This window comes from Dermacentor variabilis, chromosome 11 (genome assembly GCF_050947875.1).
Source record: "Dermacentor variabilis isolate Ectoservices chromosome 11, ASM5094787v1, whole genome shotgun sequence".
NCBI lineage: Eukaryota > Metazoa > Arthropoda > Arachnida > Ixodida > Ixodidae > Dermacentor > Dermacentor variabilis.
In genome coordinates, this window is record NC_134578.1 from 31,881,514 (window position 1) to 31,952,724 (window position 71,211).

The 71,211-nt window shown below is 44.7% G+C and overlaps 3 protein-coding genes across 5 annotated transcripts; 1 reads left to right on the forward strand and 2 right to left on the reverse strand.

Annotated features, from left to right (window-relative positions):
• Positions 1-526: 526 nt before the first annotated feature.
• LOC142563860 (periodic tryptophan protein 2 homolog) lies at positions 527-8,552 on the reverse strand. Its single transcript, XM_075674532.1, has 4 exons — positions 7,219-8,552; positions 5,947-6,192; positions 3,160-3,478; positions 527-1,577 (listed from the first exon to the last, which is right to left on the reverse strand). Exons 1-4 carry the CDS (start codon positions 8,425-8,427, stop codon positions 589-591), a joined length of 2,763 nt encoding a protein of 920 aa, XP_075530647.1. The 5' UTR covers positions 8,428-8,552; the 3' UTR covers positions 527-588.
• Positions 8,553-8,575: 23 nt separating this feature from the next.
• Positions 8,576-45,420, forward strand: LOC142563859 (uncharacterized). Its single transcript, XM_075674531.1, has 14 exons — positions 8,576-9,061; positions 9,242-9,278; positions 12,106-12,153; positions 14,632-14,699; positions 19,156-19,199; positions 23,223-23,259; positions 24,072-28,471; positions 30,440-30,491; positions 33,397-33,540; positions 36,334-36,545; positions 38,163-38,269; positions 40,630-40,730; positions 42,284-42,418; positions 44,468-45,420. Exons 1-14 carry the CDS (start codon positions 9,027-9,029, stop codon positions 44,562-44,564), a joined length of 5,517 nt encoding a protein of 1,838 aa, XP_075530646.1. The 5' UTR covers positions 8,576-9,026; the 3' UTR covers positions 44,565-45,420.
• A 7,184-nt stretch (positions 45,421-52,604) lies between these two features.
• On the reverse strand, positions 52,605-66,777 carry LOC142564477 (abscission/NoCut checkpoint regulator). Of its 3 annotated transcripts, none has more exons than XM_075675494.1 (11): positions 66,578-66,777; positions 66,299-66,417; positions 65,533-65,583; positions 63,436-63,560; positions 62,198-62,286; positions 60,598-60,768; positions 59,038-59,284; positions 57,436-57,506; positions 56,103-56,171; positions 54,728-54,825; positions 52,605-52,914 (listed from the first exon to the last, which is right to left on the reverse strand). In XM_075675494.1, the coding sequence occupies exons 1-11, from the start codon at positions 66,623-66,625 to the stop codon at positions 52,866-52,868; spliced, it is 1,137 nt and encodes a 378-aa protein (XP_075531609.1). In that variant the 5' UTR covers positions 66,626-66,777; the 3' UTR covers positions 52,605-52,865. The 3 variants fall into 3 exon arrangements, 2 of the variants coding, with proteins under 2 accessions (XP_075531609.1, XP_075531610.1); XR_012824577.1 differs by having other exon boundaries at positions 52,896-52,914; positions 56,099-56,171; XM_075675495.1 differs by lacking the exon at positions 56,103-56,171.
• Positions 66,778-71,211: the final 4,434 nt, after the last annotated feature.

The window sequence follows — 71,211 nt, forward strand, 5'->3', positions numbered from 1 at the left end:
CAAAGTTCTACATCTTTGAAAGTGTACAGTCTTGAAAGTTATCTAAACATCTTTTTAAACAGTACATTTTCATTGCTGTAGTTTCTAAACATTTAAAATAGTTTACTATTTTAATTTACATTATTATGACATTCTTTTATGATTTACAGACTAGTCAGTTTTGTTTTTAGTGCTCTGGCAACGATGGGCTGCTCGCTGAAGTGTTTCTATCCTGGCTCGAGTTTAATGTTTATTGTATGTGCAAGTGATAAGTTACTTTTATAAGGAAGATAGTTTCTGGCTATTATTTTTCTGTGAACACAATGTTGCACTATTGTAACACACTGCTGACAGTACCCGTGCCGTCTGCTCAAAGGATTTCAAGATTTTGATACAGTTGCATGCAATTCCACCAACTAGGCAGGCTATTTATTGACTTGACAGTTGTCAAAGCTGCCCATGTAGCAATGCCATTTCACCATTGAGTCAACATACTATTGATTTAAAGCTCTTAAATGCCCATGTGACACCGCTGCAACAATAGCTGTTAATGCTGTGATCATGAAACATTTATTTACAAGAAATGACCTCAGAATCCCACAGCTCCAATCACGACACCATCAGTTCGTCTGCACTGTCTATTTGAGAACTGAGATCATCGTCCTCGCTGCCTCCTTCGGACATCCCTTCCTCTTTCCCCTCTTTCTCCTTGAACTTGCGGAGCGTCTCAATGTAACTCAGCAGGTACTTGTTGTGATCGCAAACTTTCGACAGCTCTGTGTGCCTCAGCCCCACATTCTTCGTCACCGTCCTCAATGTTGCCATGATGTTCCGTGACCTCTCCTTTAACACCTCGCCGTGACCTTTCAGCAGCGTCACGATCCACGTGACGTAGAAGTGCACGTGCGTGGTGGACTCCAGTTTTGCACCCACGAAGTTGAGCAGTTTCTCAACGTAAACCTGCGGCAGTGACCGGCACACGAGGTCAATCTGTACGACAGGAATGCCCTCGATGACCTCCGTAGTCAACTCGTCTTCGTTGAGTCGAAATGCTGCCACAACAGCCCGGACATAGTCCTTCTCTCGCGCCGCTGCCCGTATAGTTGCTGGCGTCACGCCCTGCTCCAGTTCGAAAGGGTCAAACACTAGGGCGTTGTCAAGGGAGTAAACGAGCACCCCCTCGGTGGTTGCGGCGGCCCACGCCCGTCCCGTCGGTGAGAAAGACACCGCACTGACTCTCACTTCGGGCTTGAAGCTGCGGCTTGAAAGGTCACCCTTCTTGACGCCAGGCAAAGAAAGAGCGGTTTCTTCCGAGGCAGCACGCTCTTCGACGAGCGCCATGTTGCCAAACTCTGTAATCTTCCGACGGCTGATGAAGTCGTCGACGGCATCAAGCGAGTGGTTGCACGTCACCTCGAACTTCTTGAGCAAGAGCTGCTCGTGGACATGGTAGATGCAGACGAACTTGGAACGGCCTGCTGCGAGAATGCACTCGCCATCAGCCGAGTAACAGAGGGTGGTGAATGCCTGTGTCTGGGCCAGCCTCTTGGCTGTGATGATGTCCGTGTCTCGCCGCCCGCTTGACAAGTCACGTTTGCCTGCAGAGACGTAAGCAGATTGCCACAGTTGCTGAGACCAGCAGTGCACAGTAGAGAAAGAAGTGAACTGATGGCTCAAGCAAGCCTTGTAGTTAAAGAGTCCCTCACCACGCCTAATTTCAAATTTTGGTTATACACTATAAGTTGTAGGGCACCGTCTGGGGAGCATCTTACTGCAAACATTTTTCAAATTGGTTGATTGGTCAATTAAGTTGATGCAGGATTGTAGTATAGCGACATCTCGTTGTCAAGCGGTACGAAATACATTGAATCCTATGGGCATTTGCCAGGGATACAAAGATATTTCGCTGTTGCTAGAATTTTTTTGTTGTGAGATTTCGTTACTGCGGGTTTTTACTGTATAGCAAACGCTTGCGAGTTACAGGTGCATGTTAAACATTTTCTCTTGTATTTCCATGGACGGAAGTCATGTGACCCAAGGAAACAACTCTACAAGCTATCATGAGCAACTGAGAGCAAAAGAAACAACAATGAGCCATGTTAGACGAGACAGTCACACAGATGAGCACCGAGTTTCAGCTACTCTTATTTCTGCAAGAACACATAGCATATAACTATATACGTCTGTGATCAAGTGCCATTTTTCTCATTTTCGCAAAGCCAACGTACTGTACACAAATATTGTGCATTTCTGAAAATAATGTAAATGCCACATTGCCTGCTTCTTTACAAGAACAGTACAAATGCCAGGGACAAGGGCAGAAAACTGCTGTTCCAGAAGCTTGACAAAGGCCCCTACCTCTATTGTATTTGGCAGCAGACATTGTGAATATATCGTTCACACGTGAACTAATACACTGAAGGAAATCGTTTTAAGGTGTACATATCGACATCTCAACCCAAAAAATGCTTAGATTATTCTCACAATACAAAGCTCCTTTCTAACAGAATGACACATTGATAGTTCATGGTTAAAAAAGAAAAAAAATTTCATAAAACCACGTTACACAGAAACACAAACATTTCTTTATATTTAAAGAATGAACAAAGAAAACTTACATAACTATAACACATTTATTTTTCTTCATAGCCACATAGTTCCTAAAACATACTCCTTAAAATTCTGGTGTGAAATGGCATTTATATCTGGTTTCCTTTCTAGGATTGCTAAGTAGGACTGACATTAGTAGTGACTAGCTCGCAAGAAAGGCACAACCCAAGGTTCTTTGTGTGCTGTTGGTTGTTTGCCATGATTAATAAAAGTCTGGTAGCCTGCCAAAACACTACAACCTGTATGGTGGGTTTCTTGTCCAGTAAGGTAGTTAGTGATGATAGATAGCACATACTGAAACATACAATGAAAAGATGCAATGGGACAGCCAAGTGCCTTTTTATTGTATGTTCAGGTTTTGCACTCTTTGTCATACATAAGTATAAACTCAGTCGCTCAGACGTCTACCCTACTGGAAGAGGTAATTGTTCAATCAGAAGCAGCCCGCTTTTACTTCCATGGCATTTCAAAAGGCGTTTAACAAAGGGAAGCTGCCAGACAGGCCGAGCATCTAGGGCACGAACTAGTATCTGAAGCAAATAAAGTTCTAAGAGTTGTTTCTGGAAGTACCTTCAATGCATCCTACTTGACTGCTTCCCTGTGGCTCGAAGAACACAATGGCGCCATCCAGGGTCGCCACGGCAAACTCGCATCCGTCGGGCCGAAATTCAACGGTCAGTGCATCCGCTGTCAGCGGAATGGCCTCTCGACCACCGCCTTTCTCTGCAAACAGGTTCCAGACACGACACGTCTTGTCCCAGGATGAACTGACCAGGACAGACTCCATTCCAGGACCAAATGCAAGACCAGAGACGCAGCTCTCATGCCCCGCTAGGACATCAAGCAGACGACCCGTCTGGAGCGCCCACACGAACACTTCGAAAGTGTCCTGCAAAAAATTGAGACAAGACATCAGAGGGTGAATGTCAAAGCCAAGTGCTGGCTTTGCAGTACACACATCTGCTACTGGAAGGCATAATTGCAGTTAAATGAACAACTTTTTAGTGACAATTATGTCTCGCAGTAAGCACCAACTGGGCCAACTACTAGGCCAAGCTGCGGGCACATTTATGAGAAAGATTGATTGGTTTAACCATTGGCAACTAAAGCCGGCCATTCGCCGAGTTGGAGGTATTGTTGGTCTAAAAAGCTATGTGTGGATGCTGTGGCAGCCAGTACATGCTGGATAACTTCCAAAATGTTGTCTATAGAAGGCATCATGTGCTCACTTCAGGAGTGGCTTGATTTTTTTTTCTTTTTAATTCATATCTGTAAATAAAGGTGGGCGAAGATCAAATTTTTCGAATATGACTTAAATATGAATATTAAGTATCGAATACTATCACATTGTAAAATGCAGACACACATATTTATTTACGGCCGGAATATTTATTCGTGTATAATTGGGTACCACACCTGTACTGACTAGTCTAAGAAAAGACAGCTTACCACCAGGAACAAAGGGTCATTTTTAGATACTAACTGCCATTAAAAAATGCACAAAAGGCCTCTCACACTTTTTATAGCCAATTTGCAAACACGTTTTCCAAGAATAAATGGCTTCTATATGAAACGGAGCTTTAGCAAAGTGCTGTATAGAAGATTGCTGCAAAAATATTGGTAGTTTAGCAAAAGAAAAAAAAAAAGCCGCTGAAAGACTTGTGCACCATAGACACATGTAAAAGGAGCTAAAAACATAATTGGTTGTAGCATAAAAGATAAAAACGTTACATGACAAGATTGTTGGAATCTTCTAAATGATAGACAAGAAAAACCCACAGACTGCCATGTAGGCTTCTGGCATGAATCCGAATGTGAAATGACACTTGAAGCATCGATTTTGTTTCTGCATTCCTCTGAAAGCTTTGATCATTGTTTACCTTCTGATAATTTGCAATACAGTAAAATCTCGTTAGCTCGAACTATGAGATCTTGAAATATCGGTCAAGTCAAAATTTTCTGCTTGCTTGGTGTCAACTCTATGTACTTTTGACCTCTAATCTCGAAATGATTGTGCGCCATATTGTGAATACCTTGAAATCTTGACTGCGAAAATGTCACTACCCAAATGTTTTCATATTTTGTGCACAGCTGCGATATTGCCAAAAAGTGATGGGACCGCAAGTTTTTAGCAAATTCTGTTTGATTCTATGCCACTCTAATCATCCACCATTCACGGCTGGCTGCGATGTCATTGGTAATGCCAGTGGAGCACCACTCTGACCCTTGACAAAGCGCTGTCAGTTTGCTTATTCGCTTTGCTCTGTGTTTCTAGGTTTGTGGATCTGTGCGCTACGCCATATTAAGTTGTGACGCTTGAATGTAGATTTAGTGAATGCTGCAAGAATTGCGCAAGGATGGCACTGTCTAAGCAGTGCAAATCGCTGATGTTGGAGCTCAAGGTTGCCCTCATCACTATTGCCTGCATATGCTCGACATACCGGATGCCGAGTCGCATATCTCGCCAAAAGTGATCAACCGAAAATACTGCTCCTGGCAGTGATCTTTTCTGCGAGAAATCTAGTGGCCACTAGTGCCTGTTTGGAATGGCTCTAGGTGGTCCATGCGCGACCAGGGGCTTACATTTTAGTGAATTCACTTATCTAAGAACTCCGCTTATCTCAGAAAATTTTCCGGTTTTTACAACTTCAAGTTAATAGGGCCTTACTGTACTTTGTTTAGCAGGCAGAGAACATCCATAACACTTAGGGTTGTTCTGAATATTTGGTTAGCCTGGTTAGCTGACGGAAGTTTTTGAATGGCAAGATAGGCCGACACCCTTTCACCACTTCTATGCGTCTCTTCATCACATGATTCCATTCTCTGTATATTTAATCACTTGTTTGGAAAAAATAAACCAGTTGTTAGTTTGCGCTTGTATTCTCCCCTTCCTTTTGTCCTTCGTTCGGGTTGTGCTGCAACCCCCCTGCCCCCCCCATTAAGAATATGTCTTGCAATACAGTCGTTGATCGTTAATATGGATTTGACATGAACTGCCAAAAAGTCTGAAAAATCTGGAGTCTGAAATACCGGATGTGCCACGGGTGTAGCCCAATCTTGGATGTCAAGCCCAGACAATGTCCTTAGGTGTCTCCTTTTCCTTCTAATTCTGGTACCAAAAACGTCCAATTTTGTAAACTTTTCGTGAAGTATCCATTTGTATGTACTTCTGGGCGTAAAATTTGATGCGGAAGCTGCTATTTATTTACACAATTCGACGCTATGCATTTGATGCTGCCTGAAATTTAATTGCTCTTTGCCTCTACTGTCCTAACCTAACCTTTAGTATTCTAGCCCAGCTTAACCTAACCTAAACAAAAGTCAAAGCAACAACAGTCAGAGGAGGGAGGATATTACCTGTGAGCCAGCACAGACAACCTCGCCACTTGTGTCAACAGCCAGAGATGCGAACTGGACAGCCCTTGGAGCCGTCAGCGTCTTGAAGTTGCGGTACCGCTTCAGGTCGTAGGCGCGAACGGTGCCATCGAGAGATGCCGAGAGAATGGCTTTGCCATTCTGAGTAAAGGCCACTGCAGCCACTCCGGCGGCATGGTCCGTGAAAGTCACGAAACAGAAGCCGTTCCCTGTGTTCCACAGCTTCACCTGCATTGAAGTGTAGCAGAAGTTGAAGTTTATTGTTTGTTACTGCACGTCGAAAAAACGGGCTTACATATTATATACGGCATCAGGAGGTCCCAGAGTGAGAAACTGCCAGGGGGACCTCCAATTATTCTTGGCTACATAAATAGTATTAGAGCAGCAAGAACAGGGCGGAAAAAAAAAAGAGCATCAAGAAATACAATTGGTAGGGAACAAGTTATAATAAATAGTAAACAATCAGATATGCATTAAAGCAGCGCTATACGATAATATCACAAAAACGCTCACAAACAGGAATATCTAGTAATGTACAAAAAGAATTCTTTTCTTCACTACTATTAACAAGAAAAAATAAAATGTGTTTTACAAAAATATGAAGCCTAACAATACAGTAATGAAAGCAATGTAAAGAAACTTAATAATTATGAAAATGTGTTTATGACAAATGAAAAGATGGTTTTGCTAACATAAATTTTTTTCATGTTGTGCTTAAAAAAGTGCTGTGAATGAGATGACTTATTGAAGATGCCAAAGTTTCAACTGCCTTCTGACATAACGGAATTTGACATCTGCAACAAGAATACTGTGAGTTTAGATCAGTCAATGATGATGATCATCTTGACGCGAGAGTGGAGGGCATTGAACTTCGATGTATTGGTCATCAAGGGCTCTCCGGATACTGCTTTGTAACATACACATGGAAAATGCTAAGAACGACGTCACAACATGCCTGTGGTCATGCGTGTGATTCATAGTACAACAGCGCAACTTTGGAATGAAAACAAAACCAAACAACCACAGGCAAGTGCTGACGTTCAACTTTTTGTCCGTGTTCTTTGCTTCTGTCCTCGTCCAAGAAGTTGCGCTGTTGTACTCTGAATCATGCAGAACCAAGTAGCCCAATCTTTGACATTGCTAAGTCATGTGTGGTTAGGTTTAGCATGGAAACCATGAGTGTCATCACTACCTGGCGAAACAAAGTAGTGCCGTAATAATGATGATGAATTGACTCTTGAGAAGACAACAGACCTTGCCATCATCTCCTCCAGTCACAAGATTTGCGCCGTCTGGAGAGTATGCGAGGCAAGCCATGTTGTTGGCATGCCCCTGCTGCTTGAGAACAAATGACTCCGACTGCCATTCCCAGACAACCAACTGTCCACGTCGCCCACTTCCCAGCGCAATCCAGTCACCCGTAGGGTTGAAGCATGCTGCTGTGACTTCATGGTCCGAAACATTCAGGGACTGGATCAGGTTGTAATCGGGCATCTCGTGCAGCAGGAATGACCCATTGGAAAAGGCGGTGACCAGCATATGATTTCCGCCATGGTAGCATGCTGCCAACAGGTTTATGTGCTGTCCTCCTTCCACCTTAAGCGCATCCTTTAGGAAATGCTTCCCTGTTCGGCGGTACCGAACCCTCTCCACCTCAGCGTCACCTCCGGCGTCATCGTCGGGTATGACGTCACTTGTCTTGTCCTCAACGTCACCTTCCTCCTGCTCTGACGTCGCAACACGCCGTCGCCTGCTCGACAACGACGAGGCCGCGTCGTCTGCGATAACGAATCCCGACAAGTCGCAAGACGCGTCCCAAACGCACAGCTGTCCGTTTCGGCTGAGCGTAAAGACATCTGCGGAGTCTTTGTCGAAGAAGCAGTTGACGATGGTGTCGCTGTGACTGGACAAGGTGTTGATGCCGAAGTTCTTCATCTTGTGAAGCGCTGTCACCCGGACCGACATGTCCTTGCTGCCGATAGCGAGAAGGCGCGAATCGGAGGACCACTCAACGCACGTGACCGCATCGTAGGCCGTATTTAGCACTCGCTCCAGCGCGAACGGCGTGAAATCGCGCCTGGCGTAGCCGGGCGTGCGGTACACAAAGACAGAGTTGTCCTTGGCGACAGCGAAGTATTTGCCATCGGGACTGAACTTCACCGTCGACACGGGCTTGCGGAAGTGATGTCGGTGGATGACAGTTCGCGACACAAGGCTGCATAGCAGGGCTTCGCCGGTTTCGTTGATGGCGATAAACAGGAAGCCTGAGGGCGCGATGTCGACAGCGGTAAAGTTGTAACGGCTCTCGATAGGCAGCGTTTCTGATTTGTTGTTGCGCAAATCGAAGAGCGAGAGTCGGTTGCCGACCGGCGCCACAACGGTGTTTCCATCCGGCGTGAACAGCAGGTTCCCTTTGCGGTACACCGTGCCGATCAGGTTGGAAAACTTGAACGCGAACTTCATCGTCACAGCGGGGGCTTTTCTCGGTACGGAATATAAGCACGGCACACAGATGTCAGAGAAATACACACAAGTTTCATCGCACTATAATCGTACGTCGAAGTCGCAACGTGCTTTGCACTATGGGCGCCGCCATGTTACTGTTAGTTGGCACGATCACTACGACGTGTCGCCAGCGTCGCGGATGCATGCTGTGCTACCTATGTGATGCAAAGGTGATACAATAGGGCGACAAAAAATATAAATGCAAATATGTAGCAAAATTTTGACGCTCGGCTAAATATAGTGGGATAATTGATAAGTTTTTTAAAGCCTGTCGAAGCAAAACAATTTACCATTAACTAGTAGCGCCACACAACACCTGTAACGAAAGTAGCGCGTGGTCCCGCGCACGGTGACGCCGGTGATAGGTCACGTGATCCAGTTGTTGGCGCTGCTTTAAAATCGGCGGTCGTGTTATGTTTAACGGACAGTGGGACAGTAGCGGCATTGCAGTTGTTGCACAGGCTTCAGTGCTGCTGAATGTGCGGGGTTCACTGGACATAATCGATTCTCGCGCTGTGCCTTGGCTACGCTGGATGCGTCACTACATATAGCCTGCGATGGCCGAGCGTGCAAGCGACGAGAACACAGAACCGTAAGTGTGCGACATTTCTGTTCCACTTGTCCCCGTTCACGTATAGTTAGTTTCGGAGAACCATTAACAGCTGCGCAAAAAAAAAAAAAGAAAAAAGAAAAGCTCCGTTAGTTATGCTATCTGAGGCTTGCGCCAGAAAGCAGTGTGCATTGGTAACATGTCCTTTTCCGTTTCTTTTAGCGACGTCACTTCGCGGAGGTCACGCCGGCGTTCTTCGGTGAGTTGCTACAGTTACTTGTTTCGAAGGATATTTGACGGGCCCAGCCAGTGAAGGTTGTCGCCGATGTTGCCGAGAAATAGTCTCCTTGTTGTTTAAACGTTAACCCATTTCTTCATTGCTTTGAACCTCAAGGGTTTTGGTGTACAAGCCATCGCTGTGACTGCACCGAAGATTGGCACTATACTGCTTTACTACAGTGCACTTTATTTACAGTCTGCTGCACGTGAATTTCGTGCAGTCGCGTTCGTTTGCCTATAACGGACGTGCTCGTCAAGCACCGCAGTCTCCTGCATAGCCGTGTCCCGTCACAAGCTGTTTTAGTATATTCCCATCAGTCACTCCGTACACATTAGTGCACGCAGGTTGCTTTCGCCGGTTTTGCCCGGTAGTGGCAAGCAGTGCTAAGCGTAAATACAGCGCCTTTCTTACTTGCTGTGGCTCATTTGTTGATTACTTCACCACACGACGATTTTGCTAAAGGCACTACAGTCGACTTCGGTTCGACATTTAGCTCGCACTTGAAAGTTCCGGCTAGAAACCATACACTGGCTATGGAAGGAAAACTTTAGTTCGAACGAGAAAGCATGCCGCTTCGGTTGTTTCGAGCCCCGTCGCCGCCTCCTGATGCGTGCAGCGGTTATCAAGCTTTAAAATTCGAATTTAGCGGACGGTGGTGGTGATTTTTCTTTAAGTGGCCGACGTTCCTTCCGCCTGTGAAACCACTCGTTTCGTGTCGCCACGCCCACATATTCACCGGTTTGCTTGGTCCGTTAAGCATGGCGTCGCTTGTATTTGCTGCTGTTCGTAAATTTTACATTTTGGATACTTGACGAAATCTCGCGGTTCCGCGAGGGTCGTATTAACCGGAGTCGATTGGCCGGCTATATGTTTGACGGCATGTTGGGCGTGCTGCGTTCTGTCAGCAACGGCAAAATAGTGCCATCACTTTTCTCGTGATTGCTGCTGTCAATTCGTTCATGTACATTGGGCTGGCGATTTCATTCTTGTACGAAAAATATTGTTTCATGCCTGCTTTATGTATAAACCCCATGCAAGCAATTTCTTGCACAACAGTGACAAGCAACGCGATGGAGATGGCTGTCGCGTTCGTTCGTCGCCCAGAAGTCACTCCAAGCGAGCGACCATGTCGCGTGAGAGCTCGCCAGTGTTGCTGGTATTGGGGGATCGAGTTAGCGCCAAACCTGGCGTGGCACTTGCTATAATTGTTTAAGTTAATTTGTTTGGCTGTACAAAGCAACATAAAGTCTTCTGAAGGTCTTGCAATAGGTTTATTTTGTTTACATATCAAAATTTGGTAGTTTGCTCGTTCTTTGTATACTGAGAAGCGCGCATGTGCTCAAACCGGTAGTATGTCGCTAATGTACATCCTGTTCCAGCTGCCTACTTACTATTGGCTAGTCGCTCAAAGCATTTCCGGGTGACGAGCGACAGTCTAGATTTGCAAGACCGAGCGATCTGTTCAAGCGACGGCCCGATCCGTCTCGCGAAGCCGTCGCTGTCGCGCACAAAATCGCGCTCATGGGGTTTAGCCTTTACAGTCATCATCATCAGCCTGGCTATGCCCACTGCAGGGCAAAGGCCTCTCCCATACTTCTCCAACTACCCTGGTCATGTACTAATTGTGGCCATGTTGTCCCTGCAAGCTTCTTATTCTCGTCCGCCCACCTAACTTTCTGCTGCTCCCTGCTACGCTTCCCTTCTCTTGGAATAGAGTCCGTAACCCTTAATGGCCATTGGTTATCTTCCCTCCTCATTACATGTCCTGCCCATGCCCATTTCTTCTTGAGTTCAACTAAGATGTCATTAACTCGCATTCCCTCACCCAATCTGCTCTCTTCTTATCCCTTAACATTATGCTCCTCATTCTTTCCATAGCTCGTTGCGTCGTCCTCAATTTAAGTAGAACCCTTTTCGAAAGCCTGTTTAATTACTCTACACTTATGAGCACCTCGCTAGGATGCACACGCAGTGCCTTCACATTGAAAATGTTTTTCTCAGCGGTGTTGACAGTGTTATGCAATAAATAGTTTATTTAGTCATAGTTTATGAATTACAGAGCTATGTGCACACTTCTAACCTGCACGGCAGCGGGAAACGTGGTGTACATGGGAAGCCCTGTTTGCATTCCGCATTCACAGCACTAATGCCTGGACTGACTTTTTGTGTCAATTACAAACCACTCGGGTGATGAAAGGCAACACTTTCGTCTGCAGTTTTTGATAGGACTGCAATTTTCTCTTCATATAGTTTGACCTTTCCATGTACGAATTTAGGGGAGATCCAACCCAAAAAAAACAAAAGTGGATGTATTAAACTTGTCAGCAAATCTGTTACTGTTTAGCTGTGTTGTAGCGGGACTGCAGTAGTTGTCAAGCACAAGGTCGGACTTGACTCCTTGTTGCATCTGGATGGGCCCACATAAAGCAAACAATATTTCTTGGTTGAGGTTTTGGTGATGGTTAAGTGCAATTTTCATGGATTGCATAACGGTAGAGACTAGAAACTCTGACAACATAACACTGCCTATGACTTAAGATGTTTAGTTTGAAGCCAACATTCAATCTGTTATTTTGAAGCCATTGCCTGTCCAATCGCCTTGTCTGTATTATTCTCTGCTGCACTGCTATACCAATCGTGTACTTGTACAAACCTGCTCATCTTTTCATTCTTGTGGATCTATTTTTCTTGTGGTCCATATATAGCCTATGTCGGTAATTTTGTCCTGCTTTTGAAGTGGCTTTCTTTATGTGAATTTTATCCTTGGGGTTCATTTACGCCATTCTCTTTGGCTCGTTTCTGACAGATCCTGAAGCCTGCCCGACCGATCCTTGAAAGTGTGGACTCAAACGTGGTGAGACTCTCGCTATATTAGTGTTGGTCAGTTTAGCACTCTGTTATGAGTTGACATATTGACATGCATTTTGGCAGAGAATGCTATGAAGAGTGCATGTGGTGTGTTGAACTTCGGCAAGACTTAATATGGGGATTTAAGCCAATTTGCAAATTGCAGCTTGTGAGTGCACGACGCTAGTCTAGTTTGTTGTAACGATTGCTGCAGGCTGAAAAAGGGATGCAAGCGGGACAGGTGCCTTACCTATGACCAGGACAGTACATCTATGCTGTTCATGTCGCTTGTCCTGTTTGTGGTATTCATCAAGTTTAACGTAAGCCCACTCGCCTAGCTTGGGGCTTCCCCGCTAGTCTAGTTCCTTGAAGGAACATAAAAGGCCAAGGTTGACATCATTCACACTGTTGGAGAACCTTTTCTAGAAACAATGCAGCATTTATTTTCATAGATGACTTGGTTACAGAAACGGTTGCGACTGGAAATTCGGCACAGTAGGCCTGCTCTCTAAAGTCCCTCCTATGAAAGAGTTCTATTCTGTATAGGCACGAACTGCGTGCTGTCTCGGAGGCCATGGTATAGGCATCCTAAGCTACGCCAGCAATCTCCGAGCTCGTGCTCTTCTGAGCACTACTGCCTCTTTTGAGTCTTGGAGCTGCCAGAGGAAGGCTCGACGCTCTTGTAGATAGTCGGGTCCCTGCATGTTTTCAATGTAGCATCATTACCCCTTTCCCTCCTGCATAGAACACTAGCAGCGCCCCAAACGTTGCAAATTTGTCAGTACGGGTGCAAAAACAAGCAGCTTTATCATGCTAAATTTACTATCAATACTCGTTTTAAAAGTGTATTTCGTGCTGTAAATCTTGATGTGTATGTTGGTGTAAACCATGCTACACAAATATTTGCGATGTTTTGGGGGTGCTGGTGATCAGTGTGGGCACATGGGAATGCCATGTGACCATGCAAACTACAAAACCACCTGTGCACTTAGATTTAGGTGCACGCTAAAGAGCCCCAGGTGGTCAGAATTAATCCTGAGTGCCCCACTACAGCGTACCAGTTAATCAGATAGCTTTAGCACGTAAAACTTGAGAATTGCTTCACATTTCAGTCGTTAAATGCATAGCAACTACAGCCCAGCTGGTCTCCACAGCTTTTGCTGCAATGACAGAAGTTTAATCCTGCATTGGTCACTTTCTAGCTTACGAAAGCTGTTCTTTGCAGCAAGTAATGCTTCAGCCATCTCGGTGCACTTGTGTAGATATACTAAATTTTCGCCTCCAGTGTTCCTTTAAAACATTGTTTCGTTGGTTGTTCTTCGCATACCTGCCGACCTTCCCGCATTTTCCCATAAGCTTTATCTTTCGGGCTTGTGCACCCTTGCAAGTCTTCCAATTGCGAAATACAAGAGATGCATCTGCTTGAAGTTAATTAGGACAAGTTCCTGAAGCAGGTGAAATTGGCAACAACAAAGTTGCTGTGATTAAAATACCAGTGTGTTTGTCAATCTCTGCTAATTCAAATTTGCTGCTACTTCGGTGCTGAGCAAAACATTTTGGGTGCTGCACCTAGATCGTCTTTCATAAGTGTGTATGTATAGGGTAAAAAAAGTGTTGCCACCCTCTTTCTGTTGCCGTTCCCCAGTACCTTTACAAATTTTAAAGTTCAATTTGACAGGTATTGTCAGTACCTGTATCCCTGTTGCCTTAGAGAAGTAGTGCATAATTGTGGTGAACATGAATGGCTTGGTTTTGCCTTTCTCTGAATTGTGCAGAGTCCCGAGGCTGTTTTATGGTTTCCAAGTAATTTGCATGTGTGGCAACATACCATGCGCTTTCGAATGCTCTGCCCTTTTTACACCCTAACGAAGATGCAAATGGCAGATTTTTTTGCATTTGTGTTATTTTGGGTAGCAGTGTCCACACTTGGAGTTTGTGACAGACCCTTTTCATAATTGTAAGGCTAGCTTTCCTGCAAGACAGTTCGCCCAACAGTTTGAGTGCAGTTTGAGTGTCTGATGGCATGGAAAGTGTAGACGCGGCCCTCGTGATGAAATCGTGTGCTTGTGATGAGGCCAGTCTAATGTCTCTGCGTTCGAAGGTGATAAAACTTGCACGCACACTCTGTTGCAAGGGTTAACGTCTTTTGTTTTGTTGCCTTACATGTAAGTTGTAAAAGAGTTCTGCGTGGCTTCCACTTGCTGTACATTCGGTGTCGAAAGTGTACCTGAGAAAGCATTAACGTTTCGAGCAGTTTGTGACTATAGCCAGAGAAGCTGTAATGCACACTTTGAATATACCAATGCAGGCTGAAAATCTTAATACCAGGCTGTGGAAGTGTTTCAGCTTTCTCTCGGCTCCTGTGGTCTGCAAGCTTTTGATGTTGGCTGTGCTCATTGTGAAGCTCGCACGGGCAACGTCTACTCGCGGAAGTTTACAGTCTTGTTTACCTGATGCAAGTGTTCCTCTTTTCTACACATTGCAGACCGAGGACCTCACCGAGCGTCGCCGACTGTCCAAACGTGTCAGTTTCTCAGAAACTCATCAGATCAAGTAAGTTCCTATGCGAGCTCACTAGAGCTTAATGGGACTGTTCAAGGGCGGAGGGGCAGAAATGCTACACGAGTTCAGACTGATGGAAGTATTCTTTCAAAACAGTTAAATTTTGCTGCAATAGTTTGATGATTGAAAGAGGAAAACGAAGGTCAGTCTCTTATTTTAACTGGGCCGGCACTTTGCCGCTGGTATTTCATATCTGAGCTGTTTGGAAACACACTTTCGAAGTTTGCTTTCCAAAGCGCCGGAGAGTGATGCTGTTGACTTTTACCAGCAAACAATTACGCAGGCCTGCACAGATACCATCAACTTGTGGCGTCGCACCGAGCTTGTGCGGCAGCTTAAAGGGGTCCTAAACCACCCTTTCGGCTTGGTCAGAACACAGTTCGTAGATGGCATATGCTGCTGTGAACATGTTGGCCAAATTTTGCAGTCGTGCACGAAGCTCCCAAGCAGAGTGTGAAGTCGCCTTTCCCTCGAGTGCTTTTCAACAGCAGCCTCCTCCTCTTTCTGAGGCTGCCATATTTCGTCATATAGCAGATTCCCATACAGTATTATTGGGCAATATTTGATGTCAAGCAAGGGTGTTTGGATCAGTGCACTTCTTCCTATTGTTGCTGTGTATATTCATTGACTCGGTATAGTAAAAGCACTTCTTGTTGGGCTAGTTGGTAGCCGTTCATTATAAGGTATTTTGAATTTCGATAAGAATTACCTACTTCTGGAAGTGCGACTGTCATAATATCGTCTGCTAACTCTTGGCCCCACCGGCCGGCCATAGGAATGAGCTTTGGCCACGCTGCTTATTGGTGTCGTAGCCGTCGGGTCTCGCCAATTTCGATCGGCTTTGGGCACTTGACTAACTGTCAACCACGCGAAATGTAAAGGGTTCAACAACTGATTTTCAAGGACCCATTCTTTTGTGGCGCAATGACATGCTCGTCCTCTGAAGTGTTTATGCCCACAGCGGCAGCTTAGAAGGCCAGTAGAAATTTGGCAAGCAGAATTTCTTGATCTGAATAATCTCTGAAGAAATGGATTCCCGAAACCAGCAACACTGAGAAGTGGGAGCGATGTCCATAGCTGGCCTTGCAAATTGGGTGGCTTTTGCAAGAGTGCACCTTTCATTAACCATTTGCATTTTAACTTCTGCAGCCCTTCCGAAAATGAAATGCTGCTGCGATAAGTTGCTGCATCTGTGGCTGCTGCAAATACTACTGCTAGCTAGTGCCAGTGTGGTGCGCTCTTTTGGCTGGGGGCGTAAGTTTAGCTGCCCCACTATGACCTTTGAGAACAGGCTACAATGCATGCCGCTGGACCTCGGAGGCCACGGCATCAATTTTCTACTCGCCGTAATAGATTTAGCTGTGTGTTGCAAGTTACGGAGAAAATGTGTATATAAAAGATGTGTTGTATTTCACGGAACAAATGTGTATAGAAAAGATGTGTTGTATTTCACTACTTGAAAAATAGACCAAGGAGCAGTGTACACAAATACCTCGCATGGGAGGGCATCCTATTTTTTTTTTTTTGTCATCGTTTTGCCCCATGGGAACGCCAAAGGTCACTTCTTTGAGATTTGTTCTCAAGAATTAGATATACAAATCCTTGTTTAATGAGGCATACGGCGCTCATTTTGGTCAATACGAAACTGCTTTTCCATCAGTGGGGCTATTTTGATTCGTGTTCCGAACAGTTCTCAAGTCTCTTTAAGGTTGGCCCATATGTGTATGCTTGCCAGCTCGTGCTCGCTCCTGGCTAGACAGCTTGGCTGACTTCCCTTCGAATTGAGCTATGGCACTGAATGTGCAAGTTGGATGTGGCTGCGATCCTTCGGTCAAGCTGGTGCAGGGCAAAGCCAGTCTGCACCACATGGCATGGCCAAACTGGAGTGTAAGCAACGTACTCCACCCCTTTTGCGCACACAGCTGTGTTTGCAGCTTAGTGTACGTACTGCAGCTGCCATGGAGTGCTGCAACGAGCCCGCTTGCTGTGGTTCACTGAGCACAAATCTGCTCAGATTGTCATCTGTGGGTGACGAGACTCGGGGCCCAAGTGCCAAAATGTTGACAAATTGGTCGTCCACTTCCTGATTAGCACGCCAAGGTGCCCTGCCTTCGTGGTCAAAGCTCATTACCGTGGTGATCCTTTCAATGCGAGTCACGAGTGTGGCATCCATAGCTTAGTCGATGTGTGTGCCGCCAATGTTTGCGCGTGCGCTAAGAGGTTTGTTCGACCCTTGGAAATATGTGCGATTGTCGTAGACAGCACGAAAGAAAATGTGCTACTCGCGTCGTTTGGCGCAAGGACACCGTGCGCAGCTACCTGCTAGACTCTACCACAGCAAAGGGATAATACAGCGCGAGCTCAACCATGAGCTGATGGATAGCTTCTGAGTTCGGCACGCTGTAGGCACCCAAATTGGACGTACTGGCATTCATGCGAATATCCAAATCGAATTTGAACTGCGTGCCACCGTGAGGTTCAGTAGGCTGAGCGTTGCAGGCACTGCCTTGCTCTGCCTTAGCCTTTGCAGTGCAAGGCGTTGAGGGAGTGGGAGCACTGTGATGACTCTTTGATTGCCTGTAACGGTGCTTCTGCTGGATACACTGAAGCACTTTTTGCTGAAGCTGACCACCTGGGGTTAAAGAACCCCAGGTGGTCCTAACTTCCGGAGTCCTCCACTACGGCGTGCCTCATAATCGGAAAGTGGTTTTGGCATGCAAAACCCCATAATTTTTTTTGTAGTAAAATGGTAATTTACTAGTACAGCTGAAATTATTTTCATCATAATTGTCCAAGTTTCCCGATTACAAATATCTAGTTCATTGCTTCTTTTAGCAGTGACTGAATACTGTGCGTCAAATTGCAGCCCGTGGCAAACAACGAACTGTTGTCAAAGTTGGTGTAATTGCTGCGTTTCTTCCGGTGTACTCGACAATTAAGTTGACGTCCAGTTTTCTTTTTGGCGATGCAGATGGCCATGACATCAGAGTTCTCTTGAGGTTTAAATCCTGTCTTAACACGGCTGCGAATGTACCACCTGTGAACGAGCATCCCATTCGCCAAAACATAGGGTTAAAAAGAATGCACCATGAAATGCTAGCTCTGTGTGACATTTGAGCATAAACACGCCTGCAGTTAAATTGGAAGAACCGTTTATATATCTGTATATGTATGCATGTACTTTTTTTTTTTTTTTTTTTTAAGGCAAGGTAGCCCACGACGGTAAGTACATCGCACGCAATGCTTCGAAGGCTACTGAGATGGCTCCTGCTGCTCACTCTCAATCTAAACATAGGGTGTCCTAAGGCTATAAATATTGGGTGTGCACTATACGCAATTCGATGCAAGATTGTCTTACTTTTATGTCTCAACATATGACTTAATTATGGCATGCGTGATGCGAGGCATTGTGGCAAGCCATTTCTCTGACCAGCAGCCTAGCACACCACTAGCAACTGTCTCTTGCTGGAATTGCAAAAGTGTGCAAGTACTGCACGATCTGGCTTAAGCTTCCATCTGCACGTTGTATTTGAAACATGGAAAGTAGGTATCCTCTGGAAAGTGTCTCGGATGATAAACAACTTTGCTGTAAAACTCTAAGACCTGCATGACTGCACTACGTACGTAACTTCCACAGCGTTTCCTCTTGTGTGAAACTGGGCATGCAGTGAGACTCTAGTGCCAGTGTGCAGGGCTATCATTGCAATTGAACTGGCACATGGGGATTTGTCTTTGTTGCCTCTCGTACGAACACTCGAGGACAATTTGTCATCTGCCGCAGTAACTTGGCTGCTGTGGTGTTGAGCTGCCGAGGTCGCGGTTCGATCCCAGCTCCAGCGATCATGTTACGATCAGGGCTAGATGTGGAAACGCTTGTATGCTTAGATTTTAGGTGCACGTTAAAGAACCCTGGATGGTCCAAATTAATCCGGAGCCTCTCCCACTATGGCATGCCTCGTAACCGGATCTTGGCTTTGGCACGGAATTTAATTTGAGTAATTCACTGTCATTTCCTTCTCTGGCATTGGTTAGTATCATTTGAACTCTAGTAGTAGTAATTGTTAGACTTTGTTGAGCAGTATGCAGGCACAAAAGGCTTTTAGAACATTGCAAAGGATATTCCCATTGCGAGTGTACCTGTCCAAGTGTTCTCCACGAGAAAGTGCTGCGGTTTCTTTGTGCATGGGAAATTACAACTGAGAATGACTCTTAATTACCCTTGCATTTAAGAGCATAACACAGTTGAGCCTAAAACAAGAACCGAAGTGCCACTAAAGTCATTCCAAATCTTGCAAGAAATCTGTTCTGACCATGATTCTCGTAGTAAAGTCATGGCAGTAATTATAGTAATTTCATTGTAGTATACTAAAATTCCTATTGTGAGAGCTGCTTTGTGCATCGTACAGTCAAGTGACAAGCCTCTAATTGTTCACATTTGTGCTTCCAGGTTGTTCAAGATCGAACTATCTGGAGAACACAGCTCCAGCTGCGGTGAGTTGATTTGTGCCAAGCATTCCTTGATGCACACATGTATATACATCAACTAACCACGTTAGCCCTTATTAACCAATAGCCTCTTAGCATTGCTGAAGGGCGTAGTCTGAGCAGATTTTTCTCGCATAATCTTTGCCACGTAGAATTTGTATGGTGAAAACTCAAATTAAAGTGTTAAGATTCGCTGCATATCCTCAGCGGTCACTGGACATTCTGTGTCTCATTCACAGATGCATGCAAATTTCTGTGTATCGACACTGGTGCTGTCGAGAGCCTATGAATGTCAATACGTTCAAGGCCCCTGCACACTGTAGCAGGGGTGTTGAAAGTTGGCTTCTCCACAATAAGTTTTTGTTAGGGCAAGCCTCTCTTCTATTTTATGGGGGGTGCTTTGACGTATTGGAATAAACATGTGCCTGTTACCAGTATTGCTGTAACTGTGGCAGGGCTCCTTCACTTTTCTTCAGTGAAATCTTTTTTTTTCTGAAGACATTTTGTTTTCATGATGTTAAATGTAATTTTGCTTTAGTCTATAAAATGCTTTCTTAGGGCCTAAATTCTTCAAAAGATAACAAATTTTGCAAAATAAAAAAAAATCAAGGCAAGAGTCCTAAGGAAAGTACACGAAAGATATGAAAGTAATCTCTAGTTCCTAACAATTCGTAACAGCAGTTATTATACAAAATCTAACATGGACAGCATGCTGTCGTGTAATCACTGTTATGGTCATTTTACAAATGGTGCATTCCTCATAAACCAATAGACCCTCTTCATAATTGTAGTGCTAGATTTCTCGCGAGGCGATTTGCTGACGTAGTGGTGGCATAGTCACTTTTGTAAACGGCCCATGCAAGCACTGTTTGGTTGTATTATGACACAGAAAATGTCATGTGGCTTGTAAGATGCATCCATGTGCAAGAGAAGCCCTAGCATGTGCAGCTCTCGTGTCCCCATTTGAATGACTATACTTCTCAATGGTATGTGCTTTGCACAGAAGTGCATTTGCGATTTACAAAAGGGTCTTTTGCTACTGTAAAAGCAATGGCATACTTCAGATAGTGTGTCAGGCTGAGCTTCTGTTTATAGCTGACTTCTGTTCGCATTTCGCCGCGTTGCGAGGGGTGGTAAAATGCAAAAACACTTGTGTACTTAAGTTTAGGTGCACATTAAAGAACCCCAGGGGGTCCAAATTTCTGGAGTCCCCCACTACAGCGTGCCTCATCTGATTGTGTTTTTGGCACGTAAAACCCCGTTATTTACTTCTTTTTTGCATGCTGCTCGAAATCTGTGTTTGACGTGCTTTGTTTAGACTAACCTGCCCGGTTTATTTTCGTTCTTGCTTTTTTCAGGGCACCAGGCTCAACAGATTAAATTGCGTATGCAGTTTCTGCATGTTCATGTCATAGTTGTGGCTAAATCGTTAGTGGAGCCGCAATTCTGTTTATGTTCCCTTGCTTTGTTACTGTGTTGCGATACACGAATGCCTCAAAAATGACATCAAATATTTGTTGCTCCATGCTATTCCTAGCAGCATCCTTCTTGTGGAGGATGCTGCTGCAATAATAGTGGCTGGTAGAGTACACGCCTCCAGGGCCTTGCATGCAAGGGTCCTGATGAGGCTGAAGTGCTATTGGCACCAACACATTTTAGTATATCATCCCTTTGTCATATATCTTCTGTGGTTTTGGCATGCTTCACTAGCCTTCGTCATTGTCTTAACGCCTATATATTTTACTTGCTTCACAGCGACTGTTCTTAGCCTTGCAACATAACTGTTTTAGCCTTGCCGATACGATGCAGCAATGTTCCATCTACCCTTGGCGTGGGTCAACCATCGACTGCATCGTACCATCTCTTGTAGCTCTTTGCATCAACACCCCCACCCTCCTGCTTGTCATAAATGGCAGAATTGGTGCCCAAATTTAATTTGCTCATTCTGACCTCACAAGCCTTGTGATTTGGCCTATGGGACCTTTTCAGCCCGCTAATATACTGGATGTCCTTGCAAAGACTGCCATGGAGGGAGAGTAGACCATCAAAAGCCGATCACTGGTACACTTGGAGCTGGTTACCCATGCGCATTATTTTTGAAACTTCTGTTGCTTGTAGAGATGACTTCTGTTAATTCAACCGTGACGGGACTGATGTGATTGGTTATCTGGTGGGTTGAATTAATCAAGAAGCAGGGAAGATAACCGATGGTCATTAAGGGTTACGGAATGGATTCCAAAGGAAGGGAAGCATAGCAGGGGGCGGCAGAAAGTTAGGTGGGCGGATGAGATTAAGAAGTTTGCAGGGACAACATGGCCACAAATAGTACATGGCCGGGGTAGTTCGAGAAGTATGGGAGAGGCCTTTGCCCTGCAGTGGACGTAACCAGGCTGATGATGAGAAAGAAATTGCAAGATCGCTGATTCGTTTGGTAGTATTTGCCCCAATTCTAGCTTATCCCTGAATCAAATCTTTTTTTTTTTTTTTTTGAGAGTTCAAAGTAGGAAAGTAATGCAAAAATGACATTAGAAGCACCCAAACAATCGAATTCAACCATGCGTGTCACATTTTAGCAGGAAAAACATAGCTTGCCTCTAATGCTGGCAGTAAGAATTGGATGATTAGTGCACTTACCAGTCACAGAATGGAAATTCATTTACTTTATGTCCATCATCATGACTCTCTGACAGCATTTTATCCATAGCGCATTTGATATTCTGCCTTTATCAAACAGTTCTGCAGCAATCTCAAATTGGATTGTGGCTCGTGCCTAGGCTAATAACTTTGCCGGTTTGTCCTGCAACCCATTCACTTCTCCAGAATGCCAAGAACACGTGACATGACTTGTGGCCTCCAGCTTAACATGTAAAGTAACTTAGCGTTTGAATGCACCTTCAGAAATTCAGTGCAAGCAGCTCATCATTATCATGATAGGCGAGAACTCTATCTGCCACCATTCATGGTTGCCATCTTGCGATGGTGATGACTCTGAGTAGACTGGCTCTGGCGTGCCAATCTTGTGTGACCTTGTGGAATTGCACAATGCGTATTAGCAACAGTGCAAATTGCGTGCATGTAATTCTTTCTGTACAAGCTGCCAAATCACTAAAAATGTGCAGGAGACCCTCTGCTGCCCTGTCAGAAGCATCACGCTTGCAACTTCTGCAAGCGCTCTTGCATAGATCTGATTTTATTTTTTTCAGTGATGCCCATTAACAGGATTTTCACAGCTGTTATTTTTTTTTTTTGCAGTGGAAGGCAAAGTGCCACAGTGTGCTTGGCATCAGTCCGCAATGAAACCTGTATTGGAGTCCCAAATTTTTGCCTTGAATTGGGGGAAACAAATCGATGACTAAAATAACTTGCATGCACCTTGCATGAACGGACACATTCTGTGCAGCTTTTTAGCCGGTCATCCATCATTATTTTTTGTATCATGTTTTACCCGCTTCAAGTTCCGGGTCAGCGAGGAGTTTATGCCGGTGCAGTGCTCAGGAGCAGCCAGCAACCCAGTCTGTGTTTGTGAACCGTAAAGCAGTCGCGTGTGCTGGGCACATGTTCTTGGCATTGTCACTTTCGGCATTGTCGCTTTCCGTGCATGCTTATTTGGTCGTTGAGCAAGCCTGGATGGCCTAATTGGCTGCTTGAACACTGTCACGCGAAGGCATCGTTGAAAGTGATCGTCCAAGAATACGTCCCCTGCGGCATTGATGAGAACATGCTGGCAGTGTTGATGAATCTCGTCTAATAACAGCTAGTAAACACCCTTTTACAAGGGTGTGAGAACTTGCATGTGCAGCTTCGCCATATCTTCATGTATGCGAACCTGCAACTGATACATCTGCAAAGGATTTTTTTTTTCTCTAATCTATATATGGCTGTGTGTCAAGTGTAACTTCGAAGTATCTCTTGAACCTTGCTGTAACACTTTTGGCCCAGCCAAGGCAGTGGCTGGTTACTGCAGCATAAATTTTTTTTTTCATTCTTCACCTTCTGTATAGTAAAGCTGCTCGCTCTTTTTTGTTGCAGAGAATGCACTGGAAGCTGGCTCGGCGACCATGCCCGGGTAAGTTGCTGCAGTGCAAGTCATTCTGGCAGTGCAGGCCTTTCTGGGTTTGTGTGGAATTTTCGCATCTGCTCGACAAATGCGATTTCCACAACTTGGACCTCGATGAAATCAACTGGTCTTCACGGCAAACCTTACTGGTGGCCTATGTGCGGAATTCTCATAATTTTAACAATAGTGTAGCGGCACAGATATTGGTGTGTTGCAAGCATTTAAGGCATGTGCTACAAGTTCCCACTGCTCCTTGCATTTTCTTTATTTTGAATTCGCATAGTGCTAGTCTTGCATTACAGTCCAGTACTTGCGGCTACTGTAGGAGCTACAGTATCGTGCAGCCGAGCACGTGGTTGCTGGTTTGATTCCCATTGTACTGTACTTTGGGTGCAAGTTTAAGAAGCCCCGGGTGATCAAAATTAATCCCAAGCGTTTCACTACAGTGTCGCACGCAACACTGTGCGCTTTCGGAACGTTAAACGTTATTTAATTATGGCAGTGAGCATGAACTTATTGCAAAAGCCAAGTAGGCTGTAGAGCTTTCTGCATAATGAAAAAAAAATGAGCGCAAATGGGACAGCGACTCAAAGAAAGGCACTCGTCATCATTTCCTAGTGTCCCTATCATGTTTAAATTCTTCTTTCTTTTTTTCATTATGACACCAACTCTGCCATCAGTTGCAGCAAATTGTTGACAGTGTGGAGGTTCTGCTACTGTGCCCCTTCGTGGCTTTTGCACGAAAGATTTTAAGATTCGTATGTTGATGCTTCGTTTTGAGACGTGGCATTCTCAGTTTGCACTTGTTCTGTCATGGCTAGGAACAAGACGCTGCCGGGCAATGCTGCCGAAGACCTGGTGGGCGAGGCGGTCCAGTTGCTGCAGTACGACCATACGCCCCTCGAGCAGAGCTTCTACCATGGTACAGACAACAGCGATGCCGAGGCTGCGTCCCCGACAATGAGCGCATCTGTTTTAATGGAGGAAGCACAGTCTTGTCTCGTGTTCGCTCAACACGGGGACGTCACTGTTGCCTCTGAAGGCGCTGCCAGCCAATTTGGCCTCAACACGACCTTGGCCCTTAGGAATATGGACATTACCTGCGTTGGCACTCACACAGTTGACCAGACCACAGTTCACCAGACGACCACCACCACGCATCTGATAAATACAATGCTCGCTGACAGGAGCATGGAAATGACATTTGCTGGCAACCCTGCTCATAACCAGGCAGCTGCTACATTGCTAAGGACATTTGTGGACAAAGGCGCAGACAGCACTCTTGCCAGCACCTCTGCACTTCACCAGGGGGCTGGAAATCTGTCTAGAACCAACATCTTTTCAACCAAGGGAAACATCACGGCCGGACCGCAAGATATCGCAGAGTTTCGTGGTGACGCCACAGTGCAGCTTCAAGACACTATGAACATCACTTGTGCAGTTGGTTCCACAAGTTTTGCGAGAGGTGCTGCTAACGATACGGACATTGGAGCTGTTAAATGTGCTGGTCAGGGGACAGTTCTCAGCGCAGCAATCCCTGCCCCTGCTGTTGCATGTGCTGACAACGTTTCATGCACGGCTGCGCTGTTTGATCTCTCTGCCTTTGTGGCATCAAGCCGCCGCAATGATGTCTCCGACATTATGGGCAAGGATGACATCACAGAAGCATCGTGCACTCAATCTGGCCCGTCTGTCCAGGCTCTGGGCAGTTCCAACACAGGTTACGTGGGTATGAAGAGCACAATGAAGGAAACAGGCAGTGTGGGAGCCGTTTGCTCTGCCAGCAACATTTCAAACGCTGCTGGTCAATTTGATCTCGCCGCCTTCGTGGCATCAGGCCGCCTCAATGATGTGTGCGAGATAATGGGCACCCAGTCTGACCCATCTGCTCCTAGTGGTGCAACTTGTTCCGACACAAGTGACGTAGGCATGGAGCATGTTGTAAAAGAGACTGCCAGCAGAGGCCTTTCACCTGTGGAAACATTGGCAGTGACTGATTACTTGGCAGCTACCACAAACATAGCCGGTCTTGACGTGACTGCAGGGCCACCCTTGGCTAGCTTTGCTCAGCTGCCGAATGCAGATTTTTCTGCCTCTTGCGCCAGGCCGAATGCCCGTGCTCCGGTTAGCCTTGCTTCCGGTGAGTGCAGAACTGAAAGCCAGATGTTGCACAACTCCCAGGCCATGATGCCGACTTGGGGCCAGAAGAATCTGCAAAGCTGCAACTCTCCTCCTGGTGCCATTGGGCGTTCACGGCATCTCAACACAAATGCTGTCGGTGCCACCGGCATGGGCACCAACGCGGATGACTCGGAGGAGTTAGCACAGCATGCTGAGGCGCAAAGTAGAACTACCCGCGGTGGGAAAAATTTCGATGCTCAAAAGACTAGCCTGCTCCCTAGTGCAATGGACATGACTTGCAAGAGTTCAGCGGTACCCACTCTTCATGATGCAGGCATAACTAGTGCACCAGTTGTGAGCCAGCAACTCGAAAATCTCACGACTGTGTTTCCGGATGTCATGAATATGACCTGCACTGACCGAGCGGTATCAGCAAGGGTAGCTTGTAGTGGCACACGCCTTTCGTGTGCCAACCCAGCTTCGATGACTCTGCGCTACGACGATGCTAACCTGACGGGCGCAATGAACATAACTTGCCGAAGCACTACAATGTGCCCTTTGCTTGTCGCAGATACAACTGACCTCAACGTAGAGCCAAATGCACAGCTTAATGAGGCGCACGCACCACATGCAGTTTCCGTCGGAACTCGTCGGGACATCAATGAGCATAGTCTTGACCAGGCAAGCAGTCATTTCCCTTTGGAGGGACTGAACGTTGTGGCCCCCGGTGCTGGAGCTCCTGGAGATGGAAATATTGACGGTGCTGCTGAAGACCCACACGAGTCTGTGGCTTCCTTGAACGCCACCGTCGGGAACAAGAGTAGCATGAATTCCTGCCACAGTCTGGCTTTCTTGTGTGTACCTGCCAGTGCTGAGGTGGGCGTTGCTGCATCTGTGGCAGAGTTCACGGATACTGTGCTACAGGACCTCCCGGTTCCAAGTGAAATAGCTGCTCCTTTATTTTTGAAAGCCGCTCCATCGGACAAACCGATGGACAAGCTGTCCCATGTGGAACGTGAGACTTTGAGCACAGCACCCTTAAGACCCACGCCTTTGAAAGGCAGCACAAACGTGAGCATGAGGGGCTCTGAAAGCAACTGCCTCAATGCTCGTGCATTGCCTGTCAATGTCCTGGCTGGCAAAGATGGCATTGCTTATCAGCATCTTGCTAGCCCTATCGCTAAAAGAAGTGACAAAGGAGTTTTGGGCCCAACAAGAATGGCAAGCGGAGTGCCATCATCGATATCAAAGAGCTGGAATGCTGCTTCAAAGGTGAATCTGACTGCTGCGACCGAGATGTTCAACTCTTTGACTGACTCGACTGTAAACCTTTCTAACGTAACAGCACAGCTGGAGATGCCTTCTGAATACGTCGGCTCGCTGTCACTTTTGGCTGACGTGTTCTCTCCAGAAAGGGTTGCCAAGGAAAATGCAGAAGCACGACACGTCAGTACAAGTGCATCTAAAAGTCTCGCCAAAGCACAGCAGCAACCAAGTGCCAGTCTTTCGCATCTTGCGATGGATCGAGGCCAGCACTCTACAGATAATGGCGACGTTGGAGCAAATCTCGACAAGATTTCGGCATCAGATGGAGATGCTCAACGAGACCAAGCTGTTGCCGGTCTTTCGTCTTCAAAGAAAAGTTTGCCTGTGACAGCTACGAGCGCTGACATCTCTGAAGTGAACCTCGGGCCTGTGCCCAAGCACCTTGATACTGCGCTCGAGAAAAACACTACGGGGACGTCGACAACAATGGCAGACAAGTGTCCACAACCCAACACTATCTGTTCACCTGTGAGTAGTCTTAATGCTACCTTTGCTCCTGACACCCAGCCTGTCAGTGCAAGCTTGTCAGCATGTCTGCACAACATTGAACCCACCCAGAAGAGTGCAACGTTTCTAGTGTCTTCTGCAAAGAATGCAAGGCCCAGTGCCACATTTGCTGTCTTGTCTCCTGTCTGCAGAGTCATTTGCATTGACAATAGCACCACTTTGGACGAAGGCAACAGAGATGTATCTCTTGTACCAGAAGATCCTCGTCCCTCCGCAGCCCACCGTCTCTTGGGGAAGGAGCCTGCTGTGACAGCAGACGAATTGGACAACAGTTGCAGAGACCGAAGTGCCGCCCTTTCGAGGTATAGGAAAAAATTGGAGTTTACTGAAATCAGGCCACGACCTCCCCAAAACGGTACAGAAAGCACTTGTGGTGGTCGTATTGCTGGCAGCTGCAGAGAAGACTCTTGCCGAAACATGCCAACTGTCTCTGTCTCGAGCACGCAGTGTTCAGACATGTCCCGCTCTCGGACTTGTCCTGACTATGTTGCCTCTCGTAAGCTGCATGGTACATCGTCGGCTTCATTGACTGTGTTCCAAAGTTCCACCGGAGGCCGCTCCAATGACATAGAGATGCTGATGGACACCTCAGAGCCACCCCTCGTCACGAACAGTCCACCAACTTCCTCTGTGGACAGCTTGCAACCCTCCAGGAGCAATGAGATCGCTGTCCAGCCAGTGAGCCGTGTGGAAGTAGGGGAGCGCCCCAGTGAAGCAGCACTGGCATCGGGTACTGGTGTCTGCATTCCGGCCAACATGTTTTACTCCTCTTCTGGGAAAAGGCGGAGCAGGCCGTTGACGCCTTCAAAGCCGTTGGACAAGTGCAGGTCAACGGCAAAGAAAAGGCGGCTGGCACAGGCGGGTCCGAAAGCCGGCGGCTCAAAGCGCCACCTCTGCTCACCTGCATCGACCGACAAAAAGCGTCTGAAAGGGTTACAGGAGGGGCGTACTGCAGCTAAGTCGGTGCAAAAGGCAGCCGCTGGTGTCGCAAGTACTCGCAAGACGGCGCAGCACAGAACCGAATCAACGGCGAGTACGGAGGACATCTTGCGGTCTGTCTTTTCGTACAGACCAAAGCTACGAAGCCTACCTCCATCTCCTGTGGCTAGCTCTAGTCCCAAAGACAGCCCGGATCCGCTGGCTCGCTTGAAGTGGCCCAAGGGCTTGGTGTTGCCAGATGACTTGCTGTTGCCAGGTGACCTGAGTTCCTCGGCTACCATGAGTTCTGTACAAGCAAGGCCCTCTCTGAACTTGGACAATGTAAACGGTAATTAAGTTTTTCACATTCCTTCACTAGTTCATTTGAAGAAAGATTCCTTTAGTCCCAAGTGGAACAAATTGCTATGAAATCGATGATGTCATGCTGGCGGTGATGTTTCAGCAGAAAATTGAGAAAATGGAAATTTTGCCTTTATTTCCTCTAAGCAGGATTGTGCAAATAGGAATTTTTGAGTTTGAATGCAGTACGAACAAAGTATGAATGACTGCCAACTTTTCCAATGTTATAGTAAAATGTCCGATTTCTAGTGCTTCCTTGAGATTGTAATAATGACGCCAATAATTTCACTATTTATAGGCATCCTGCAAGGACAAAAGTGATCTCCACAGAATGCAAATATGCTCATAGAGCAATTTCTGAATATGCTCATAGAGCAATTTTGGGCCTGCTCAGTTATTCAGATTTACTGGCAATTGTGCCACATTTAAAATGGCAGGTGAAATATTTGGCTGCTGTTGCATGAATATTCCATGAATAAATATCCTGACCATTTATTTTTCGATGATTCGGGTGACTTTTGCTACGAATATAGAGCAATGTTAGTTTTGACAATTGTTTTGAATATCTATTCTACGTCTTATGTAGAAAAGAACTTTCTATTGCGATAGCAAGTATACAGACACTCCAAGCTAACTTTTCCCGTCTGCATCGCCGCGAGTTTCTGTATATATTTAGGTATATGCCGGTTATATTGCCACATCATTCTATCACTGAAGTTGCTTATACCAGGTCTCTCCTTCTTGACAAAATTATTCCTCAGCATTTTGAGGCTGGCAGCCCACAAACAAATGTCGCGAGACACTGAAAGCACATGCCTTTGATCTTAAGTCTTCTCGGACTCAAATATTAAGTGCGATACAGTAACGGTGCCCAAAACTGAAAACGTTGCAGTTTTATTCGTGTGGCTGTGCGCTACCTCCGGGATCGGCTCGGGAAACTTTGAAACATACCTGATATGGAAAAGTGGTGGTAAAGTCGCTGGGAAGGACGTTGGCTTTAATAAACATTAATGAAATCGTGTAATGGCAGGATTCAATCTGAGGAGCCCAAGCACAACAGCTTGTTTTTACTTTGTTCGCTTACGTTTACTTCAGTTCATACTGCAACTATGGCTGTGATTCTTGCACTTCGTGTAATATTCTAATATGTTGCTATCACATTCATTGCTTAACCCTTATGGAGAAATTGATATTTTTTTGCTAAATCTTATTTTTTGGCTTTGACGGTATTACTTTTTACATTTTAATGTTTGCAGGTTTATAGAATACTTTCTGAGTAGCTTTAGAATAATGAACAGAAAACAATGTTCATTCTAGTATTAATATTGGCAACTTTCTGCCAGTACGTTGCACATTACCAAGTCTCGCTCATTAACAGCACAAATGGAGCATTGGGAACAAATATGCAGATCATGTGCTTACGTATGACTTCTTGGAGTGTGTGATGATTGTGGTTTAGCTTGTCAAGTTTGGTTCCCTGAGTGACCGAGCCTGTTCTGCAGCGTGACTTCTCACATTTTACATCTACTGTGACCTTGGGGATGAAATTTATCGTTGACTGAGCAGAGCAGACGATTCTGAAGTATTCCTATTTACAAATGGTGACTCTTCGACTTTTAAGGACAGAATGAAACGGGACAATATTCGATTCACTATTCTAAAGTTTGCAATATTTGCACATTCCTACTTCTGAGGAACCACTTGCCACAAAATTAATGAAGGTAAGGGTTTTGAGAGAACTAGTACAAACTGATTTAGTGCTCCTCTTTAATGTTCCTTAAAAAGCTCACTCATTACCCCGTGATCTCGGTAAGCTGAGTTGTCTTTCACAGCAACCTGTTGTGTCGGATACTGACCAATATTATGTCCCAATCCCCGGTGCTGTATATGTATTAGGGGGCGTTTGCATGTTCCCTGTCTGATCACCTTGCAATTTCGTGCCTTTTCCTTCCTTTAGGCGCCCTTGCTGAAGCTTCGGCAGCCTTGTCAGCTGAAAAGGATGCAGACAAGTAAGTCCCTATTACATTCTTTTTTTAGGGGTGTGCGAATAGAGAAAAAAAAATTGTGGAATATTAAATACCAAAATTTGTCGCAGAATGTAATGTGTGCAAATTCTGAGCAAGAATATATGGTGCTGCACTTGCTCCTTAGTCTCTTAGCATTGCATAACAAGAATGTAGCTAGCTATGAGTAACTTAGGTACATAGAAGCGAAGATATACAGTATGATCTATTATAGGAAACGCCAAATTAGTATGCCAGCAGTGATTACTGCTCAGTTTTAGTACGTGAAGGTCTGAAAATATTTTTGCGAGAAATTTCTGTTTAATCATTAGTGATGTTCTCAGCCTTATAGTGGGCCTGCGTTTCGCGGCATTATTTTTATTCCGCAGAAGGTTAGCCTTTCCAGTTTTTAAATTGGACTCAACCAAATTTATGACGGTTAGGTTATCGTAAGGCCAATCTGTGTGAAAGGACTGCACATAGCCAACGGTACAGAGCAGGCGCCACTTATTTGAAAAGTGGCAAACCACGAACCTTGCGAAGAATCTGAAATCTGGAGGGTCGCACGATGCTCGCTCGCTCTGGCATGGGATTTCCCAATGATTGGCGGAAAAGAGCGCCACAAAGGCCAACTCTCCCAGTTTGCACGGGAGACTCCTGAATTCTGACTGATCCTTCAGATTGCACAAACACGGCCGTAAACCTTTTCTCACTAGATTGTAAATAAAGGTGTCTTCAGTAATATGGTGCGTCGTTGCATTGGTTCAATGCTAATCTTAGCAACTTCTTGTCTCCCGGCTAAAGTCGAGCGATGCCGAGCAAGCATGCTTTATCGGGTTCACCTGGGCGTCTCCTTCACTCGACGTAACATGGCCGCGCATTAAAGCTAAGTGGCACAGGCGCAACGGGGGCCAGAGATGGAGCTTCGTGTCATCTGCCAAAGCACAGCACGGCACTCTCCCATGCTTTAGCAGACGACGCGAAGCCTCGCCTGCATCGCTTAGCTTCGAAGTGCGGTCGTGTGCGCTGACACTTTGCAGAGCGCAGTCACGCGCACGCGCACGCACGCACACACATTCTTGAATACAGGACAAGCGCTCGTCCTGTTTTCTTTGTGTGTGTGTGTGTGTCACTGTGCGCTATGATCCATAAATATGTTACTGTACCAGCTCTCCCAACATTCTATCCTTCTGCATCCTTTTTCATTGAGAACTGCCTGTACGCACACCGAGGCATAGGTGGCTTAAGGCAGAAGCTTGCGTTGTTCTGCCTGATGTCGCCCAACGGGCAACTGAAGTTACCCAAAATATTACGCATTCTTTATATATCCGTATTCTCGGTCCTTTGCATCATTTCTTCGTAACATAAACGTTTCCTTCAGGTATTTTTGTCTTGTCCTTAAAGTGTATTAAAGTGTATGAGACAATCTGCCACTGCATTGCACGTGCAATCTGACGCGTGCAATGCTCTGCCAATCCAGCCACAGCAGCGGCTGCCTTGGTGTGTATCTTGCCCGTAAACAATAATTGGCGTTTTCTTTCCAGAGATATCTGTGCTCCAATCTCCTGTGAAGAATACTACACCACGCTAATAATGAGCATGTTTGTATGTAACCTGCATGGACTTGGCACGTAGTGTTACAGAAAAACCTACACAAGATACAGTAGATTAATTTATTTAGTTATTCAATACTGCCAGCTGCCATCACGGTTATTGTTTGTGGACAAAACAAGCTCCTAGGCTGCAAACATTTCTTCGAGTGAATGTGACCTAGACCCCTCCCCGAGAGTTTTTACCCAGTGCCACTCGCAGCTATGGCAGTGCATTTGGAGCATCCTTTAAACCAGAAGTGTCGCATGGTATGTGAACTTGGGGGCAGGCGACTGGCTGATGAACTCTTATTGGTTATTTCAGGCTGCAAGAGTTGATACTTGCTATGCAATGAGCAAAAGGAATTCGGAGGAGAAACGGAGTGTTTGTCTTTTTTCTTGTGTGGTAGCAACTGTGCAAAGCCAACAGAAGCACAATAGTTCCTTCTGCTTTACGTTGTCATTTCATTGTGACATTATCTATTTATTTATTTATTCAGGTTTTCTTACAGGTTCCGTCGGGGAATATCGAGTAAGGGGGGCGATTGAATGAAACACAAGTTTCACAGAAGCAACGCAGTATCAAACAATGCAATGTGGTTACATAGTACAAATGAAAAAAAAAGGTTAACATGACACAAGTACACTATAGTTACACAAAGGTTATTCTTTGCAAAGGCGTGATAATGCAAGAATGTAAGATACACAAGGGGTGGACACAACCTGTTCAATGGGCAGGCAATAAGCGCATTGGCAACAACTGGTGCACTAAAAAAAAATTCCTTTGCAAACAATGACTTTCAAGCTGTGGAAGGTACTCAATCTTTCATATTTTTGCTTACCACCGCAAGTTCCAGGAGCTACTGTACACTGAGAAGGCGGACTGACAGTTTTCATTCCTCATTTACCCTCCCCCCCCCACCATTTGTATTCACCTAAATTCATTTTAATCCTCCTCAGCGATAATTTGCTGTTTTTGCCCATTCTTTAAATTCTTCAGTTTCGTCATGCTTGATAATATATATGCTCCGTACTAATTTTGAATGTATTGTGACTTGAATTCAGTGTACATGTGTAATATTTTTATTGCTTATTTTGTGTTATGTTTGTGGCAATGCTTTTCTTAACCTATGCTTTTCTCAATTTTTTATTGTTGAATAATCAACTGTCTAAGATAGTGTTACAATTTCACTATCATATGTTTATTAACTGTTGCAATACTCATGAATTGTATCAGCCCAGCCCACTATGTAATGTCCCCTGAGATCCTTTAGGGGTACTTTTAGAAAAAAAAATGCGTATGTTCACTTTCAACATTGCAGGGACGGTTCACTCTTCGAAATCCCGGATCCACAGCTTGACCTCACAGCTAACGTCGACATCCTTGGAATTATTGACCGCCTCGACGACACAAACGTCAACGAGTCGCTGTACTGGAGCTTTCATGAGATTCCTGCAGAGTCCCTGTGAGTAGACTTGAATTTCTGCAATTACGCCTTTACAATTAGTTTTCTTTTTTTGGGGGGGGGGGGGGCGGGCAAAGTTCAATGAGCACTGCAGCAGTGTGAAATTCTTGTAGGAATACTGAAGACAGTATTGTCATCTTTATTTTTGGGACATTCTGTGTGGTAGGTCTATTCGTTTAGTAAACTAATTCGGGCAGATCTGCATTTTGCTGCTTGTTTCAGCGGTGCAAATAGCATCCTCTGCATGGCGCTGTTTGTTCTGATAAATGGAGGTAAAGTTCAGGCCCAGTTCCTGAACTTTCTCTGCCTGTCGGTGCCGATGTCATGTGGCGACAAAGCGGTAGGCCATTTCTGCAGTGCCGTGGAGCGGAGTTACGTGACCAGGCTGCCATTGTCGCTGCAGATTAATCGGCAGCGACAATGTCCATGTTCCCAAGACAAGCCAGTATTCTACATGGCCCTCAATATGCCTCGAGACAAGCGGGAAAGGCGCTCTAACTTGAATTCAACATAGTTTTTTGGACTATTTACTGTGTTGTCAGCTTGCGCACCAGCATTGCAACTGGATCCTCGTACTGCTCATTTTTGTTGTCAGAGTTCTGCCAAAGGGCCATTGTCCCTTTTTTTTGTGGCACGGCAGCTGCAAACCTGATCAAAATGAGAGAATCGCCATGCACCCTGGACAATGCCAGCAACAAAAGGTGCAAGATGGGGATGCAGAAGGCAACTTGTTTTATTAAAAGTTCCTTTGCCAATTTTCAACGAGGCTAAAGGTACTTGTCAGTTCAGCTTGTATTGAAGACACAGGCGAGAATCGAAGACAGAATTAACAACCCTGTCAACATCGTCCTTGTCGCTGTCACTTGAGTCGACACCCGAAACATTTCTTGGTCCATTTTCTCCAGGAGTGTGTTTGCACGTTGCTTGTGTGCATTGTCGATAATCTTCCCCTCAAATCAAGGTAGTGCACCAAATGCTTGTTATACGAGCAATATATTAGATAGCCAAGTTGAGCTCTGCACTGCACTGCATGTCACTATGCGTGGAGCGTTCCAAGCACTACCGTCGTAACAGCTCTGTGACTGCACAAGACCACGTGTGTATTGCAGTTTGGTTTTAACTCTCTCGTGATTCTTGTATTGTAACGGCTAATTTTTTGTGCACACAGTGCTGGAAATGAATGAAATTGACCAATAGCTTACCTGGTGGCCCACCGCACCGCAGGTCACCAGGCTGAATATCTCGCCCGTTTTTATTACGACTTGAGAAGTCTTGCAAGTGTGGGGTTGACAAGTGCAGAATTGTGTAGCGTGCCTAGCATGTCTTTGCAAGATGAATTTAATGTTCATCAGGGTTTTGCAAAAGTTCTACTTGCAACTTGAAGGGGCAGCGCAATATGACGAATACAGAAGGCAGGAACACACAGAACAGCCAGTACCAACTCGCCCAAATGTCGATCCTTCTACTTGCAAACTAGGCTTATATCTTAGAACAACTTGCAGCACAATATTTGTCTGCTTTGGATCTACAGTGAAATCTCATTAATACGAGTCTGCATAATAAGTGTTTCAGTTTCACGGCCACCTTCCCGCTGGAGCAGTGTATTTTTATACGGTTATTGCAATTGCATTTTCACCTGAAATTGGATAATATGATTGCAGAAGTGGGCTTGTGGCGGTATTACCAAAACTTGTAGCTTTATATTCCAGCGTACTAGCTTAAATAACATTCTGACGACCCATAAACATACTGGAGGATAAACGCACACGGGCGCGCCACCGGCAGTGAAATGCTAATGCTGCAGTGTGGCCGCACCGTCTGGAACTGCACAACTGCTCAGCCGAGTAAAGAAACAGCGACTTGTTTTTTTTTTAAGTTCCAGGAGTTTTTTTACGGACATTGAAGAGAAAATTCGGCACACACTGAGGAGCTATTTCAACATTGCCGAATAAAGTGCGTTGGCTGCAATTCGTGTGGCGTCGAGTGATGTTGCTCTGCGTGATGTTATGCAGAGCAGTGTCGCTCAATGCAGCATGACCCTTTGATATTAAGTTTCTCACCGAGTATGCGTATGGTTCACATTTGTTAGCGCTTGCTTTGGATAATAAAATTTTCACGTAAGTTTTTTCCCAGTTTACTTGAAGATAGTATCAACGAGAGTCTACCATATTACGGTAGGTGCACTTTACAGAACTGCGATATCTGCGTTTTCTTGTCGCTGTTGCTGAGTTAGTGGTAGACTTGAGACTTCAATTTCCGGAAAGTTCTAAATTTTCAGAAACTTCTTTAAAAAAAATTCAGGGTATGAATAAGAGATGCTTCCTACTGTTCCAAGATTCTAAGTCAGGCTTTCCAATGCAACAAACACCTTGTCAGAATGAGTGCAGTAAATGGGAAACAAAAGGATTTCTTCATTCCCATGTATTCAGATAGCAGTTCCCAACCTAAAGCTTGATCGTAAAGCATGACGAAAGCACCTTCAAAGCTGCTTCATTATTCTGCCAAACTTGAGCGTTGCGCTAGTTATAGCTGCATAATTCATTTTTCCCAGGACGTTTGACAAAAACAGAATCTCGAATTGACACTGTGTGTCCATTCTGCTGTCCTTGTCTTGTGCATTGGGAAAACATTCATTACTCTCAAGTGAGAATCTTTTTCGTTGCTACTATTTCTTGTATTTACCGCTGTTTCTGGAAACTTTATCTTTCCAAGTTGTCTCAAATTGTCTCTTGTCCACATGTGCTAGAACTGTAGTCAAACTTGCTCATTGCCATACGCTGTTTCTTTCGACAGGAAAGAATGGCAGCTGCACCTTTGGCACTTGAAAGCTGACCAAGCAATCTTCACTTACATCAAAGGCAGTCTCACGTTGGTGATGAACCTCGGTGACTATGTCAAGCTACCCGACACCGAGGACAAGCTGGCGCTAGCCCGAGCAGCATGTGAGGGAGAAGTTCGCCGGCGTGTCAAGCGCATTGCGAGTCTGCGCTATAAAGCCACGTGTAGTAAGTTGGATCCTGACATCCTGTTATCTGAAACCTTGTTCTCCTGTTAAACACTTCATGGTGTCAACGCCAGTGACAAACATTGTCGAGATACAGGCTTCAATGATATGCCGCAGATGTTAGCCTGGCTCAGTCGAACATGCGAGACGTGCCTGCACCCTTGTCTGTAGAAAATATGGGTGCCAGCATTCTGTTCGTCTCGTCTTCCAGCCTGGTCATAGCTGCACAAGGTGCGGCTGGTGCAAAGTTTGGCGAGCCTTGATGGCCGGTGGCTTCGTGTGTGCTGTGGTCTCGCTGCCTAGCGTTGGAGGTGGTGTAACCAAGTTGAAGCTAGAGGTCGCATATAGTGTACGCTCGCCAATGCTTCTGCTCTTCATCATGAGTGTTGTGACAGCAAGTGTCCACGGTTGAGTGATCTGTTAATGTTTCCCTGCACCATGTGCAACTGCAATTTATATGGCCGATCAAACTACGGCCCCTCGTTCGTGTAGTGTCTCAATACTTGACCATAGCAATCACTGCTGAACCTTTCAGACGTAACTGCAAAATTTTTAAAACTGATGCCTCTTTTCAGAGCTATCTCGACGATGCATTGACAGAGTTGTGGTGATCTAACATTCTCTTCTTGACTCTACTTGTCTGAGAAATACGTATAGAGTGGCATTTTCCATGTGCATGTGTTTTTCCAGATAAAATCCCGATCCCTAGGAAAGTCTGAAAAATTGAACACGTACTGAATAAAGTTTGAAATGAAGCATGACCAACCAATGAGTATTCTACCATAACAAAACTGAAATTACAAGATCAGAGACAATAGCGGTTACAACAAAGCATTAGTTTGCTTGCTGTTCAAAATATGTATTCTAGTGGCAGATATGTCACTCCACAAGAGCAATTTGAAGCAACCCATTGTAGACACCTCTGCGTGTTTTGGTTGGCAGCTTGGCTATCCTGCAGCCATTGTGCCGATCCCCTGCAATTGCACCAATCTGGCATTTGCATATTAACAACTGTAAGGCGCATGTGTAATTCAGCATTTCGTGTACCACAAGTTGGCACAGCAAGCTGCTGACGGACTGTGACAGATGATGGGAAATATTTTGATGCTCCTTCAAAGCATCATGCTTGTATTTCTTTCGCACAGACACGATCTCACTTACTCTGCTCGTTAATATTGGCTTGTACATTTACGACGAACATAGGTTGTCGCGAAATTTTTGGGGGGGGGGCCTGACATTGTCAATATAATACAGGAAATCTTGTTGCTATCGGCCAGAATCAAACAGATCTTTTAAAAACTACTGATGTGCTAGCCCAATGTTCTGTGTCGATCACTTCTGGGGACATCTTTGAGCAATGCTGTTTGGCTAAGTCATAGGGCAGAATGTCCATTGCTCTAGTGGCATTTTGTGTGGGATGCGACATTAAGCAAAAGTGAAAGCTTACCTGAAGGGGATTTACAGAGAATGCAGCTCCTGCTTTGTGTCCAAACAACCCTATGTTTTGCTCATCCCCGATATGTTGGAAATGACAACTTGATTAATTTGTGTCCCTGTCCGAAGGTTCACCTCGACTGTCCTGGCTAATGGCAATTGTTGCATTTTTCTTCCCTTTCAGAGCCGAACGCTCAGTTCACCGAGTACATGTTGAATCGCCGCCTTCCAGAAATGCACAAGACGGACGAGCTACTGAAGCAGTACCCCACCACAGACTGCTTGCCAAAGGTTTATAAATGTTGTAAAATTCTAGCAGTTTGGAGTTCTTGAACGTTGCTAGTCTTTTTCTGCTTTATAAAGCCCCTCATTGCATCTCTTTTATCACCAAGAAAAGATGTCTTGGACCAGAGAACAACGGAGCTGTAGTCTGCTTCACCCAAGCAAGGGCCGATTGAAGGTGGTATGAAGCATGCTCGGACGTGTGTCTGGGGCGGCAAGGGAGGGTGCGGTTCAAGACCCTCTATCACTTTATATTGCATTCCTCAACCCATACTGCATGTTAAGTTGCAACTGTGGCAGTTTCTAATGAGTGGGGACAAATACAATGGCGTGATGGTTATTGCTCGGGCATGCAAAATCTATTTGATTGTTTACAGAGATCCACCTTTTAGGACGAATTAAAGGGGGTCAGTGCTCGTTCTGTGTGGTGCTTGTTTGCGAGGCAGGAAACAGGTGATCTATTGGAAAGGGCCAAGGTCTGCAACTGGAAAGAACAAGGAGTCTCTTCGACACCGTTCCTTTCACCTTCACTTGCACAGAGAGCCGTCCTCCCCGAACTGAAGAGTACTGCCTTCTTTCCAGTGACTCTGGTTGAACTGTGCATTGCATTGATCGTGAGGAAAGGCTTGAAAGAAAGAGCATGGGTGTGCTCTTTCCATGCCCTCTGCCTGGTTGCTTCGGCACATTATGCGATACTGAACCAGTGCGGTGCACAAGAACAAATTGGGTGCACATGTTCCTTGTGAATGTTAACCCCCCAACTTTCTAATCATGTGCGATGCAACACTGTCTTGTCAGGTAAAATCATTAGTAAAACAGGTAACTGACCAACATAAAAAAAATCTTATTGTTTTGAGATGGGTATACAGATTCCTCGTTTGTGAAGGGTTATCGGATTATGGACGAGGTCCCTAAATAGTTTCGGTTTTTTAGTCGTTGGCAACCTGTTGTACTAATGATACCTCATCCTGTTTCCCAATGCCGTCTACACCAGTATAAGTAGTTTGTTGCAAGGGATGCCCCAGGTCTTCTGCTAGGTGGAGCTTATTCTTGTTCAGGGTCCAGACGAGTCTCTGCAGACCCCTATGACTCTTGGTGATGCTTCATTTCTCAGTGTGGTCCACAGGCTCAATGTGTGGCCATATGTATCTTTGTACAAAAATTACTAGAGGATTGTGGTACTAGGATCATTCGGCTATCATTGGAATGATGGCTAGTACACGTGGATTGGTCTGATTGTTGTGCTTGAAGCTTCAGGCACTCTAATGTCATGATTTCTCTTATTAACTTTCTAAGCACTTGTTCTTTTCTAAACTCTACAAGGTGGTCATAGTCCTGGTGCACGCACGAAATTTTGTTGTCACCTGTGCAACGCAGTATTTGAAACCGGGATGGAGTTCAGGCAAATCCTTGTGTTGCTCGTAATTTCCATGTTCTCCGAACAGCCACACTTGCATCTGTCGCATACAGTTGCACTCGTTTGCAATTGGCTCGATAGTTCCACGAAAAGTTGTTGTATCATAAGTTGGTTATATGTGGCCTCTCCCTTCAAAACGCCTGAAAATTAACACTATAGCCGGCTTTTGCAGTTATGCTTTGATACCACTTCGGTTTGAAAATAGGTTTCTTGTTCCTGGCACATTTGCAAGTCTAACCGCAAGTTCCTATTAAAAAAATTCATCTAAAGAACAAAATACAGTGTCGTAGCTCCTTCTAAATGATGCCCTGCCAGTTTTGATCACCTGTCAACTACAAGCACCTCTGCTGCCACTTTTTCCTTCAAGGGCTTGTGGTACACAGTATATTACTATCGGATTACTATCGGATAGCGAAGCGTTCTAGTTGGCTCGAAGCGACAAATACTGTGGCATGCCAGCATGTGGCAAAAGCCTTGCTGTTACGACTGCAGCATTGGACAAGCATGCCAAGCAACGCTTGAACTGCTGTTGGTTCATATTCGTCAAAATTGTCCAAATAGCATGCATAACTTTCTGTTCATGGTATCGCACAGAGAACTGGACTGTTATGGGTGGTGCGCCGCCGTGCACAGAGTTCGGTTGCACTTCTGTGCTTCAGAACTTCGTGTGCACTCTGCTTGTACGACGACCAGGTTTGAAGTGTTCTTTACAGCACTGTGGCATTTTCGCGAATGTTCATTATGTCTGGATGCAGTTTAAATTGGCAGGGATGGAAAGTTGTAAATGCCGTGAAATGTGGTTGTTATAACCCACAGATTGTTACACCTAGGATCGTTTCAAGTGGTTTTGACTGTACAGACACCAGAATTCTCTAGCGATTCCCACAGAAAACTTTGTTCAAATGAGAACGTGACAGGTTGCCACACTCTGCTTGCTGTTTCTTGTTCACAGCTGCTGGGAGAGGTGGGAAGCTTCTTCGCACGCTACTGGCCAATCAGCCGGGACATCTACATCATCTCCAGGCGTCACCACCGTGCCTTTGAGTACCCTGTGTGAGTAGTTGCTGCAGCTCTGCTGTATGAAGCAGAGGTTTAGTGGTCGTTCGCACGTTCTGTTCAGTACATACCACTTGCACGCAGGAATAATTTGTTGAAAGGTGGACATTGTCTTTTCTTTTTTTCCATAGCTAAAGTGTTTGTGATGAATTCAGTTTTATATTAAACCGTTGTTTGCCTTCTGCACTGATCTTAAGTGTATTGAGTCGTGCCTTGACTGTTTCAACTTGCTCATGATCGACGGTCGAACCGCAATGTAACGCATGACAAAAGCAGCAAGTCACTAGACTTGTAGATGTGTGCGCAAGCTGTTCCGCACCACGCTGGACAGACATACCCATCGGAAAAATGTTGCGGAGTTAAACAGGCTTGCCAAACAATGTTCTATTTGAGAACGCACGAGTTGGCCCCGAACGCCGTCGGCCTGTGCGGCAATGACCTTGCGGAGCGATGCCGATCGTGATGTGATGCGCATTTCCAGCTTTTGTCTGTCGCGCAGATTGGCCTTGCCAAGCTGGTAACCCACAGAAACGACTTGCTGTAAAGATGGAGACTCCCTCCTTTCCCTGGAAGAAAACTAGAAAGCAAAACTTCCTAGGTAATAGATTGCCATTAAGCACAGTATGACCTACTGTTAAACTGAAAGCTTCATAGTTATTTCGGACAACTTCGCCGTTTCTTCAGCTTTGGAGGTATAAAGAGCTTGATTCTTTACGACTGAAATTCTATCAATAAAAACTTTTTTTCCAAACCTCCATATATGTTCAGAGTTATCAGTGCTGGCATATCAATTTAGTGTTCCCTTTAACAGGAGTAGAATGTATACTATAGTAGTACATATAGACTCCTAGGTACCCAAGTTACTGATGGGTAGCTACATTCTTGTTATATAATGTGAGTAGCCTCCCGGGCATTTGAAGCACCATGTTTATTGCACAGAATTGATAAGCATAAGTCTCCGTTACAAAGCTAAATATAGAATCTGATATCGGAAAATTGATTTTTTTCATGATTAGATTTGAAATCTATTGTTTATTTGCACACTCCTAATATAACAAAGTAAATACATTTATAAAGCTTTATATACTTGTATAACTAATCGCCGTGTTATGACACACTAGACAAGGGCATTGTGCTGTTGTCCTTGTCTGGTTTGTCCTATCATGGTTATTAGTTACAGCTAATCGGTACCGGCTAACACCAACTAGGCCACTTTCTCGCTGTACTCGATGCTTTATTTCACAGAGTACTCTGCTGCTCATGACGAAACCAAGCACAAGACTTGCGTTTCCCAAAGCAGGGGCGCCGCTGCAAACTCATTGGAATGCTATGTGCTTTGACTAGACAGCACAAGCTATGCATTTTTTTTGAGACCCATGGACTGGGTGCAGGCAGCGCTCACGGTAGCACATCAGCGATCTTCTAGTCTTCACACAAGTCTTCAGCGACTCACTTGTAGCGGATACTGTTCCTGATGTATGCCCGTTAAGAGTTTGCATGAATCTGCTAATTCCTTTTTCTCCCCCCCTTTTCTTAAATTATTATTGCAGGCTGTCGGTCCAGATTATCTCCTCTCGCCGCCTAATCTGGTTCCACCTGGACCTCCCGATTGACATAGACACGTACCCGAACGCTGTGATAGTGCCATCAATGCGTCCGTACTCTGACGAGTATGACGTGCTCTCGTGAGTGTTGCGAACTTTTCTTAATCCTTTCCTGGTTCAAACTTTATAACTGAATCAAAAAATTTGTTTGGGCATCTGAATAATGAAAGACAAGCTAGAATGAAAAAAAACAATTCCACTGCATTTTTGGCAACATATAGAAGGCTTTTATGATGCTTTGTCAACAACTTGGGATGTTTGCGACAGCATGTGGCGTTTCGTGGTCTTCAGTTGTAATGATGGTAAAGGGACTGACAACTGGCCAGAACGTGTTGTGGGACGTTGATGGAAAATGAAATGACCATGCTTTATAGTCGTAAGAATCCAGCATGCTGTTCGCACTTTAAGTAGGAATTGTAAATTTAAATTCACAAAAAGTCTCAAACCAGAAGTGGCGAGACTGGTGGTGAAATCTGGGTACTTTAGATGTATTCTATGAGATCACTGTACTTAAGTTGACCGTTAAGTACATCAAAATTATTGCTTAAGATTGCAGCTGGTGCATGATTACTCGCACATTCTACACTTTGGAAATAAAAAAATGCACGCGTGGCTATGGCAACACGCTGAACTCTGTATCGCGTGTAAAGGCATCATTTCGTTTTTGATGCAATTGGTTTTGTCTTGACTGGTTAAATACGAGAGCAGTTGGACAGTAAAACACGTAGCTATTATTGCAGAAACCATTTAACAATTTGGGAAAACGTGCATTGCAGGAACGTCTGCTTCATAAACAAAACTATACTGTATTCCAGCACGGCCACACTTGTAGTCTGCCTCCCACTAATGCAGGCACATGATCACTATTGCACTTGCCTCTCGCCATTTTCAGCATGCTTCTAGTGAAAGACTACATCCTCACTGCAGATCTAAAAGTTCTGATAAAAAAAATGTTTCCACAGCATTTTCCACGTTAGTGCAGTTCATGATTAAACACTCTGACCAGTAAGCTTTCTATTGCACTAAAAAAATGGGTACCATAGAAATTCGTTGTCGGTCCCTTTACCTATGATAAAGCCTGTATGTACACTCTTTTGAAATGTGCCACTAATTTGCAGGTAAAAATTCTCTAGAAGCTTGAGTCAAGACCAACTATTTCACATAGTCTGCATGCTAATTGCTTTGTACACTGTTATAAAGCTTTTGTGTTTCTACTTGCAAAATAGTAAACTCAGCATTTCATTTTCTTCATAAATTATGTGCACATTTTCTGATTCGAAGTGCAATTCTAGTCTGACGCTTCAAACGATCGATTGCATTATACGGGAAATTTAAACTTTAGTAGCAATATTGTTCAAATTGGCATAGCAGTTTCTCAATATCGGGGCTTCTGTATCTCTTGCATAATTGGGTAATCTCAGCGGGCCTCAAAACCAGTCTTTCTCTTCACACTAATTTACATAAAGCGTTCTATTGGGTACAGTCTAGCCTCATTACATTGAAGTCCCATGCGACACAAAAATACCTTCGTTATGTCGAACATTTGTTAAATGCCGATATTAGCAAGAAATGTTTTACATTTACTTTGTTGTATCAGACAGGCTCGTATAACGAACTCTCCATGAATGCGTCAAATTTTCACGGCTTTCTTCCAAGGCTCTCGACACTCCATTGGAAGAAAAACAAGGTGGTATAATGGTGCTTTGTGCATTTTCAGTGATAGTTGCAGGGTACATCCCTGCATATTTATTGTCGTTAGGATTCGGCAGTTTCTGTTTAAAAGGAATGGTATCGCAGGCTTCATGTGTACTTCATTTACTGGCTGCTTGCATTACGTATGGAAGCTGGCAGGCGACATGTCAAGCATCTCGTCAAACCTGGTGTTGCCTTCAACAAAGTGTTCATTTGTAGCAGTGTGCATGGCACATCGACGTGCAACGAAGGCACGCATTGAGTAATGCAGGGAGTGAGATTCACCTGAAGCATGTCTGCTGCTCTTCCTTAGCCACCACTTGACATCACTGGCAAAAAATGAGTCTCTGTCCACAAACGTGTTTGCAATATCTAAGCTGTACTGTATTTTGCTCATTGCTTTAGCCCTGCACTGTTTTAACTTCCTCAAATCTGCAGGACAGAGAAGCTACGCCGGATCACTGCACGCGTCAACCCTGGTCCCAAGTACTTGGTTCGACTGGTTGACGAGATTGAGAACTTCTTGGAGAAATGATTGTCAAAAGTCGTCGACCAGGCTTGCAAGATGGTTTGGAGTTTGTAAACGAAGTGTCTTGGTGACTGTGGCTTTCAGCTGTCTTGCAAAACTGGCAGGAAGCGCAGGCTGTAGCTCTGTGCAATTCTTGCATGCTATTTATTATTTGCCACAACCGTGTATTATTTGAAAGACCTTGGTTTCTTCTTAGTTTCTTGTACAGCATGAGTGTTTTATTGTAAAGTTTTAATGTTCCCCTGTGAAATTTGCATTCACCATGCGCATGTTTGCAGTAGTGTACAACAGGTGTATTTTATTATGTTTGTGCTGTCTTTTTAATTGCCTCACTCATGCTTTTTACCTCAAATACAACGTAATTAACACCAATCGGATGTATTATGCAACAGAATCTGCATGTTCACGGCTGGTTATTATGTGATTAACTCAACACAATCTGGTCACCATAGCAACCAATGCCACATGTTGTTTCAGTAACAGCCGTCTTCAGAAAATACAGAGAACTTCAGACAAAGAATTATCATTCATTATCATTACAAAACTTAACTGCTGTGTTCCGCGACAGCTTCATAATTTTTTACTCGGCTTCATATGTATATACATCATTTTTAAACGTTTATCGAGAAGTGCAACTATGCAGGCTTCCGCCGTGTATGAACTATTCTGAAGATGCCACGTACACTGCTGCTGTTCTTTTGTACAACTTCTGCCATTTACTACATTCATATATCTGAATACTTATATGGGAATTATTTGCATGTGTTTTAATTGATAAAGTGCTGATTCTGTGGCACAATCCAATCTGCATCATTAAGATCTGTACAGTATTCAATAAAGTTACATTTTTGTACGTATCATACCATTTGGTTTTGTTCCTTCTCAATTTTTGTCGACGCATTCTCTGTATTCAGATGCATAAAGGGGAGCCCTGAAGCGCATTTCTTTGAAGCCCCAAAAACTCCTTGAAAAGAGCAATACATCCCAGATATAACTGTAAAGTCTTGTTAATTTGTATTTCGCTAGACAGAAAAAAAAATTTCCATATTAAACGATTGTCTTAGTATCGATGGCATCAAGAAAACAAATGCTTACTATGTCAACGCGCTTTTATTTAGTGAAGGAGTCGGCAAATCGTGTTCATATTTTTCACCCGAGCAGTGCAAACGCTGCAGTTCTCGTGAATGATTAGCGTAGCCGCGGAGCAAGTCTTCTTCAGAGACATGCTTTTCATTGCGCACATTCAGATTTTTTTCCGTCGGTGTGTTGGTCGTCAACGTCCGTCCATTGCGGTGTAGACGGTGCTCTTCATTGTCGACATCTTTGCACAGAGTTAAACCGAAACTACCATTCGCCGTAACCGCTGCGAACGAAACCACCACTCCAGAATCTGTTAAGTGTGCCTTAAACGCTGTCCAAATAAACAGTAGCTGCGGCATCCAGGTTCATGGCGGCTCGTTCGCTTGGTCCTGTGCTCGCCTTTCTCTTTTGTGGTGCCAGATTGAAATGCTTCGTGGAAGGCGAGAGGGTCGTTGCTGCCAATTGCCATATTTAGATCGGTCTGGAAGATTTCGGCGACGAAACGTCAGAAATATCTGCGCTGTGCGTGCAAATGTCCAGCCTGCCGAGCAGGCTGCATCAGATTATTTGAGACATACTTTTAAGCGAGCTGAAAGGTAAAAAAAAAAAATGTTTGTGTAGCAAGCTTCTCTGAAAATTGCAAGCACCTGTCTGCAGGGTTGCTCCACTGCTGCAGGTACGATACTTCCCTGTTTTTGACCTTAATAGAAGAACTCTGCCCTGTGACTTGTGTTGCAGTAATCGCATAAAGCATCCCGCACTAAGTAGGCAGTAACCTCTGTCGTGCTTTCGGAAGCTAAATACGGATATTTCACACTGAGAGAACGAGGCTAAGAACCAAGGTTACCTGGTCAGTGTGTCTTGGGATATAAACATTTGTCTGCGACTTGGGGTGCACCTTTATCTTTATGGTTAGGCGCTTCGTCTGATAATAAGTCTGCGGCTGTTGACTGGTGCTTGTTCGTGCTTGCGGTACGCAGTGTTCGAGATAGGGCCCAGGCTTGGCAATGCACCAGATGCCTGCCGCATCTAGAAATTCTCAAACCTGGTGAAACTTGGGCAGTGAAAAAGAGCCAATCGGACCGAGATGAGTTTCTTCCAACAGGTGTCCAAAAAATATATGGAGGGTCTTGTTTTGGCGAAGTCAGTTGTAGTATTACTGTGAACACACAACTTGGAAATGAATTGAACCAGTTGTGCTGTGTGCGGGTCGAATGTTCCAAAGCTGTAACAAACGCCGCTTGCAGTTGCTTCTAAATTTCTGGTGAGTAAACTGACAACTCGCCATACTGAATGAGAAAACAGCATCTTCTGCTTGCACCGCTAAACTAAAGCATGCTATGAACACGATATGTCGCCTCGCAGCATAACGTGTCATAACTTAGGACCTTCCGAGGTAGTTATCATTCCTGCTACCATGCCTGCTGACAAAAGTACATTAGCGAGAGTATTCCTGCTGCTTAGAGCATTCGTTGCGCTAATTCAGTGGCAAAAAACTATAAAACAAACCAAATGAAGCTTAAGTGTACATATCTATAATTTATCAGAGTGCCTGCCTAGACAAAGTGCAATCTGCAATTTGGAACACCAGCAAGATATTAAAAATAAAAAAGCTCCAAGATAGGACATTGTCTTTTGCTTGAAGCCTAAACCTGGATTGGCTGTTTCTTGGCCCGGCTGCCAGGTGCAAGCACTTACTTCGACTCGTGTGATTTGGTGACCTTGCGGTTCTGAAGGCACGCACAGTTGAAACGAAACTATTTGTTGCTGCTGCTACGGATGAAACCGCGGCCACCATCGGCACGACAGTGCGGATAGGCGGCTGAGGTGGTGGTGTGCGTGGCGGTGAACGCAAGAATAAAGGCTTTAAAGGCACAAATATGGGCGAGGCGTTCAGGCATTGATGACAATGGTGATGCGAACTCCACCGCTTTGTTGCGATTGCACGCTAGCGCTGTTTTTGCTTTCTTGCGTCGCTCATTTGCGGCACTGGCCAGGCTCCGAGAGTTCACCGATGTGCGGCCAAATAAATCCGAATTAATGAGAGTTTGATTGCTTCCAATAATGCATACGCCTGCCGGGACGACAGGACGAGTTCGAATTATCCGATTTTCCCAATTAACGAGGTTCTACTGTATTACCAAAATATATTTTTTCCTGAAAAGATGTAAAGACAATGGGTAAATATGTTACGCATGTTATTTAACTTTTGCTTTCAACGTCCTCCATTACGAAGAGGCTCAATGCCCCGCCTTACAGTGGGAAGATTATGCTATGCATTTACGCCATGCAGCTACACGCAAGTTCATGCCAGGGCTCGCGTTTGTGGACCGGCTTTGTCCTTCACGGTTAGTAGGAAAATCCATGTTGCACGCTTCCTAGTGCTCAATATGAAGCACGTCAAGCCAGGCGCGGCCGCAAGTGAACACGTACCAGCGTGCATCCCTCGTAGATGCTGTCATTCCTCGCAAGGGGCGGCAGGCATGGCGTACTTGTGGTCTGGGCTTAAGTTTCGCACAGTTCAAGGCTAGTTGAGAGTTCCAGACTAATCGAATTGGCGAGACCCAACGGCTATTACACCAATAAGCAGTGACCAAAGTCCGATTCCTACATGGGCAGGTGTGGCTGAGCGTAAGCAGACTACTAGTCGGCTCGCACTTAATTGATGTCGGCTATTGGCCAATAGCAGCTGTGTAGGGGGAACCTGCTACGACTAAATGTGGCAGCCCCAAAATGGACTTCTGTTGAGTGTGCGAGAAAAAGGTGACCTTGTGCTCCACTTGTAAGCCCCATGTGCTGCACTCGAGTGTGAAATTTGGCTGAGATGTTTGCAGCAGCGTGTGCCACCTGCGGGATGTTTTTTTCACTGAGCTCAATGGGTGGCTCAGGACATCTTTAACATAAAGACCTTTGAACAGGGGAACCAAAGCTAAATATACATCAGTACGGTACTGATGGACTAAACTGAATTAAATTTGCACTTATTTTATATCGTTGCAACTCGTGCAAGCAGATTCTCAATTTAAAAGGAAGCTTTAGCTTAGGTGCTCTTATCTAAATACTACATAAATTTTTTCTAAGGCAACCACCGCAGCGATTTTGGTGGCGCTTGTTCAATAAAGAAGTTAAAATCTAGTAACTGTAGGAAGCAATCTTTTTTTTTACTTAATTCGTCAATTCTCAAAAAGATAAAAATTGCAATATTGACGAGACTCAAGTATCGTGTTTACAGCTCTAACTCTGCAATAAAAAAAAAGAAAAGGAAGCAAAGACTGAATATTACAACTCTGTAAACTGCACCTAGTGATGTATCTAAAGGGGAGAAAACTCATGTATTATGCGCTGCTCTGCAATATGCCACTGATGTAGGAATAGGACTTTTGCAAATCTGATCTATTGTAAAGGTTTCATGTGTGCTGTAATTTCGCATATGTTCACTTGAGACGCTCTGTTCTTGGTCCAGAGTTGCAAATCTGTAAGCTTCGTCTTTTTTCCCTTTTTTTTAAAAGGGTATTGACAAAAAAAATTCAAACTCGAAATAACCGTTGGATTCTATTGCTGCGAGCTCATAAGTATCATCTGCAAAGTAACAATAGCAAATGCAGCTATGAATACATTTTAATTTAATCTTGAATTTCATGTAAGCGACAAATTGTAAAGTGCAGCAACTATTGCTGCCATCAGCGTGGGTCCCGTTTGTAAACGTTATGCCACGAGAGACTGTTTACAAACAACCTCTTACGTCAACCTCTAATCTGGGCAGAGCACTGCTCCGACCACTGACAAAGTGCAACAAGGAATGACATTGGAGCAGAATCATTACATTATCTCGGTGCAAGCTTTAGTTGTCATCTCTAAACTGCTAGAAAGAGCATTGAATCTGAGGGCGCTAACTAGCACACCACATAGGCCAACTCCTATGTGCCCTCTGGTGAAAGCAGGGTGAAGCATGCAAGTACCACAGTGATGCATGCAATGTGTCCTAATACTTCTATTTATTCCCGTCAGGTGCTTCACAGCCTTGCCGTGTGTGACCCCTTTCCCACCAGGATTATCAGTGGAAAGATAAGGGACCTGAAACGCTGAAGGAATGTTTTCTTCGGCTTACGGTCGCATGCGCTGGCACACCACAGATGGATAGAGTTTAAGCGAGAATATCGGCCTCCGAGATTGTGCATGAGTGCTCCGAATCTTCAGTGACCAAGACGCACGCTGGCCATGGCATTACCTGCGCGGTTAAAGCCCTTTGTCCTTAAATGTAGTCGCACTCGATCCACGCCACCGTTTCCCTACACCTTCACCTCACCGCTGCTTGAAATTCCCACCCACTTCACCTCCTGCAAGCTTATTAGCTGCAGCATAAGAGAATACTCTGCCAGCTGACTGACACGCCAAGTACACTTCATAGTTTTTCCCTTGCAGTGACTTACGTGCTTCACTGTGCAACTCTCCCATCTCTTGATGTTTGGCTTTCCTGCAAGGCACATGCGCAATGGCAGAAGCCACTAATTAACCCAAGCTGCCCACGTCGTCCGGTGGGCCTCTGGTAACGCAACACACACAAAAAATGCCCGCGCCGCATCTCGTCGCAGCTGTGTAACTACTAACACAGCTCCCATTATCACACATGCATTGTGTGTTGAAGCTGAAGGCAAGAACACGAACGTCGCACCAAGATGAACATATAGCAGAGTCGAACGTTCCCCAAACTGGTAAGACCCGCAACCAAGGAATTCCAAATGCAGCATCAGTTGCTTTTGGTGGAGCCAAAACACCGTTGACATAAGCCTGAAGAAGAGGAGGCTTTTGTCTGAGGCCCACTCCAGTTTTTCAGTTCAGTGGCATCAAAAGCAGAAATGTTTATTAGTCAACTGTTCAATCGATTTGAACTAAATTGGCTGCGTTTGAGAGAAAAGGGCCAAACTTAATTCAATGCAGGAAGCAGAATTTTGATTTAGGGCCTCAAAGTCTTTGCAAAAGTTGTCGAACATCAGTAAGATATAAAATAATGAAGCACAAACTCTACACCAAAAACAGATATAGCAGTTCCATAAAATGCACTTTAAATGGACAAATTTGATATACAGGTTTACAACCACATGTAAATTTTTACTTTTGAGGGGGTTGTAAGTGCCCCGCCGTGGGCAGCAGTAAAACAAACCTAAAAGCACGAGCCATCTGGGCAGTGGGCTTGCCTCTCTACGAGCTCCTTGTGCACACTTGAGTAATGGCCGTCAATGGTTTACACAGAGGGGGATCTTGCACGCAAGCAAAGTAAACATGCTGCCGGCACTCCTAACTACTGCAGAGCTCGGGAAGTGGAGAAGACCGCCGGCGCCACAGTAGCGATTGCACTTGACAGTGAAAAGGGGGCCTCGAACACCCTTTGCGGTGCGCTCTCTTGGAACTGCCGCAGGCATTCTCCTTGGGCACGGCCAGAGGGTGGGTGTAAATGGATTCACAAGTCGAGGTTCCACTAAAGGGCGAGAAACGACACCATTGTGCGTCTGACTTCTGCAGCGGTGCTCTGGCGGGTGAGCTTGGAGTACGCGTGGCTCGGGTCTGGACACGCGTGGCGGGGATCACGCGACAACCCGAAGCGCGACCACCGTTACTTTCCACGGGTGTGCCACCACGTGCGGACCGGTGTGTGGTTTCTTAGAGCCGCACAAGAGCCTACGGTTTTGTCTCTAAACTGAGGCGCCGAAAGAATGTTTTCTTCGGCTTACAGTCCAGACAAGGTGCCGACGTTGGCGGGCGGAAAGTTATCCCGTGCACCTCACTGACAGTTTGGCTCGCAAACAAGTGGTTGTGCTTACGGCGCCACATGGCCTTCGGCTCCTTGGAACCTGGTCACGTCACGCAGGTGTTCGAGGACTGGCAGCATGATCCCAATGTTTCCTAGCGTTTAGGTTATGCACTTGTTTTTGCTTGTCAGCACTTTGTTACACCAGCTGTGCTGGTGTGCCGTTTCTCGGAACTTGCAACATACATGGCTAGTGCGACCCTTGCCCCTTTGTGTTGTAGATTGTGTATTGTGGGTGAGGATTATACACTGTGAACTGTATTGAAAGAAGGTGTTCCGAGATGGCTGGTTGTTCGACTGGCTAATCACGTATGGAAGTTCTGTCAAATGCAAGGATTGGTGAACGGATTGTCCAGTTCGGATGCCAACCATCAGCAATTTGCCAGTAAAGATGCTGGGCAGAGCTTTGGGTCTAGAAAATGCCAGCCGCAGCACTCCGATCTCTGGATTATAAACCTGACTTCGGCGCCAAGCACCATGGCCTCGGCCGAAATAGGGTCGCCCTATGGGGTCCAAACCAGTGTAACTCTTTGTAACTGATGCACGGTGAAAATTAGGCAATCTTGTAACTGAACTTCATAAATTATTTGTAAATACAACTTTTGTTTTTTCGTACTTCAGTGTCTGCGTCCTTTGAACCTAAGTCACCCATTGATCCATCTCTGCAGACCTCGGACGCCAAGGGTAGGGGTGAATCACAACGAATCACATTTTACTGGGGTTTTCCAAGAAGCCCTGCTCGGAAACTAGTGGTATATTTCGGAGTGGTGTATAATACATCAACTTTGTTTTAGATGTCTCGACAAGTGCACCTTACGGAATTGTAATGTCCTTTCTTGCATAATTACAGAGGAGTAAGTGTAACAATTTTTTTTCTAAGTGTTGCGATTTTCAGCAATTTTCATTTACGTGGAAGTGCTCAAATTGTCTTTGACGAAATAAATTGGCACTCTTTATTGCGCCAGCTTGTCTACGGTAACTTGATCTGACCTTATTAACCCTTTGCTTCCTGTAGACGAGCTAGGTATGTCTACATGTTTTGCACAAAGTCTACAGGAGGTAAAGGGTCAATAAGGTCAGAAGATTTTATTTTCCCACCTTTTCTATTGTACTGCTTCAGTACCTCAATTAAGGAGAGCATACTTATTTGACAGGCAGCATTGTTATTTGACAGACTCTTTATGCAATTTTGTGGACAAATACATTTTGCCATCCAACGCTTCTTTTTAACAGACAACAAGCGAAGCAACAATAGAGCTTTTATCATACAGCGTGCAATTATGGATGTTGCTTGTGTTGGAGCATGACTTGCTGACTATGCATCGGTAAGTTTGCCATATAAAATAATTCTTGCTGGCACTACCGAAGCATTTTTTTCTTTTGGTGGGTGTAGGGGTACTCCAGGGGCAGTAGTTGGTATACTATTTTTTCAGCAGTGTTGTTTCATGCGGCTCAGAGTCGTGGAATTCCCTGGAAAAAAAAAATAATTTGAAAGTTAGTTTAAGTTACCGCGGCAATCCCATCTGATAAACAGACAAACAGAAACATTTTGTGACCTGAGTTGCTTTATTACTTAGCAAAAGAAAACTTTTTAAATAAGCAGACTTCAGCAATTCTTTCAACTCTGAACATATTTACTGTGACAGCAACAGGCTCTCTGAGAGGACACTGCCATCATCTCAATAACAACTCTTTTTTTGCAAAGTAGATGACATTGGACTCGTCTGCTATGATATTGCCTGTTGAGTTGAGCAGAAACAGTGATAAAGGACAGGACATGAGGAAGGCACACTGTCGTTGCTTGCCCCTTCCTTATGTTTTGTTCTCTTACGCTGTTTCTTCTCAATTTCTGGACCAACCAGCTGAAATGCGTACGCTTATGCCTGTTGAGGCCTCCAAAATGCACGCACAGATGCCACACCTCTCGGAGTCTGTGCCGGGTGCCATACCCCACACATTGCGAAGCCCAAAACTGCGCGATAGTGCATGGCTTATAACATCAAGCTTCCGATTGCATAGCACAATGCTGTGGCGACGTGGACATGAATCCTGTACTTCGTATCATGCATAGCGGGCAACGCTGCAAAATCTACATGGTTGTGAAGTCTCGCTATGCGCATTTTGCAGTGCAGTCGTCTTCTATCTGCAACACCTTTATGTGGGATAACTATTTTATGTTATAACTGCAACTTGCGGCTGGTTGCAGAAATGTCACAAGTAAATAGTTATGCAATGCCTTCCACGTCATAACTATGTCATATTCTGCTACAAAAAGCATGATACTTAATATTTATATTGAATTACATGGTGCATACCTATGTCTTTCAAATATGATGCAGTATTTTTTGGTTTCAAATGAGGGAGATGTTTTCTCTAGCCTCTGTAGCACTGTCTGCTATTTATAAAAGGCAGCATAGCAATGGGAAAAGTTCTGGTAACGACGAAGGCAAGGGCAAGAAGGTTGTCTGATGATGGTAGGATAATGACCACGCTTGTCGCTAGCGTATCAAAAAGATGGACAGACAGAGCAAACCCTGCTTTAGGCTTTTGATTATTGTTGCAGCAAAATAAATGTAGCTGCACCTAACAGTGCTTTCGTTTGCTGAGAGAAACTTGGAAAATACTTTTACATCTGATTGCATCCCTTGACAAGTAGAAGATTTTAGCATGATTTCTGAAGGATACCACAATTAACCCAAGAAAGTCGAATGTGTCACTTCTGCTAAGCTGAGTTTGTTACCTCGAAGAATGGCTTTAAGCGCAGGAAACAATGCAATGTGCACAGAAGTGTTTCTGATATGCCGGAACAAGCTTTCAGTTGTGGTTAGCATTGGAGACCAAGGAATAATAATTTAATTACTATACTTAATTGAAATTTTATTGTCATGGAAAAAAAATTACAAAAGGCTAAAATATAGTTGCTCAATGGTGTCGCGCGAGGAGAATAAAGAAATCCAAGAGGTTCGATTTTTTTTGTTGGTCACAGCCATACCAAGTAATTAACTATGAAGCCAGAGAAAGCATATGGGAAATTAATAGTTTTGGTAATAGTTTAGCTGAAAGTTAGTAGTAAGGGAATAGTTATTGGTATATAACAAGGCATAGGGAAATTGGTAAAGAACTGCACGCACACTTTGGAGGATGTGGGCTCAGTCCGCACCCGTGACAAGTTACCTTTTCGTACACTTTTACGTTATTCTACATTTCAATTAGACAAAAACAATTATCTTCGCTTATGCTTTACCTGGCTCCATTATTGCTTCATACAACTGTCACAACTCACTTGTAGCAGCGGCGGCAGTAAAGGTCATTAGAGCAGCCATGGCAGCGTAGGGTGGCGTCTTCGTTGCAGATTACGCACCAGGGAAGTTCCTCAGCTTCCTGATGGAAACGGAAACATTCTTTTAAGGCAAAAGTCTTAAATCTCTGTTTCAAGGTTGCATTGTGAGGTACAGAAAATATCACGTGACCCAACGACCCAGAACGGAACCAAAGCACATCCAGCCGTGTATAAGAGATGACTAATGATTAGCCAAGTTAATTCATGATTGATCAGTGATTGGATTAACATGGATTGAGCTGAATTACAGTAGGCTTTACAAGGCTTTCACCTTTGCGCCTCTTAGACGAACACTAAGGACACCCGGGAATTTCCGCACAAGTCCAACGGCTGCATGAAGAGACATATGCATCCTAAAGCCACGAGGCTGACTGAGACTCGCTAGAAAAATTTGCAGGAAGAAAGTCTTGTCATATTTACAGCCCTTAAGAGCAATACAAAACAAATGCACGATGTGAAGCCGACAAACAAGCCAAGAAAAGCATAGTGGAAGAAAACATTTATTTTTCAAATTAAAATGCAGAATTATGAATGAAGGTGACATTGCAGTAAGCTTCATAATTGCTTATTTGGAGTGTAAAACTAGTTACAAATGGGGGACTAAATTTCTGGTGTTTTATTTCTTATAACAATTATTGCAAATTTATGCAAACCTTGTCAAATTTAACTCTAATTCATATTAAATTCTACATTTTAATTTAACTGTATGTATGATTTAAATCCTATGTTTTCATTGGCTTCATTAGTTCCTGTGCTAGTGTCACCGCTGCAGCAAACCACACGTTACGCCCAATTCTCAGCCCATGGCTAACGTTGAATTCAGGAATGTTAGCCGGAAAAGGCAAACTTTGAATGAGACAGAAATTAATTTTGGAGACTGACAGTATGTGACGAAAGATACGGTTTCGTGCAACGTCGACGATGTCTTCATATTGGCGGTACGAAGCGAAGCCAGCCATGCTATCGCATCCGCACTGTCCCCCCCACGGCCGATGGTGCTGCCTGTGTGAGACGACGCCATCATGAAGAGCGCCGGCAGCAGGAAGCGAATGCTTCGTCTGCCTCTTGCTTCAACGAGTCTCCCGAAGTCGAGATTAAGTATAGGCATGCTTCATTATATAGAGGGTCTAAATAGATGATGTTTTATGGAGAAGTTACAAAAAGTTAAATACTTCATTATACCGAAGTTCGTTATATCATCATATAACAAAGGTATTTTTGCGTCGTATGGAACTTCGTTTAAGTTCTGACTGTGTGTGCCTTGCGAAATAGGCGCAAAGTAAACATAAGTTGACATAGCCAAGCCAGCCTTACCAACCTCACCGCCTTGGTCTAAGCCCAGCTCTTGCAACTCTTCGAGTTCCTCGAGTTTTGCTTGTTCAAGAACCTGTAACCAGGCAACAGAGAGATACTGGTACTCGTCAATTTTAGGTTTAGTGTGCCAGTGCATTCTTTTACCAAGACCCCTACCAATGATCAGTCCAGGTTCAGCTATATGTGCAACCTACATAGAGGGTACGCCAACATTCACAGAAAAAGAAAAAGAAAGTAATTTGTAAAGTATAGACTGCAGCAACATACAGTTTTCCGCAACAATGCATAGAAAAACTGGAATTTTTATATATTCTTATTGATTTTCAATTAAGCTTAAAGCCAGAGTAGTTACATTTTTTTTACCAACAAGTGCCGCTGTCATGGCTCTGACGACTCATCCATCCATCTGACACACAAATGAATCCTCTGGTGCATTTTAAAGCAAAGCTTTCTGTGCCTCTTCGGCTTTCCTACTGCTTCTGCTGCCTGGAACACCGTGTTGATAGGTGGTTCAGAGCGTGTGTATACATGACAGGAGCGTAGCAGAGAGGAACTGCGCGACGCAAGAAAGTCGTTTGGACCTTTGCACCGCGTCGAATGTGCAGAATGCCCTCTAGAGCTCCCTGGGCGTCACCATGTTGACCCCTTGACAGCTGAAATTATCTATGACACCCTGCAAAAGCGCAAACCTTTCTACTAACGTGCAAGTCCGGAGGGAAGCTAGATAGAATGGTAGAGAGGAACATCCCGAAATTGCAAAGTGGGTCATGATGAGTGCTGTAGTACAGATCTCCGGAAACATTTTGAACACCTAGGGTTAATGTGCACCTAGATCCAAGAACTCCTGTGGTGGCTTTGGCATTGCTCTGTTAAGCCTGAGGGTTGTGCGATCAAATTCTGGCCATGCAGGCTGCATTTTGACTCGGGGCAAAATGCAAGAACAGCCATACAGAGTTCAATGGGTGCACATCGGAGAACCCCAGGCGGTCAAAATTAATCAGGAGTCCCCCATTGCGGCGTGCCTCATAATCATATCGTAGTTTTGGCATGTGAAATCTCAGAATTTATATATCTTTTTAACCAATTCACCTCCATCAAATGTGACAGCGGCCTTCGAGAACTGAACCCGTGACCTCATGTTTTGTAGAAAAACACTATAGGCATTAGGCCACCGTGCTGGGTTTTCACGAAGAATTATAGTGCAACCGTAAATGTCCTCTGCACTGAAATTCACGTAGCTGGAAATTCGTTTTGTCGTGGCAGCAAGAAAGTTATCTTTCTTCTGCACAAACTCGGCTGCAATTGAGCTGAAGTGTGAAATTGTACTGAGCCCTCACCTCGGCCACAACAGCATCCGCCTCCGTGCTGTCGTCTGAATCGGATCCGCCATCTTCCGCCTTTTTTTTACCTGCAAGCAAAACATCTGCCACTAGTACCCCGAAAATTCTTTGAGCAGTGAAAGCAGTAGCGTTCACCACCATAGCATGACCTCTTAGGCAGGCACAGCACAGTAGAATCTCGTTAACTGGAATTCCAAGAGGAACGGAAGTTCATTTGAATAAAATGGCATTCAAACTAAGGAGATCCCTTTAAATATAGTGCGTAACCATTTGTGCAATACAACTTGCAAGAACAAAACCATAACCGGGTTCACATTCAAAAAGTCTTATCTCTCCTCCATCAGCGTGCTACGACACATGCTGGAAGAAGCTTAGGTTCCGTATAAAGTGCAAGTGCGATAAGGTCGTGTCTCACGCCCAGTTTTTGCTGTAGGTGCCCAGAAAAGCAAGAAGAGGGTGAGCCTAGCAGGATCGTGGCTTGATGAATGCGATTCTCCTGTGTGCCCAATGTTAGAGATAATGTGATCAAGCATGTGCTAGGAGAAATGGGGGGGGGGGGGGTGTCGTAGTTCACTGCATGGTCGTAGTTGACTGCCCCAGTTTGGTCTCGGCTTCCCACGCGTCTTTCCTTGTCATTTTTAAGGCACACAATGTTATGGTAGCTAGCGACGCATCAAATCTTTGCCTTTGGCTCGGGTTCATCCGAAAAGTAATCCGTGGGAGCGAGGCATTTTTTTCAAAATAAACACTGCAAGTTTCTAGGAATTTTAATTCGCAGGAGTCTTTTTCTATTCAAGTACACGGAACAGAACACTTAGAAATATTCATCAATTCGAGTTAAGAGATTTTGAATTGTCGGGATTTCACTACACTGATTCGTGAGAACACATACTTGTACATTAATTTCATAGGCGTGACTATGAGCGTAAGTGCTGACGGCTGTGATCAAGTGGGCAGCAATAGAAACAAGAGTCAGCTGGTGAGCAGGTTGAAGTGAGTATGAAGTGACTAATGGTGAGTAAATGGGTGCAAGTGACTGTCAGTGGGTGGACATGTGCACAAACGTCGGCCAGTCTCTGGTAGTGAGAGTACGTGTAAGCATGAGTGAGTACCGCTGCATGGGACGTTGGCTGCAAAACAAATCCAAAGACGCAGAAGTCAGCTCCATAAAGATGAAGCGCTCAGGTATCCCAAAATTCGACGCACACACACACTAAAAAGGTCTTCGGTGTCTACACAATGCTGGTATACCGTATTTTACCAGCATATAACCCACGCAAAAAGAAAAAGTCAAATTTAAGTGGACAGTGGAGATGCGAGATCAAATTGACAAAGGGTAAAAAAGAATTACAGATGACATGGATTGTCAGAAAACACAGCCTCTGCTGTGTTACATTGTACTAGACGAGTTTCCAATGCTGCAGCACGGCTAAACACCGAGTTGTGTGGAAACTCTTCAATCTACTAGGCGCACAACAATAGACGAAATATGAAGAGGTTTTGTGAACTGTTTCTCTCACATTTTGTGTGTTGAAGCCCAAACGCACAAACTCTGTACAGCGGCAAACTGTAGCAAGTGCAAAGGCTATGACAACTAACCCGTTTTCTTGGCCTTGATCTGCCCGAGCTCCCTCATGAGTTCTTTGTCCTTCTGGAGTTCTTCTAGACCTTTTTTCGCTGACTCCGCTGCCGCTTTAAGCTCTTCGCCAATCAGGCGTGCCACTTCGTCTATGGGCTGGTCCTCTTTTCCATCAGTCGCTCCCTGTGTGGACTGGTGAAGCTCTGTTGGCGCTGTTGTGGCAAGGGGACCACCAGCAGCATCTGACGAAGTGTTGTCTTTTGTGTCCTAGAGAGAAGAAAACAGCAGCAGATTACAACATTTAATTATTTCTTAAATGTTTCTTACAGGCCTCGTACGAGGCTTTTGGTAAGCAGGATGTCACAGACAGTAAGAACTAAATGGAAATAGAGCAATATTCCAAATGCAACATAACATAAGGACAGTACAGCATTGCACAAAAGACTAGAAGAAGGCTAGTAGACATAAAAGACAAAAATTGTGGACAATATACAGACCGTGAAGCAAATAAAATGATGTAGAAAAGTAGTCACTCTAATGCCAATAAAATAATATGAAATACAAGAATAAGAAAGCAAAAGCATGAACTCGAAGGCAGAACAAAATAGCATGCTATGCTGTTTTTCATCGCTATATTGGCGCACATTTCATTGCACTCATATATTCTGCACGCTGTGAATAACACTAAATTTCTTTCTATGCGAAGAGAGAGAGAGACCAGAAAGCAAAGGTTAAACAGTGGAACCCACATAAACATAGCATTGAAGAAAAACACGGAATCACACAGGAACATGAACTGGGTTGAAAGTTCTGGTGCCAGAGAAAAAAAAGAAGTTGATGCGAGAAAAAAAAAATACAGGACAACACTGAACAATGTTGGCCTCGTTTTAGGTTCGAATGCACTACAGTTTGCTTTGTAACACTGAAAACTGATCGCTCCCAACAAATCAGTACCGGGACGGTTTACAGAAGCAAGGGCTGGTCCCATGTTCTTGAAACCACGGCTGCGCTCCACTCTGTCTTATCAAAATCTTTCCTCCTGTTGCGTACGCTCGGTCCTTACCAGCAGTGAGACATATGTTCTTTCACAAATCATATCAATTTAGCTTGCCCCAATTTTGCCTTTGTTGTCCTCTTAACTGCAAGGGCTAGTGTACACAACCACACAAGTCTGATTTATTATGTGCACCTCATTGAGATAAATTGCAATAAAATCTTGATAGGGAAAAAAACAAGAACATCACACAGGGCATAAGTACTTGAACCACACACTGTGTGACACATATTACACTGCTCCAAGAACACTTTTCTGTAAAGCATCAATGCCAAGTGAATCAGATTTCATTCCTTTTAGAACTATTACTATCAATGGGAGTAAGGGGAGTAGACTAACTAAAATATTTGTATCATAGTTACGAATGAAAAGGTACATGCAGAATGGCACAAACGATATCTGCTCTCTTAAACAACACTGTTAATGAGAATATATAAATGATATACAATAACCAAATTTTTTAATTAACGTTCCCACAAATAAGTGGGACTATGCAGAAATGCGCGAAGCTCTGAAGAAAGTGTACCTGAAGGTTTGAATCCATGGAATCTCTGCTAAGTCCACGCAGGCGTTCGAGACGCTGTTCCATTTCATCGGTGGTTGCCTTTATAACCTGGGCCCTACGCCTGTCGATGGCCACCTTGTGCATCACTTCAGCGAAGAGGCTGCTTGCTTTCTCTGCGTCTGTTGCATACACCTGCAAAGACAACCACATTCTTAAAGAAACGATCGCAAATGACAAAATGATGAGGGTGAGTGCCCAAGTTCAACTGCATTCACTACAATGAGCTGAGGGTGATCAATTTCCAGCAAGCCTGTGAAAACTAGGAATTGCTGTGGAGGGGTAGAACTAATCGTTGGCAATACTGGTACAGGATGGCAAAGCAGGGTCAATGTTCGCCCAACATTAGCCAACATTGGGAATGATGGTAGCCAGTCACAAAGAATGACAGAACACAGCTTGCGCAAAAAAATGTGAATTGTGACCACTGTGTGAAGCAATGAATAACCGTAATTGCGTTCTGCTCTGTCAAGGCGTGGCGCTTCTCTAATTTAATCAATTGCTGTGCAATTCTCAAAAGCTATGAGAGGTCATACTTGGAATTTAAGAATATGTACATAGGCTTCACGGGAATTCAGCAACATTTCCCAAATTCCGTGTCCGACACTATTTTGTAGTCAACTGTACAGGAACCTACACGGACAAAATGTTCTAACGTTATAAGGTTAACAATAACCGTCTTCATTTTTCAGCAAAATTAGCTCTGCACAAATACACGATATGGAGGTAGATTCATGAAAGACTTAAAGAACACTTGTCAGGCTGCGCAGACAGCTTCAGAGTTAAAACCTCCTGGTCTGCAGATTGAACTTAGGAACATCACCCAACTTTGCAGGAGAGCTAAGCAGGCAGCTGGTAGTCGAATAGCAATTCCTGCTTGCAATGCCGACTGCTGGCTTCCTAATGAGCCGAACTGGTCAAAGCGATGTCCTGGTCAGGCAGCACAGTTGGTCCTAACCTTAGGTCCAACAGCCTTGGGACCAGGATGAATGTTTCTTAATCAGCGAAGCTTTCTTTCAGATGGATTTTTGTAGCTTAGTGCCACTTTTGTATTGGTGTGAAATATCCCTTTTATGCACTGATCAATCTACAGCTCCAACACAGCCGTACCAGAAGACTGCATTTCTTGCAGTATATGAACTAGAAACCTATCTGTGGCTCGGTTTCTTTCACCCTTGGTAATGCTTTTATTCAGTTACAGACAAAAACAAGATTTCAAAGCAATAATTTATAATCCTGAGGATTTAGAGATATTAGTTCACATCTGCTGTTGTGTCAGTCACAGTTACAAACCATGCACCTCGTCAGCTGCACCTCGTCAAAATTAAAAAAAAGAAAAAGCAAGTCTGGCCCTTACACGAGTGTATACGGCAATTTGTGTGCAACATTAGAGTCCTTCTGTATACTTACATATCCATCCATGTATATTTGTAAATACATTGTATGTACAAACTAATGAGTGATTGATTGGCTGGACAAGTTCGTCGAGTCCTTCAACACCTGCCATGATGCCAGTTACTAAAGCCTTTGAGTGGCAGCACTTTGCGAGAGAATTATTACTCACTGTGATTGGGGCCTGACGATAGTAGGAAACATCGACTTCTTTGAGCTTTGCGAGTCTTTCCTCGATGTCGGCGTGAATTGGAATGACACCTGGAAATGTTGCACCGTGTCCCATTAAAACCACACTCCATCATTGTTAACATGATTACAAAGCCTCGCAGACAATGACACCACTTGGTGTTAGCAAGTGTTTCCTCGATGTCGAGGTGAATTGCAATGAGCATCTTAACCCTTTCAGTACCAATGATGTACCAGTACGTTTTCAACTCCCTCCAGTCAAATTTGCGCAGTATAATATGAAGTTGGGGAGCTTCAAGGTAGTTCCGCCATCTGGTGTATATTCTTAGAAGCATATTTTCCCATTCTCTCTGGGTGTGCTCAGCCTGAGGTTTTTGTTAGCGCACTACAGAACGTGCCCTTTCGCGGGCGTGGCTTTTGCTGCGTGGAGGGAGCATCCACCGGTTGGAGGGATGGTTCGCAAACCGTTACCGCCAGCGATTCTCCGTTTTAAGTATTTGCACCGTAGCACAAGGATCATTCTTGCGTGTTTCTGCCATCTGTCATACATTTATCGCAGGCATTATAATTTTTTAACCCAGACACAGCGACGCTATCGAGAAAGCGTGCGTGCTAGAACAAAACCAGGTGCGAAAGCGAAGATAGGAATGTGAGGACCACACTAAGAGTGCCATTTGCCATTATCTGTGTCATTTCTTTCCCTTCTGAATAACCGAAAATAAACAATGGCGAGCGTTTTATAATATCTGAATAAAAAAAGATGGTACTAAATGGGTTAAATAACTTGTTTCTTAAATGCAATCACTTTCATTCAAATGGGTTAAGGGGTTGTCTATTAAAGCTTTTGCATTTCAGATGCATATATATAAGCAAAAAACCAGCGAGAGTTTCCTGTTGAGAACAAATCCCTGTAAACTACAGTACTTACAAGTAAGTCTACAAAGCAGCCTTCATTAATTACACAAATTAGTTATAAAAATATTCCGTCTCGGAATTTTCTATGTTAAAAATGCTGTTATATTAGTACAGCCCTGACCCCTCTAAAGCCGTTTTAATGTCTCAACTAACAGCACGTCTCGAGGATTCTGCCATTGTAAGCAATGAAATGTTAGCATTCTTGTTGCTGTGTCAAGCCAGGGCAATAAAGTTATTATTATTATTATTATTGAAATTGTGAGGAATGTAGTGCAAGCAAGACAGAAAAGGATCTCGAACTTTCACCTTTGCTGTCCTGACGCAGCTTCTTTAGCCGGCTCTCAATCTCCTCTATCTGTAGAGCGGAACCACCTCCGCGAGAAGCGGAGTTGTCGGCTTGCTGCTGCTGCTTGTTCAGTGCGTCCATTCGCCTTTCAGAGTCAAGGAAAGGCAGACATGGGGAGTGTTAGAAACAGGGTACCCAAGGTTAGGGGATGATATTGGCAAGGCATACAAAAGAATGTAAGAAAGAACAAGATAACTTGGCTTGCAATGGCTTGAGGTTGCTTGTTCAGCGTTCAGCACTAGCCTTTTACAGTTGAGGCAAGCCAGAAATAGGGAGTTTCATAAACGAAGTACCGAACATTAAGGCGTGATATCAGCCAGGTGTACAAAAGAGTACAAAAAACTGCCCAAAAGAACATAACTTACACTGGATTGTGGCTGCTTGTTCAGCACAGCCATCTTCCTTTCACATTTGAGGCAAGGCAGAAATAGGCAGCTTTAGAAATGGCATCATCATCATCATACCACCACCACCACCACCACCACCATCATCATCATCATCATCATCATCAGCCTGGTTATCAGCTTATCTCACATAAGTCGCTTTGAAAAAACAAGTCCACTTGAAACGTTGGCACCTGCTTTCACCTTGTTCTCGTTTTGCTCATTGTCTTGAATTTCCATGTCCCGCATTTCCTGTGTTTTCCCTGACCCTATTTTAGGTACAAAATGCCTCTTGAAATACAACACTTTCTAAAACTTCCTAATATCTCTAGTGAAATCAACCTTGCTGCTTTTTTCACGTTTCCAGCATTTCTTTTTACTGGCCTCTGAGTCCTCCGTTTCTGCAGTGTTAATAATTAACAGTCCCCCCTTTCATTCTCCATTTTTTAAACTCTTCCTGAATGCTGTCTCGAATGCTTTCGTGCCTGCATCACTAATTGGATCAGCCACTTGACCTGACAGATAAAAATAATAATAATGGAAAATGAAATCAATCGGTATAAAATATGGCCCGCCCCGCATTAATGAAGAAAGCATTTCTCATCAACACAGGTAACTGTGTACTTATGATTAAATCTGGACAATATCGGCAAGTACTGCTTGCAAAATTGGAAAGTAACGAAATACAATACAAACAAGTCAGTAGCATAGACCTTCATACCTGTGTCCCTTATTTATACAACATTGAGTATTAGAGGAAATTAATTTCATTTACTTAACTGCAATTGATGTAACTGTCACTTTACCAAAATATTACAAAGATACATAATGACAATTATCTCCTTTTAATGTCCATTCTTTAAGCTGTGCTCTCTGATAAGCTGCACAATTCAGCAACCTTTGTTAAATTTTTTAGTAGATTCAGTGAACCTTAAGCTGAACATCTGGTAAGAATAGACTTTTAAATGTTGCCAGCAAGCACTTGAATCATTTTCTTATCTGTCTGTGTTTTTTGCACTGTTTTCAATGTGGAATATAATCAACTAGCCCTAACCCACTAGAGAGCCTTACAGCTTATCTAATATTTCCATATATATCTAGAAAAAGAAAAAAAATGAAAACAGGAATTGAATTTGATACAAAATGTGTCACAGGAAAGGACAACTAACTAGCAGACTGTGTTAGATCAATTTTGACCACCTGAGGTTCTTTACCCTACCCCCAAAGCTCAGTGTACAAGTGTTCTTGCATTCTGCACCCATATAAATGCAGCCACCATGGCTAATAGCTGGGCAAAGTGGTTCTCACAGACAACCAATACATAAACTGTAAGCAAATAAGGCAGCCTTAGTACACATATACTGCAGATAACTTTTCACTTTCCTTCTTTCTGCATGCATACCGCACATGTGCATCAAAGGAAAAATGTGGGCTCAGCCATGACAACAGTGCCAAACCTCAATATGAACGAACACAGGCCAAGTGTTGCAAATCTGCTAAGCATTCAGTGCAGACACAAAATTTGTATCGATTCCTTTATGTATGATATAACATATACCTCCTCTGTTCTCAAGAAACATTTAGCTGATAGTTTACTTAAGTTTTGCGTTTCTTTCATAGGACTTCGTTGAGGTGCTATTTTGACAGAACACTACCAACTCTCGCAGGACTCACTTTTGCAGAGCAGCAGGCGCTTCTCTTTCCTCTGTTTTACTAGCAGTGGTCCTGTGGAAACAAACATAAACTTGAAATGCAAGCACTCTTTCAATCGTAGCGACACTCAAAAGAAGTGACTATGGCTGCTTGTAAGCGTTCAATGTCTGCTTCCATAAGCCAGTCTACTGAAACTATACGAGGTTTAATCGCTAGCCCGTAACCATGGAGCCAGCTGCATGGAGTAATGTGTCGTAAACCGCTAAAGACACCAAGCTATAAACCTGTCACTAACGTTTCGGCTGGAAACAATTAAGCCTTAGTGATATATTCTTGTAATATCGTTAGTCACATATTCTCGTGAAACATTACCTTTGTGTTTTTTTCACAAAGCCTGTCTCCCCATCAAGGTATGATTAGAACATATACTCAACGGCTACATGTACCATTCGGTTACCGAGCAAATTGGCTGCACGATCGAGCATTCAGAGTTCATAGACTGAAACAAACCGGCCACAAGTTAAATTATCATAAAACCACGGTGCTGGTTCTTGTAAATTTAAGAACCCAATGGTAGAATAACAGTTGTATTCGATCACTAGTACTCCGTGATTATGACGAACCGCTTTGATCGGAGGTTAGCAACGTCGCATGTTGCATTGCAGCAACGGTTTCGGTTAACTATCGCGCGGCACATTTACGCAGTACCGAAACGGCCTTCAAACGTAGTGTAGAGGCCTCTATTAAGGAATACGTAACAAGCGTTTTAAGATAAATGCATTCTTACCTGCTGAGAGTCTCAAAGCACGTCCTGCAAACTTTGTGCTGCTTTCCCAACTTCGGTACGAGCACAGACGATTTTAGGCATTTGGCGCAGTACGAGAATTGGCAGTTGGGACAGGAGTGCTAAAAGCGCCGCACAAGAGAGACATATAGAGCACAATCAGACGGTTTTCAAAGAAATCAATCGCGCATTGTGAAGTTTGTGCGATATCGCGAAGCTAGAGAAAACAACAGCAGGGAGGAACTGCGATAAAATGCGCGCTTGCTTTTAGGGACGCCTTACCTCTCTCGTGAGGAGTCCGAACTTTGAACTACACCCAGTACATGACATTGGCAACGGCGCTGTCCGAGCGATTGCGCGATCACAACAGATGAATCAGCCAAACCGTAGACGAAACACGGCGGCCAAATAAAAACACTACCAGGAAATAGGCGTGGTGCCCACTGGCGGCTGACGACGCGATGGCAACGCACTGACACCACGGCCTCCGAGATCCGGCGACGTGCGCTGTCAGACAGCAGCGCCCGTGCTTCTATGGTGGACAGAGTGCTCCGTCCGCTCTCGGAGGCCGTGAACACATGGATGTACTACTGTACCATGTACTGTACAAGCGACCCTAGACGTGCAGCTTCTATGCCTGCCCGGTATTGCTAAAGCTGGGATCAACCGGGCATCACTTTCCATTTCGAGGACGTTACGCTCATAGTTACACCACGTTACACTCCCAGTAATGTCCAGTAGCAGATTACACGGCATAGTTAGGGCAGCCGCGCAGTTGTTAGGGTCACGTCAGCGACACGAAAACCAAAAGCAGCGGTACCGCAGATGTCCTCGCGCGAAAGTCCATGCTTTTAGCATAATGGCAAACATAAATTTTTGACGCCGTCGCAGTGTACCACTGATCCGCGTACATTTCGTCGTGTATTTTGAAGAGACTGGGCAGGCATTGTCAAAATACAGGAGGCCATGACTGGACGTAAATTGTCAACCTTCTTGGACGTACCCTTTTAAACCTCTTTGAATGTACAGCTATGGTCAGTAGAATGTTTTCTTTCTGGGGACCATAGTACCGTTGCAGACGCTGAGGAAGCTTTAGGGCTGCCATCTAAGTGCATGGGAAAGGAGAAATCGTTTATCTCGGCAATCAGTGCACCAAACTTCATGGCGTTGGTTAGAGTTAAAAGAAAAAGTTAAAAGCCTAGCGACTGTTGGCTGCGAATTTTTGATGTAGCTCGTCAATTTTAATAAAAATTCGTACAAATCGCGCATTTTCAGAAAACGAAACTATCAAGTATACGACTCTATAACTCAGCAACGAAAGTGGATGTCACAATTCTGTGAATGGCACTTAATAGTACTGCAGTGGCAGCAATAGTACATCAAACGCGGACAAAATTGATATATAATAAATGGCTCTCAAATAGAACACTAATTTGGGAGCAGAACTTTTGCAAAAACCTTGTAAACAATGTAACAAATTCGCGTAAGATAGAAATTGACGTATCAAATTTGTCCACTTAGGATGTTCTTGGATGAAGCTTGCAGAACTGCGATATTTGTTCTAGGTGTAGAGCGGTGCAGACCCATGCACGAAATTGTGAACTTCGTGCTTCTATTTTTTTTTCAATCTTACCAATTTTTCACAATTTCTTTTTAATAATTCAGGTCCTAAATCTAAATTCTGATTCCGACAGTCACTAGAATTTAGCTTTCTCTCTCAGATACCGGAAGGTTATTAAAATCGGCCCAGTGGTTACCTCAATGAAGCGTTTATTCATTTATCATGTTGCACCCAAGGCTCCGGGGGGGGGGGGGGTGTAGGGTTTCAAGATACAGCGCGGGCGGCTTGGCTGCGCGCGCCCTGGCCGCTCACCTCTTTCCACTTTACCTCCTACTCCCCCACCCCCCTAAGACGCTGCGCCGTCCTTACTGATGGGCTGCAGCGTCTCTTTCCTCCTTCATAATCATCCCATATATATATATCATCAGCCTGGTTACGCCCACTGCAGAGCAAAGGCCTCTCCCATATTTCTCCAACTACCCCGGTCATGCACTAATTGTGGCCATGTTGTCCCTGCAAACTTCTTAATCTCATCCGCCCACCTCACTTTCTGCCGCCCCCTGCTACGCTTCCCTTCCCTTGGAATCCAGTCCGTAACTCTTAATGACCATCGGTTATCTTCCCTCCTCATTACATGTCCTGCCCATGCCCATTTCTTCTTGATTTCAACTAAGATGTCATTAACTCGCGTTTGTTCCCTCACCCAATCTGCTCTTATCCCTTAACGTTACAACCATAATTTTTCTTTTCTAATTCTAATTTTAAGTAGAACCCGATCCAACCGCTGGGCACCTTGGATTCTCCCGGACGCTGTCGAGGATAAAGGAAAGGTATTATTGGCCGCGCCTGACCGCCGACGTCGCCCGTTATGTCAGAACATGCCGAGACTGTCAGCGACGCAAGACACCACCGACAAGACCAGCCGGATTACTACAGCCAATCGAGCCTCCTTGCCGACCATTCCAGCAGATCGGGATGGACTTGTTGGGACCCTTTCCGACGTCAGCAACCGGAAATAAGTGGATCGTCGTGGCGACGGACTACCTCACCCGCTTCGCTGAAACTAAAACACTGTCGAAAGGTAGCGCCGCCGAAGTAGCGAAATTCTTTGTCGAAAACATCCTGATGCGACATGGCGCCCCAGAAGTCCTCATCACCGACAGAGGAACGGCCTTTACAGCGGAGCTCACCCAGGCCATTCTGCAATACAGTCAGGCAAGCCACAGGAGGACAACTGCCTACCACCCACAGACGAATGGTCTTACGGAGAGGCTGAATAAGACCCTCGCCGACATGCTAGCAATGTACGTCGACGTCGAACACAAGACCTGGGATGCCGTCCTGCCGTACGTAACATTCGCTTACAACACGGCGGTGCAAGAAACAACACAGATCACGCCGTTCAAGATGGTTTACGGCAGGAACCCGACGACGACGCTCGACGCCATGCTGCCGCACGTAACTGACGAAGAGAATCTTGACGTCGCTACCTATCTCCAGCGCGCCGAAGAAGCCCGACAGCTCGCCCGCCTACGGATCAAAAACCAGCAGCGTACCGACAGCCGACACTACAACCTCCGACGACGCTTCGTCGAGTACCAGCCCGGCGACCGTGTTTGGGTATGGACCCCGATACGCCGACGAGGACTGAGTGAGAAACTATTGCGACGCTATTTCGGACCCTACAAGGTCATCCGACGTATTGGCGCACTGGACTATGAGGTCGTGCCAGACGGCATTTCGCATTCACAGCGGCGTCGCGCACGACCTGAAGTGGTCCACGTGGTGCGTCTTAAACCCTTTTACGGACGCTAACGAACTTTCCTTATGTTGTTTTTTTCTTTGCTACGAGTGCTTATTTATTACTTTCGTTTGTTTGCAGCATCGGGTCGATGCTTTGTAAGAGGGGGGTGTTGATACGTGTACTTGTCTTTATCGGTTGGGCTGCTGAGCACGAGGTCGCGGGATCGAATCCCGGCCACGGCGGCCGCATTTCGATGGGGGCGAAATGCGAAAACACCCGTGTGCTTAGATTTAGGTGCACGTTAAAGAACCCCAGGTGGTCAAAATTTCCGGAGTCCTCCACTAAGGCGTGCCTCATAATCAGAAAGTGGTTTTGGCACGTAAAACCCCAAATATTATTATTATTATTGTCTTTATCGGGCCACACGTTTTGCCGCCTAACAAATGTTATCGCACAGCGCGGGACGCGCCTGAATGTATCCGAAGTTTCTGGAAAGTTATCGATACTTCTATCGACTGTCTGTTGTCGCCGAACCTTGTGTTATCTGATTTCATCGCTTGACACGAATGGCGTAGAACTTTGTTGAAGGCATGCGGGTCCCAACGATTAGTCTGGAACATTCGATGGCTGCTGTATAAAAGCCGACGCGCTTGACCCGCTGATCAGATTTTCGACGATCGCCGAGCGTGTTCGCCGCTGCTGTGCTAAAGTGTAGCCTGTTTTGTGGGCACAGGTTCGCCCAATAAAAGTTAGCTTTGTCGTTCACAGTATTGCAACTGTGTTATTCAACGTCACCACCACGTGACAATATTTTAGGAAGGAGATTTTATCTTGCATACTGAAAAGATTTTGCGCCAAAAAACAACACGGGCGCCCGTGGTGTCGTCGTCTTTCTTGTGTGTGTGTTTTTTTTTTTTTGGCGCAAAATCTTTTCAGTATGCAAGATCACCAACTAGCCCAGCAGTTAACTCTTCTAGATATTTTATATCCTTCCTAAAATCCGTAAGGAAAACAACCCAGGGCGACCAATAGTTTCAGGAATAGGTACTGTCGCAGAGAATTTGTCCCGCTATGTAGATAACCTTATCAGTTCGATTCCTCCTAAATTTTCTTCTTATATCAAAGATACTAACCACTTCCTGTCTGATATCGCTGACTTGCGTGTTCCAAGCGATGCTCTTCTAGTCACACTGGACGGGGCGTCGCTGTACGCGAACATTCCCCATACAGATAGGATTCAATCTGTACTCCGTGCATATAACGATTCTGTAGATGACAAACCCATCGACGATTGTACCCTTGGCATAATTCTAACATTAATTATTGAACTCGACAACTTTGAACTCGACGGCGAACATTACGTTCAAACCAGTGGTACCTCCATGGGCAGTGGCGTAGCAACAGGGGGGGGGGGGGCCGGGGGGCCGTGGGCCCCGGGTGCAAGGGGCCAGTGGGGGGGGGTGTCATATACGCCTGAAGACACCCTTTCCGCTGGCTACACCCGGTGGGTGGGGGGTTGACAGAAGACCTATGGGCCCCGGGTGCCAGACGACCTAGCTACGCCACTGTCCATGGTGTTTGGATCGCACCGCTGGTACGATCTGTTGGGAA

Bases quoted from the DNA above. Each gene is read 5' to 3' on its own strand.
- LOC142563860 (XM_075674532.1), bottom strand. From the start codon at position 8,427: ATGAAGTTCGCGTTCAAGTTTTCCAACCTGATCGGCACGGTGTACCGC. The intron at 3,479-5,946 runs GTAATATCCTCC...AATTTTTTGCAG, and splicing joins TTGTCTGTGCTGGCTCACAG to GACACTTTCGAAGTGTTCGT. The intron at 1,578-3,159 runs GTACTTCCAGAA...ACGTCTCTGCAG, and splicing joins TCAAGTAGGATGCATTGAAG to GCAAACGTGACTTGTCAAGC.
- LOC142563859 (XM_075674531.1), top strand. From the start codon at position 9,027: ATGGCCGAGCGTGCAAGCGACGAGAACACAGAACC. The intron at 33,541-36,333 runs GTGAGTAGACTT...TTCTTTCGACAG, and splicing joins GAGATTCCTGCAGAGTCCCT to GAAAGAATGGCAGCTGCACC. The intron at 38,270-40,629 runs GTTTATAAATGT...TCTTGTTCACAG, and splicing joins CCACAGACTGCTTGCCAAAG to CTGCTGGGAGAGGTGGGAAG.
- LOC142564477 (XM_075675494.1), bottom strand. From the start codon at position 66,625: ATGTCATGTACTGGGTGTAGTTCAAAGTTCGGACTCCTCACGAGAGAG. The intron at 65,584-66,298 runs GTAAGAATGCAT...TTGTTTCCACAG, and splicing joins TGCTTTGAGACTCTCAGCAG to GACCACTGCTAGTAAAACAG. The intron at 52,915-54,727 runs GTGAGTTGTGAC...TTTTTTTTCCAG, and splicing joins TACTGCCGCCGCTGCTACAA to GGAATTCCACGACTCTGAGC.